General features: G+C 37.0%; 5 protein-coding genes, 5 long non-coding RNA genes and 2 pseudogenes across 10 annotated transcripts in view; 2 read left to right on the top strand and 10 right to left on the bottom strand.

Moving 5' to 3' along the window:
* Window positions 1-1,904: 1,904 nt before the first annotated feature.
* Window positions 1,905-2,797, bottom strand: LOC147557524 (uncharacterized). Its single transcript, XR_015234050.1, has 2 exons — window positions 2,690-2,797; window positions 1,905-2,195 (listed from the first exon to the last, which is right to left on the bottom strand). It is a non-coding gene; the product is annotated as an uncharacterized LOC147557524 (long non-coding RNA).
* Window positions 2,798-10,387: 7,590 nt separating this feature from the next.
* LOC147557523 (uncharacterized) lies at window positions 10,388-12,306 on the bottom strand. The gene is made up of 4 exons (XM_086658883.1): window positions 11,487-12,306; window positions 11,149-11,393; window positions 10,524-11,051; window positions 10,388-10,414 (listed from the first exon to the last, which is right to left on the bottom strand). The coding sequence occupies exons 1-4, from the start codon at window positions 12,304-12,306 to the stop codon at window positions 10,388-10,390; spliced, it is 1,620 nt and encodes a 539-aa protein (XP_086515009.1).
* A 33-nt stretch (window positions 12,307-12,339) lies between these two features.
* LOC147557522 (uncharacterized) lies at window positions 12,340-21,400 on the bottom strand. The gene is made up of 2 exons (XM_086658882.1): window positions 21,188-21,400; window positions 12,340-14,991 (listed from the first exon to the last, which is right to left on the bottom strand). Exons 1-2 carry the CDS (start codon window positions 21,398-21,400, stop codon window positions 12,340-12,342), a joined length of 2,865 nt encoding a protein of 954 aa, XP_086515008.1.
* Window positions 21,401-25,165: 3,765 nt separating this feature from the next.
* Window positions 25,166-30,854, top strand: LOC147557521 (uncharacterized). The gene is made up of 3 exons (XR_015234049.1): window positions 25,166-25,231; window positions 28,532-29,481; window positions 29,614-30,854. It is a non-coding gene; the product is annotated as an uncharacterized LOC147557521 (long non-coding RNA).
* Window positions 30,855-31,879: 1,025 nt separating this feature from the next.
* Window positions 31,880-33,766, bottom strand: LOC147557520 (uncharacterized; annotated as a pseudogene).
* A 146-nt stretch (window positions 33,767-33,912) lies between these two features.
* On the bottom strand, window positions 33,913-34,596 carry LOC147557519 (uncharacterized). The gene has a single exon (XM_086658881.1). It carries the CDS (start codon window positions 34,594-34,596, stop codon window positions 33,913-33,915), a length of 684 nt encoding a protein of 227 aa, XP_086515007.1.
* A 3,389-nt stretch (window positions 34,597-37,985) lies between these two features.
* Window positions 37,986-38,445, bottom strand: LOC147557518 (uncharacterized). The gene is made up of 3 exons (XR_015234188.1): window positions 38,394-38,445; window positions 38,246-38,311; window positions 37,986-38,153 (listed from the first exon to the last, which is right to left on the bottom strand). It is a non-coding gene; the product is annotated as an uncharacterized LOC147557518 (long non-coding RNA).
* A 12,433-nt stretch (window positions 38,446-50,878) lies between these two features.
* LOC147557517 (uncharacterized) lies at window positions 50,879-51,452 on the bottom strand. Its single transcript, XR_015234048.1, has 2 exons — window positions 51,356-51,452; window positions 50,879-51,187 (listed from the first exon to the last, which is right to left on the bottom strand). It is a non-coding gene; the product is annotated as an uncharacterized LOC147557517 (long non-coding RNA).
* Window positions 51,453-51,643: 191 nt separating this feature from the next.
* Window positions 51,644-57,340, top strand: LOC147557516 (uncharacterized). Its single transcript, XR_015234047.1, has 3 exons — window positions 51,644-51,709; window positions 55,011-55,967; window positions 56,100-57,340. It is a non-coding gene; the product is annotated as an uncharacterized LOC147557516 (long non-coding RNA).
* A 375-nt stretch (window positions 57,341-57,715) lies between these two features.
* LOC147557515 (uncharacterized) lies at window positions 57,716-60,256 on the bottom strand (annotated as a pseudogene).
* Window positions 60,257-60,402: 146 nt separating this feature from the next.
* Window positions 60,403-61,284, bottom strand: LOC147557514 (uncharacterized). The gene has a single exon (XM_086658879.1). It carries the CDS (start codon window positions 61,282-61,284, stop codon window positions 60,403-60,405), a length of 882 nt encoding a protein of 293 aa, XP_086515005.1.
* Window positions 61,285-61,317: 33 nt separating this feature from the next.
* LOC147557513 (uncharacterized) overlaps window positions 61,318-62,421 on the bottom strand; it is a 1,428-nt gene continuing 324 nt past the window's right edge. Inside the window, exon 1 of the mRNA XM_086658878.1 lies at window positions 61,318-62,421. This exon is cut by the window's right edge and continues 324 nt beyond it. Coding sequence (XP_086515004.1) covers window positions 61,318-62,421 — 1,104 coding nt within the window.

Genomic DNA, 62,421 nt, shown 5'->3' with positions numbered 1-62,421 from the left:
GGAACATTTTTGAACTGGCCGAGTTGAACCGTCGGAGGACAATAGCAACTTTGTAAGGTGGAGATGAGTTCTTGGCGATCCTGAGGCAGCAACGTAAGTCCAGATTTCAAGTTGTCTGGGAGGCGGCTCGTCGCTTTTATGCTCCCAAGGGGTGTCTTGTCTTTCCAAGAAACGGCTGGCATGGGGAAGAAAAGGCGGGCATGGGGGAAGGTGAATCTGAATGACGTATGGTATTTAATGAACGATTTGACGGGCTGAGTGGTTGTCAGGCATGCCTGACAACACGGAAGGGCATTTCCGGAAGTGAAATGTGTGATTTCACGGTTTTCTGACGGTAACGGCGACTAGGGGGCCATATGGGTATTTTTGCTAATTTAGGGGGCCAGGCGGGAAGCTGGTCACAAAGTTGGTGGCCATTAGGGAAATAACCCAAATGTTTTCAACCGTGGGATCAGGACGGGAGCATTTTGGTCCGAGATCGAGCATGTGACTCGCACGCCCCTCACATAACAGCTATTTGACGGGAAAATTGATTTTGGAAGCTAACGCCTAAACAAAAAATGTTTTCAGGGGTGTAGTCTTAACATAACTAAATAAATAGGGGTCATATACTTAAAGAAAAAAAAAACCTTTTTAAATTATAGATATTGATCCTATTTGTTTAGTGCTATCATTATTTTAAGGTACATTGCATATATATTACAAATCGTTATTTTAGTTTTCATTGTAATTTTTCGATCATTAATCTCACCTATAGAACTTATTTTGCTCTCAACCCAAATATTTACATATGATTCAAGTGATTATTTTTATGACCGAAATATCTACTTGATTTATAGACGTCAATCACCTTTAGGATAAATAAATCACAACAATCAAAAATTCAAAACCCGTCACCACATCAAAATCTGACTCATGTGTCGGACCACCATGGATATTTGAGTTTATAAACGTTAATGGTTGTTTATAACTATTAGTAGATTTTGGTTAAGCTAATTTTTATATGAAAAATATGTGTATAATAAGGAGAATAATTATCCTCACATAGTTACTTGGTTAGAAATACCCAAAATATTTAAACAAGGTGAATAATAGTAAAATATTTGGTTAATTTTTCTTGAAATTCAACATGATTAATTAGTATTAAGATTTGTTGTTAGCTACACTAAACAACAATAGTACATAATGTCATCAACACCACCCACCACCACTAGCTCCACTACAAACAACCACCACCACCACCACCACCACATTTTTAAAATATTTTTAAGTATCAAATATATCCATTGGGTGGTATATTTGTGACAGACACCACTGGAAGAGAGAAATATGGTTCAACTGCCATAGTGCCATGACTTCATGTCTCATCACTTCACAACAATTATTAACATCTTTCCTATGCAACTTGATGATGAAGACGGCTTTCGACTACCTTTTCGACCTCGATAACTCGTCCCATTTAACACTTTAACTTTATCATTTTCGTGTCCGATAACGCTGTAATATTTTAGCTTCTTTTATAGATTGCTAACCTTGTTTCATCGGAATCCGGTTGTGCTAGCAAGTTTAGAAGCCATTGAAGAGAGAATGATACGTTTAATTCTAGACTACCATGTTCGGTGAGAACCCAAGGAAACAAGAGGGACAAAGGGGAGTCCTTTATATAGAGGTGAAATGAATTCAAGTTGGACCTGAGGTGTGACAATTGTGAGAGATGAGGTCCTTAAAGCTTAAGTGGGGATTACTTGAGGGTACAATTTTCATGTACATGGAGAACCACAAATTAAGTTTAGAAAAATGCTATTTGGCCCGAAAAAAGGGTCGACCACAAACTGAAAGCATCCGGGGTCAGCCCCTATTATGTTATTTATTGAGACATAATTTCATTTTATTCTAATAGAAAGTTAGATTGATAATCTCAATTTATTAATAAATAGATCTTATACTCTAGTTTATTTAAAGAAATAAAATATTTGATGATCCATTGATGTCCTTTTATCCAATTTTAGGAGTTTTGGCGACAGTTTTCTTAGCGTCATCGTTAACAAAGATCCGAACGCGATTACAACAGTGAGCGCTATCCACGACATCATCTTTCGATATTATAACGCCTGTTAATTCTGGATGACTTCTCTCTATGATGGCTTTTGCTTGGACTCCTGGCATTCCAACTACTTCTGGAAAATACGTCGCAACTGCATTACCAATCAATTAATCAGTAACATTCAACATCTAGTTTTCCGAGTAAAGAGATGTATACGTTACCACTGAATGGAGTAAACTCTTCAAAAAAGAAATCTGAGATTAGCCATTAGAGATTTATATCAAAAGAAATTAAACTTTTGCAGATATCAAATTTGTACCATAATTTACTTTGTCGAATCACATAACTTAGTTACTAGACTTGAATCATGGAGACGGTAGTATGATCGGTGAAATATTATATTTAGGGACCCTTATATTTATCCATCAAGTCATTGTGAAGATGATTGCTTTCACATATTACACAAACAATGTATTAATTTCCCGAAGAAGTGGGTCAAACCTAGTCTATTGCCTTTAATTGCTGGCCATGAAAAATGAGTTGAATTTAGACCGTTCATTCCAGCATGGATTTTTCGTTTTATTATAACAATAGAGGAACTAAAACTAACATAAGACATCTAAATAGGAAATTCTGAGAGCTTACCAGCACATCCAACACTTTCGCATGGAGGGTAAACCATCTTTGCTTATTTTTCTTTCTTATCTTCTTCTAATGAGATTGTTGAATGGTGTTATTCTCTTGTTTGTGGGTTTTTATAGAACACTATCAACATTATATATAACATTCAAATCTATAAAAATAAAGAAATATTTCTTGGACGATCTCAAAGTAATGATTATAGAACAAAAAAAGTATCAATAAAGATTTCTTAATTAATAATGTATATTTTCACCTGATTGAGTTACTAATTATTTATTCTCTTGTCCGTGGGTTTTTATAGCAGTAGTATCAACATTCTAGATAACATTCGAATCTATAATAAGAATGAAATATTTCTTGGACGATCTCAAAGTAATGATTATAGAACAAAAAATCAATAAAGATTTCTTAATTAATAATGTATATTTTTACCTGATTGAGTTACTGCTTATACTGAGTCTAATAATTCTAGTAAAATAAAATTAATTTATTTCTTAATAAATAAGATAATCCTTTGTCCAATACAAATCTCTAAAATTACTTTATTTTTTTGTTTGACATGGCTATTTTAGTAGATATATATCATTAGTTATTCTAGAGATTTTGGAAAATATTTTTTTTAGTTTATGTATTAAAAATGTTTAGACCATAATAGATATCTTAAGAAACATAGTGTTCTTCGCTTGAGGTCTCTAAGATTCACTAGCCTCCAAATAAATTTTGCACGGAAAAGAATAAATACGAAAAAAAAACTCTCTAAAATTTCATGTGGCACTCAAAATATTTAAAATTGGGTGTTAGCCCTAGCATGTATCTAATATCATACTTCCTAACGAAATAATATCATCATAAAAAGGGTTAATTCCATTGGCCCCCTAAAGATGACCAACTGAGTAAAATGGCCCCCTAAAGATGACCAGCTTCAAATTTGGCCCCCTTTTTCGTTTTTCCGTCTATTACTCCGTTAGAGGTTAGAGACATGTTACTTTCTTGTCAAATTCACCCCTCTAACCATTTCTTCTTTGTCAGGTTAAACTTTTTAGGTCCTAACTCCCAAAGCTAATTAATACTTGTCAAAAAATCACCTAGACTACCATTTTTCTTATATTTTCTCTCTCTAACTTCACTCTAGTCTTCCATGACTCTTAACTCACAAAGAAAGGAAATATCTTACTTTCTCTCTCTAACTTCTCTATCTCTAACTTTAGATAAGAAATTCTAGGAGGTCAAGTTAATTTTCCATCATTTATGGTTCCCATAGGCCATAGCATTTGCTGGATCTTAAAGTTGATGATTCAATTAAGGTATAAATTTGAAAACTGGGGTAGTGGGTTTCAGATGGATGATTTTGAATTTAACTCTCTCAATAATTTAACTAGGACTCAGAGACTCATTCGTGTTTAATTCTATAAGAACTTTATGTTGCCGTAGCTAAAGAGAAGAACTCGGCCAGTAATGTTCATAAGTTAACAGACTAAGGAATGACTAAAGAAGAATGTATTACAGAACTTCCACTCAATATTCATATATAAGAGAAAATATTATTGGCTTAACAGATAATTATAAAATCATCATGAATCACGATGCATATCCGAAGATTGTATTACAGAACTTCCACTCAATATGCATATCAGAGACTTATGTATCTGTTTAGTGATTAAGCTTGAAATTTGTAGCAAACAAAAGAAGATCATGATCTTTGATCTGGTTCAAGTTGCACTCTCAATTCGAAGATTTTAGAGAGAAAAAGTGAAAATTTATTGCTCTTTGATTTTCATTATCAAATAATAAGTGTACACACCTTCAACACTAAATATGCAATCTTAATCCATAATATCATCTTCTTATGGTTCAAATTTAAGATGTCGACCAACCGCAACCGCATATGCTCCTTGGTCTGCTCAAAGTCCACTATAAGTCAAAATTTTTTTTCAGACTTCATAGTCAAATCCATTTCCTAAATGACCTTACACATTCTCTCTCTTGATATCCAATTTAGGATTATCAAAGGTAAATAAATGTGATATATGTTTCTCATTTTCTTACAATTTCACCAAAATAAGTAGAGGGAAAATGAGAGAGGATAAAAGAAAGAGAGCACTAAAAGTGAAGGCAGACCAAAATTAACAACCAAAAAAAAAATCCAAATGCAAGATGTAAAGAACCATTCTAAAGCTTTTGGTGGTTTTAATGGAGGTTTTGGAGTTTTAATAGAAATTGGTTAAAATGAAGAGAGATAAAAGTTTAGTAGAAATTTAAAGAGTTGATGTGAAGCTGGAGAGAGAGAAGAAAAAAAAATGAAAAAAGCAAATTGATTTGACATGTTATAAAGAGTCTTGAGATTCCAAATATTTTGAGCTAACATAGGTAGGGGTATTAATGGAAAGAAAATGCCACCTCACTAACGTCTAACGGAGCAATAGACGGAAAAATGAAAAAGGGGGCCATTTTGGTGAGTTGGTCATCTTTATGGGGCCAAAATGGAATTAACAGTCATAAAAATATGAAATGAAATAAGATACAATAAATCATTGGAAATGCCTAAATAGCAAGGTCAACCATAATCGAGATGAAATCTCTTCGATTCTACATTGTACAAATTGAGAGAGGGAAAAACTTAAAAGATGTCTCAGGTAAAGGATTAATAGTTCAAAGAAGAGATTAGCGTTCTAATCAAATTCGTGTATCTGTCCATTCTGCAAGTAATATTGTGAATTCTTTACATCAACCAGATTTCACAAAGACAGGTCTGAAAAATTTCAGAAAGAGGACAAAAGACAACAAACGTTCCAAAATGACAAAAGATGTAACAAGACTATACTACCCGATTGTAATTTGGGTGGTTATGGGTCCTGACTTGTCCGGCCCATACAAAAAACATGCTAGGTCAACACGGGTTTTATCCTTGTTAGACCTTTATTCTGAACACGGCGTGCTAGGCCCAATCCAGCAGAAGCCTAGGTTGGGCAAACCCCGGTCCGATCCATTTTTTGTTTTTCTTTTCATTATTTATTGAAATCCCTATGAAGGATTTATATTCTTAAATTTTACTCCATACTAGGTATGACCCGTGACTTCGGCACGATTATTTAGATAGACAGATTTAAAAGCTCAAAATTATTTTAATTTAAGACGAAAAAAAAATTGTTCTTTACACGTGATAGTGTATGGCTTACTTAAGCTCATCAAAACTAAAGAATATAGATAGAGAAATTAAAGTAACTATAAAGATTACTGTTAGTGGTGGGAAATGAAATATATCTGTGAATTTCTATTTTCGTAAACATATTATTTATAAGTTGTTCGTTATAGAACTAAAATATGTGAATTTACTTATCACAGGGCTGATCTGTCCATGTCAAGGGCGTTTTGTGCAGAGCTGGTTTCTTCAGGCCGACCTCCCAGTTAGGGGAATGTGTGGTAGACCATCAGAGGTTTAGCTGTCCTGCTACCTTAAGCCGAGATGTTCCAAGAGACTTCTGGTCTGATCTTTGACTCTTCAGACGTTAGTCAACGTCTGGACATTTTATGCATCATCACCCAGCTCCTTGTTCCTTGTTCCTTGTTCCATGCTTCTGATCGTCAGTTCCCAATGAGGGAAAAACCTGCAAAGGGTTCGGAAACCCCTCCGACGCTCAAGACATTCATGGTGCTCTTTGCAGTAAAAGAATGGATATTGACCGATCCTTTTGGGGGCGAGTTGGGGAACTCTGAGTGATTTTGTGATCTTTTCGGGTGGAGAGATCGTGTCTTGAGAAGGACGACGTGGGGGGCCTTTTATAGGCGAAGTTAGGCCGACTGTGATTTGTGGCGGTGGTGAGGCGATGGCTGTCAAACCGTAAGGGAAGTTACCTCTTTTGCGTATTTAGGGTTTCTCTTCGAGTCTATCCCGGATATTTGATAAGTGAAAGTTCCTAAGTTCAAGGATACTTTCGTAGATATCTTGCCAGAGTGATAGACTCTAAAGGAGAAGTTTCCTCCTTTAGATACGTGGAGTTCGATCGGGCTTAAACACTTCAAGATGTGTGGCCGACTGAGATCTTTCTAGAAAGTTCAGGATTGAGTCATTAGGTCGCGCAGCGCTGTTATCTCCCCAATTCTGGGTTTAAGATATGGGCCAAACCCGTAGAGAACCCCCTTATTCCTTTTGAGATCCCAGGGCTGATCTGTTCATGTCAAGTGCGTTTTGTAGAGAGCTGGTTTCTTCTGGACGACCTCCCAGTTAGAGGAATGTATGATGGACCATCAGGTGTTTAGCTGTCCTGCTGCCTTAGGCCGAGTCGATCCAAGAGACTTCAGGTCTGATCTTAACTCTTCAGGCGTTAGTCAACGTCTGGACATTTTATGTATCATTATGATTCCCATCACTCCTTAGTTGAAATTAAAGAGACTAAGGAGTAGAAGTAACTCGTGTGGATTTTTTATTTGAAGGTTTGAAGTCGTGGGTATTACCTGTCCCAGAGTTGCATCGCGAAGCTCTTTGGGTCTTACCTAGACCAGGGTTGTCTTGTGAACCTCCCAAGAAAATGAGGCTCGGTGTAATTGAGCTCGACCAAAGTGAGTTTCCTCGCTTGTTTGATAGAAAGAGCAAGAGGGATGCTAAACAATACAATCTGTCTTTTTGTTGATATTCCAGAGATGGTTGATATCTACTAAGCGGATATCTTCTTTGATTAAGTGTCGTCTTTGCCAGAGCTGAACCGGTTGTATTTTGTTTTGACGTGTGGTTTGCTTTTCCAAGACACGTTCATCTTTTGCTAGAGCAATCAATTTCTTTTCCATTCGTGATTTGGTGATGTCATAGACTTCATTTTCTGATCGCGTATTTCCGACGCTGATCTTTTGGGTTACTCCACGCGGTAACCTGTTTCATCATGCGCAGACGCGTGGAGTGTCGCGTCTGGTGGATGAAACACGTCTCCTCAAAACCTGCTGAAATTTCATTGGTAACCGCTGTTCTTGAGCCGTTCACGTCTCCCAGTCATTATTCCGCTGACTGTCTTTCGAGGTGTATTTGGTCCTTGCTTTTAATGATCCTTCTTCATGCCTCAAGGGGTTCTCTAGCTATAAACAGCCTGCTTTGGCCTTCCAATTTTTCACCATTAAAAGTTTTGAAAGTCGACTTGAGAGATTTTACCCTTCTGATGTTGCTCTACCATTTCCTCCTCTCTTCAAGGATCCGAGATGAGGCCTCTGTTCGTTTATACCAGGTGCCTGGGTTGGGGAATGCTTCTTCATAACGACCGTGATAAAAGTCGAGTTTCTTCATAACGGTCGTGATAACCTCCCGCGCCGTTTTGGTTGAGCCCGCAGGAGGGTAAGGATTACCAATACTTCCTCCAACTTAGGTGTTCAGGACATGGTGATGATGCCAAGAGGGTTCTTTTGTCCTTGGTTATCTTCTGGCCTTGACTGCATTTTTGGAAAGGGGTACCTGGTAGCCTTTTATTTCCTTTCCAGCGGGGACATGTGATTGCTTTTGTGGCTCACGTTTCTTTGTTTTTTTCTTTGCCCTTAACCTTCCATTTGTGGGTTCGGGTTTCCCTCTTCTTTTTTGTAATTTCTTCTGTAATAGACCTAAGTGCATGTTGTGTCTTTTGGTGTCATTTGTTGTAATTTCTTCTGTAATAGATCCTTCTTATGAATTAATAAAGATTTGTTCTTTTCCTTTATACTTTTGCGCGGGATCTTATTTTCCACGTTCAAGTCTGTCGGTGTTCCATTTCTTAATTGTGACAGCTTGCCGCGACTCTTCGTCGATCATGCCCCATTATTGCGGCTTTTCAGCCTTATAAATAAGTATGAAGATACGAAGGACTCCTACATGTTCCATCACGAGGGTGTAACCCGTGCCCGTGGGGCACGGACAGTTCTTTTATATGCATTATAGACCAAGTACATTGTGGATGATTATAAGTTACAGTTGAATGAATGTTTCGGTATTTATTCGTCATATCACTTCACAGTTTACTACACTGATAGGTAAATCTAATAAGGACTTACTATTAAAAGAGGTCGCAGGTCTTCTTCAGAAAAATATCTCATGTTCATCCAAATATCGCGTTTAAGGTACCTGAATAACATCACAGAAATTAGTAACATATAACATCACACTGTCAATGTAGAACCATCATAGTGAAAGATCTTAACAACACGTAAAGTAATAATATTGCAATGAGAGCATGTAACCATATCATTACCCAGAAAGTGAGTTGATGTACGACTCTGACACAACATACTTTATCTAAAAAGGTATTGCAATGGGAGCATGTAACTATAACCTATCTTAGCCGGTAAAGAATCAAGTGTGACTGTTATCTACTTGTTCCATGTAAGTAGCGAGAAAATAGTCCTAAAAACTAATACTTTTAATAAAGACACAATAACATACGAATTTGTAGGAATATAGATGATCCAGTCTAAGGATGCTCACTACAATAATACTCATTTGGTACAACACGTAAACAGAAGTAGTAAAATTCACATAAACATTTAAATATGACAATAAAATCAATGGCATTTGTAAAAATACTTACAGATAAAAGAATGAGCTCAGAACCCGACTAGATGTCGTCTTTACGGTACACCATTGTTGCCAATTAAAAGGAACGATTGAGCAATATCCAATTTGAATAGTTATGGACACAATAAAATAAATTCAGAATATATCTAATTAGTAAAATTACCAAATTTTAGACTAAGAAAAGTACTGACCTCTTAAAAATGTTCCTTTGGTGTGATTTGGAACATGGAGAAGTAAAAGGTTGACCTCTTCCAAATCGCATAATGACGTCAATGTCTACAGCATGAACGAATACAAAGGTCACGATAGCTAACTCACAAAAAATAACAAAAGTGGAATCTATATAAATTTAGGAATAACCTGACGCAAACATGTTTGTTTCAATTGTGCTTGATGCGCAATAAGTGTCTGCTGCAATGTATTCTAAACCTTAATGATGTAAATGTATTATCTAGATTGTCATAATAGTTAGATTAGAGCCATAAATAGATTAAAATAAAATAGTTTCCTTTCACATAATAAAACTTCACATACATAGTTGTTGATGGTAACAAAAAATATTTAAACTACAAAAACAATCATCAAAGTTTGTTCCTTTCTACAAAAGTATGATTGTTTTGTAGTTTCTATATGAAATGTGCATTCATTTGCAGATATCATCTATTCTATACAAAAAGTATCAAAAAATACATAGAGTTGGAAGACTTTAGCCAAAGTAGTTTTCAATCAAAATAGGTATGTAAGCTCTTCGAATTACTCTTAAGAAAGTAATTGTATCTACACGCACCCGTGACGACCAGTGTGAAGCATGCACAACAATCTGAAAAGTTATATCATTGCAATAGTTAGGATGACATAAAGATAGATTTTAAGGTCTTTAAAATAATAAGCAATATACACTTACTGTGTTTCGATGCTTCCATTCTCCCCATATATATCTTTTATTTCGCCTCTCAAAGTCTTGTACTTGTTGATCCCAACTCTATTAGTGAAAAAGAAAGTTAAATAGTTAATACTTGTTGAATTTGGGTACAATGAAAAAAAGAAGAAGTAAATATCATGAAAGATTACCTATAGCTATAATAAAACCTCAGGGTACACAATATTCGTAGTTGAGTTTTCTGAGGTTTCCGGTAATAAAACATGTAATCTATTTGAAGCAGTGCATCTTGACAATGCTACGTATAGTTGGCCATGGCTAAAAACTGGACTCCGCAGATCAACTCCAACAAACTTAACAGATTGTCCTTGAGATTTGTTAATTGTCATTGCATAAGCCAATCGAATTAGAAATTGTCTTCTTGTCATCCGAACAGGAACGTCTACAGACGATGTTGTAAGAGATATTCGAGGCAAGAAAACTAAATCTCCAGATTTATCTCCGGTAATAATTTGAGCTTCAATTATGCGTGGAGCACATCGAACCACAATCAACCTAGTTCCGTTGCAAAGACCATCTTTTGGAGCAAGATTTCTTCGTGACATTATTGGACAACCAACTTTTAGTTGAAGCTTGAAGGGAGGTAATCCTGGAGGATCGAGAGAGTTTAAATACTCATTGGGATAATTACCTCCTCCAAACCTATTTTCTTCTCCCTCTTCAACTAATTTATCAGCGGCTAAATAGACAATAGCCTCTCCTGGAAATATTTTTAATGCCTCCAAATTAATAAAGTCTACATCATCATTACGGGGAGATAAAATAGCTCTCTCTGTCAAGTACTTTGGAGATGATGTACCTAATATATTCAATCCAGGATAGGTTGAACACAATAACTCAGGTAGATTCTTACACCTGTGAATAAGTGGTAGTTGAACAATTTCACACGGGTTTGTTCCAATCTAAAAAAAATATAACTATGTCAACCATTTGAAAGTTTGTAATAACACATAATTTATTAAAATAATGAATTGTTTGTTGGAAGAAGTAAGGAAGTACCTCAACCAAGAATTTTGCAAAATCAACATTTCCTGGCTCTGAATCAGCTAACCTCATGTTAAGACTCAATGTCAGGACAACAATAATCAACCAAAGTGGTGAACGTTTTAGTGAAGCGCCGACTATTTGTTCACGAACTCCTTTTGGTATTACAGGCAAGATTTGCCTAAAGTCACCGCCTAGAACAACTGTAATACCACCAAATGGGTTTTTGTTATCACAAATATCCTGAAGTGTTCGATCAACTGCTTCCACACAAAATCTATGTTACATAGGTACTTCATCCCATATAATTAGCTTAGTTTCCCTAAATAACTCAGCATGGATAGACTGCTTACGGAACCCACATATCGAATTATCTAAAATATCTAAGGGAATACAAAATGTTGAATGTGCAGTTCGACCTCCCACTAATAACAACGAAGCAATTCCAGATGAAACAACACTTATAACAATATGACCCATACTACGACATTTGGTTGCAATCGAGTTGTATAAAAATGTTTTTCCAGTACCAGCACCTCCACTTAAAAAAAACACACTTCCCTTATTTTTGGTGACTGAATTTAAAATGACCCTATAAGCAGAAGATTGTTCAGCATTTAAACGATCGACGTTAACTTGTACATCTACTGTCTGACATTCATGTTGAATCATTCTATGCTCTAGTAATAATCTATTCCCAGGTTGATCATTCCAATTTTCAGTTGAAAGAGGCATAGGTTTGAAATGAGTTAAATCTTTGCCAGACTGTTGAAGTAGTTTATTTATAAGATATAAACCATAATCTGTGACTTGATTCTCGGACGGTGTCGTGATTCCAAATACTGTACGCAACTTGTGCACCAGGTCATCACAAATATTAAGTGAAAACTGATTCCACAAATCATCTGGATTTGAAGGGAAACAATGCAAGAGAATAACAACGAACAGTTTTCTTAATTGATACCCAGTTTTCATTTTTATAGCTTCCTCTAAACACGGTACCCATTCGCCATTATCTTCTAAAAGGCCTCGAGAAATACATGCTAATTTAAATGTTTCACATAAAACACCATTTACTGTACGCAAACATTCAAATAATTGAGGACCTCTTATAATAGTCAACAATAATCTCAAATAAAACCTTTCACCACAATTTGGACTCGCAAAATACATTCTACCGATTGCAAATCCTTTTTTTCTAGAAGTTCATAAATGTTGTGGTTTATTCCAGACAAAGTGTTCTGGAAAATCTTGATAAGTGAATGCACGTGCATCTTCATTTAAAACACAACATTTAAAGAAGGCCAATAAAGTTGATGTTTGTTGTTCTGCTCTTGTTAAAATTGTTTCCCTCGAATCATCAGGGTTAAAAAGAACACGGTGCATACCTGGTAAATGAACTGCCAATCGCACAACTGTTGGGTTCTCCTCATGCAAAGTGTGGCCAAATATGCGCCAAGATGCTTCTGGTGGTCCGATGTATCGTGCATCCAGATATTGTTGAATCTCATATACTTTTCCCAACACAAAAGTAGCACGATCATATCCTTTGAAGATGTACTTATGGATATATTTTACGCAACGCAAACCCGCACAAACTTCAACGTTAATATGACAGTTGAACAACTTGGAAAGGTAAGCATTGTAAGGTACAATATCTCTATTATCGACAGGATGCCCTTTCACGGTATACACTTTACCAGTATCGCGACGACGATAGATTGGATAACCATCCACGTCTACTGTTGTCGACTCTGTAAACACTCGTGGAAACCTTTTAGTACACCTTCCGTCTTCCATGCAAATAGCATGTTTGTCCCGAGTACCACATGGCCCATGCACCATACAACTCTTCACAGTTTCAAAAAGTAGAGGATCTTCTTTAGGATCTGGAAATTCTGCTGAAACCAACCTATCAATTTGATCAACAATACGTACCTTGTCGGATTGTTGAAAGAAAATTAATGCATGCATATGAGGCAACCCACGTTTTTGGAATTCAATGGTAAAAACATGGCCAACTGTTTGACCTAAGATTCCATTTTTTTCAATCAACTTCATCAAATGTCTTCTTTTTAACTCGAACATGCGTGCAACTAAATCAGGCCTATCAAGGGAAGTCTGATTAGGCAGCAGAGCTGACGTGATTTCTGGCCAATGAGGATTCGCAGTCATTGTGATGAACAAATCAGGATGCTTGTTATAACGTGTGATGGCTAATGAATCCTGATAAAGTTCAAACATCATTCTTGGACTACCAGTAAATGAAGAAGGTAATATAAAACGTTGACCAACTTGATGTGGTTCCAATCCAGATTCCTCAATATCAGTGAGACCCTTGTAAAGTTCTGCACGAAGTTGGCTTGGTTTAGCGGATAATATGTCAATCGATTTTGCTCTGTCGCAGCCCAAGCATCTACTAAAAACTCTTGAAATAATTTCCCCCCCCTTCAAAATTGTTGTATACTCGGTTGGTCTATTGAAACATTTGTAACTATACCACTGCATTTGAGTTAATCGACTTGTTGATGATTTATTGTTTATGACATCCCACTGAGTTAACATGGGATTCCATCCAAGCTCGCCATACGGGAACAATAAAACATAATGTAATGGAAGATAAGCTGGATGACATTCATTTATTTTCATCAACCCATTGCCCCCTTTTAGGTGGATAACAATATCTCTCATTCCACTTTTTTCAGTACAATCCCCTAGCAAGATGACAACAATTTCATCTGTTGATGGCAAATTATAACGACGTCTATTTGTTGACGAATTATAATGCAAGTAGGCTGGTAAGTTTTCCTTGGATGCATTTGATTGCATTAAAATTTCATAGGCCCGAAGATATATTCTTACAAACTTGTTATTTTGAAGCAAAACATCTTGGATTACTTTGAAAACATCTACTTCAAGACGTCGATCCCGACGTTTGCGACAATCGATTGCAGTATTTTGGTTAAATATGTAAAGTTGGGCGTAGGAAGCCTGCATTTCTAACTCAGGTATTAAAGAACATGTACGATGTCGTAGGTCACCGTGTATAGTGAATGACTTTGGCCCCCTACCATTTAACACCCTTGGCTCCATTGTTGACCCCAGACTTGTAAATGCGTTTGATGCGTTATACTCTCTAATGAATTTTCTAAAGTGTTTTGAGTATGCATCATTGCCATCGTATAAGTTTTTGAGTGCTTCAGGAGGTTCGATAAGTAAAGGTAATTTTATTTTTCCTTGCAAACAACATGTCCCAAACAAAGGTCTTATGTTAGATGATTTTGTTAATTTTTCATCTTTCCAATACAACGCTTTGCAAAAGGGACACAAAACATCCATTTGACCCAAGAAATGACGTTCTTCATATACATGTACAACTGGAAGCATTTTTAAATTACTGACTTCAGTAGGACCTGGTCGTACAATGTTATGTGTAGTTGAAGATGCCCCTTGCTCAAAAATTGAATGTTGGCAACTTGTATCCACTTCATTAAGAACATCATGTACAGGAGAACGGGTGAGTGATCTTGTTATGACACTTTCAAAGTCGAAATCTAAGTTCCTTAGTTGAAGATCAGAATGTATGTCCAAACAATCAAGATGTGGAAGTCTACTTTGGGTAGTAGCCTTTGGTAAAGCGAGTTGAGCAGCGGGTACCTGATTTTGAATGCCCAGGTGAGGGTCGTTTGCCGAATACGTCTCACTTTGTGGAAGATCTATTCCAGTGGATGTTATAAAGGGAAAGTGTATTGGTGTAAATTGTATTCCGTGAATCTGCTGCAATTTCTCCCTTTCCCTTCGTAATCGTTGGGCAAGTGCATATTTTGATATGACATTTGTGTCAATGTTTAAGGAAACCTTAATTAGTAAAGATTAAACATTTAATTATTCTTCATAGAGGCAAAAACGACGGAAGAAACCATGAACATTAACAAAAGTAAATAAGTGAAACATATAACCCAAAGAGATAGATACATCATGATTGAACCCAAAGAGATAGATACATCATGATTGAACCCAAATTACAGCAAAATTTAGAACCCATGAATGATGTTAACCAAAGAAACCTAATTAGTTTAGAAGAAACCTAATTACCAAAAAAACCCAAACTTCTACTACAAACCAAGGGGATTTCAGAGAAATAAGTTGGTACAAAGAAGTAGATACATCATGATTGAGAGAAAACTTTGGAGAAGAAAAGCATATGGAAAAATATTGCTTCCCCTTTCATTTGAATGGTCTGTAAACTGAGCCACCAAAACAAAAATCCTAGATTGAGACTGAAAAATCTATATAGAGAGAGAGAGAGATAAAGAGATACCTTCTTCCAGAAGAGATACCAACCAAGAAGTTGAGAGAAGGAGAGGTTGAACCCCACAACTTCTCTGCCAGAAAGATGAGGGAGTGAGAGATCGTGAAGATGATAGAGAGTGTGTTTGGGCGGGAATGAGCGGGAATGTGTGTTTGGGATGGGGAAGGTTGAAAAGAAAAGCATCTATTAAACTTAATCTGAACCGTCCAAGACACTTTGTAAGGATAAATCCTAGCCACTAAGTGAGGAGGGTATATTCTAAAAAGATACCCTCCTCTTTTATTATATAGATGACTCTCCTAATGATTAGCGGAACTCTCCTTGGTAGCGACGTGAGGGTTGCCTTTTACATGGTTCTGAATGAGGAAGATTTCTCTATCGAACACTTCTGCATGGAGGTTGCTTGTGAAGGTTTTGTTGATGTTCTTCGTCTTTAAGATCTGCTAAACGAAGATCATCTGCTTACTTTAAGTTTATCCAGGCCTCTCTATCCTCTAGTCTACTCTCTGACCGGCACCACAAGCATCTCTGAACCGGCTTTCTTCTCTGTGGTTGGGTTTCTGGTTCGTAGTCGTGGGTGCGGCCGTCTTCTAGCTGTTATGGTCAGAATTTCGGTGGACATTGGCAATCCTCTCTCTTCCCCTTCTGATGCTTAGAAGCTCTGTATCTTGTTTTTTCTTTCACATATGTAAGCAAACAGCTAATATAATTAGTCCTATACTTACTAATGCAACTTCCTGAACTTACTACTGATGATGCATAAAATGTCCAGACGTTGACTAACGTCTGAAGAGTCAAAGATCAGACCAGAAGTCTCTTGGAACAGCTCGGCTTAAGGCAGCAGGACAGCTAAAGCCCTGATGGTCCACCATACATTCCCTTAACTAGGAGGTCGGCCGGAAGAAACCAGCTCTGCGCAAAACGCCCTCGGCATGGACAGATCAGCCATGCGATCCTTAAAGGAATAAGGGGGTCTTCACAGGTTCGGCCCATATCTAACACCTTGAACTGGGGAGATATCAGCATTGCGCAACCTAATGACCTAATCCCGGACTTTCTAGAGAGATCTCAGTCGGCCACACATCTTGAAGTGTTTAAGCCCGATTGGACTCGACATATCTAAAGGAGGAAACTTCTCCTTTAGAGTCTATCACTCCGGCAAGATATCAACGAAGTATCCTTGAACTTAGGAACTTTCACTTATAAAAGATCCGGGATAGACTCGAAGAGAAACAGTAGATACGCAAAAGAGGTAACTTCTATTACGGTTTGACGGCCACCGCCTCACCACCGCCACTAATCATAGTCGGCCTAACTTCCCCTAAAAAAGGCCCCCACATCGTCCTTCACAGGACACGCTCTCTTCCCCAAAAAAAAACACGATCTCTTCGTACCAGAAGGATCACCCCCCAAAAACAGAGTTATCACAACTCGCGCCCCAAAAGGACCAATCAACATTCATTCTTTTATTACAAAGATCACCTAGACTGTCTTTAGCGTCGGAGGGGTTTCCGAACTCTTTGCAGGTTTTCCCCCCTCGGGAACAGACGAACATGAGCAAGGAGCAGGGAGCCAGAGCAGAGAAGCAGAGCTGAACAGAGGAATCTCTCCTCTCGTAACAGAATATACCATCATAACGGAGGCCATCATGCATCAACTCCCTTTTCCATACTGATTTAACCGGGAGCAAATTTTCGACATCAGCAATTGGCGCTAGAACGAGGGGGATCTCTGCAGCAAATCATCACATTCGGTAACCCGAATCCTATTCAATACTTTTTCAGAACTAACCACTCTCTATAAAGATCTATCAGGAAAACATAATGTCGGGACTGGAAGAGGTCACCAATCCAGAGGCGGAGCCACCTCTTCCGGAAAAATAAACGCTCGGAACCGATGTGCTGGCAGAAGAAAAAGTCTAAGAAGAAGAGGAAAGAACAACAGACCTTACCGTACCCATACAGATTGGAGAAAAGGCCACAGAAGTGACTTATGTCGGGAGTACTCTAGATGAAGACGAGAAGGCGGAACTGGCCAATTTTTTGAGAGCACAGCGCCACGTCATTGCGTTCGGGACTGACGAAGTACCTGGGATAGACCCTGGGATCATCACTCATAAATTAAACATCAGAGAAGGAAGCAAGTCGGTGAAGCAAAAGAAAAGGAATGTTTCATTAGACAATCAGGCAGAAATAGCCGAGCAGGTCGAAAAACTCTTAGCGTCGGGAGTAACACTATAAAAAACATGCTCATTAGGGACAGACGCTTTTTGCATCTGCCCCCTATAAATGCACATCTGGGACAGTCTTATAGGCATCTGCCCCTAAAATCTATGTATCTGGGGCAGTTTAACACTAAGTTAGTTTTGGAACAACTCATAAAAAAAAGTGTTAGGGTCAGATTTTCCTAAACCCGAGAACTAAGGAAAATCCCCGTCCCCAATTCGAGAATTTTGCGGGAAAATTCCCTCTAAATTTTTTGGCAAAAATCTCAGGTCCCACGATCAAGAGGAACCTTAATCGATTTCATTCCATCATCTCACGAGTTCAAGTTAGTTAATGAAATTTAGGGTTCTTCATTATCACATTTGAACACCTTTGAGTTGCAAGCTTTAGTTCTAAGTTCACAAATCCAGGTTAGTTTCTACTATCTTCCATCAATTTGACCTTCTAATTACAGGTTTAGAACTCTAATTTTGGACAACTCAATCAATTTTAGGGCTCCATCATCATCTTCAAGGCATAGACTTCAATTCCAAGCTTTGGCTGCTATTATAATACAAATTCAGGTTGGTTCCATCACTCTTCCATCAATTTTTACCTTCTGACAGCAGGTTTAGAACTCTGATTTGATGTTCAATCAATTGTAGGGTTAGTTACATCAATTTAAATAAGTTATTTGCCTTAAATTAGGTTATATATATATATTGTCTTTTGAGTTTGATTGAACTTGTTATTTTCTTCTCTTGTCATTTGCTTCATACCATAATGGTTTGAAGATGCTCATCAAGTGTTTGATTAAATGTCTGTGAAGAATGATTGATGGGCAGAAATGAAATGCATAACTCCTAACACCTCTTTTGTTATAGGCATCTGATATCGTTTTGATTCCACCAGGTAGTGACAATTCTAAACCATGATTAGATATGTTAATTGTTAAATATAATATATCATAAAATACTTGTTTTCTCTAAAATTTATAATTCGTGGAAAGACTTGTTTTATTTCATATTAATCGATATTTTGGGTAGAGGGGTGTGGATCTCTGTGCCCCCTCAGTATTGACTGAATATTTCTATTTTCTTCCTAGATTAAATCTAATAATACGAACGGGTCGAACCTTTGACCTTTTGGATCTTCTTGTTTTAATTCAATGTAAAACAACCTTTTCCTCTACAAGTAGTTGTTCCAAAAAATGCTTCTTTTATGATTTTATCCATACCTCAAGAATATCTCCAATGTTGACAATAAAGCATTTGACAGAGGTTTAATAGGAACCCATTTTCCATCCTTAAGAACTTGTAGTCCTTCAACTTAATGAAGTTGAAGGAGAATAGTTAGAGCAACTGAATTAGAGTGTGGTTTGACTTTTGAGGCCATTACTAGGTCAGGCTGAGGACAAGGTGGATAATAATTCACTCTCATACTCTTCACTCCATCTTCAAATAACTCTTCTATCACCTTTGTTTCGATTTGTAAAGCTTCCGACATTACTTTTATAGGAGTCATAGGTAGACTTTTCAATTCGAATGAATAGCTTTCTAATGTGTCCCTGCCAAATGGTAGAGAACCTTCTTTAGAAAAAATCATTTTCAACAATAAATATAGACGGCTAAACCGAAAAAAATCGCTTTGGTCCTATTAATTCACAATTTAAATCAACAGTTAGGACCATCTTTGATTGGACTATATATAGTTAGCTGTTAGGGATACAATTTTTTATCCTTTTTGAACCAAAACTATGATAGAGATGGAGGATAAGGGATAAGGGTACCTGAAAAGAAGAGGGAGCTTTGGAAATAAGTGAGGTTTCCTTCCATGGATGGCCAAGACTAATTCTTTGGTCGTGCGTTTTTTTTTTTTTGAAATTGGTAGTGTGATTTCATTGAACCTGACTGCTATTGTTTTTTGTTCTTTAAATGTAGTTTCTAGCATAATGACTTTTATTACTAATAATAGATACCAGAAACTTCGTAAATTCCTTGTAAATTTGTGGATTGTTTATCATGAGATGCTGCCATTAGTCATGAATTTTAGCGAGTGAAGCTAATTGTGCAACTAATGTTACAGTTTTGTAAGGTTCCATAGTTGTGCATAACTACAATATTGTATAAAATTTAAGAGTTAATTCCTATATAGCCCCCTACTTTGTGACCAGCTTTAAATATGGCCCCCAAATTTCTCTAAATTCAAATATGACCCGCTATTTTTAAGTTAATGCCCTAACTACCCTTACTTTAAATCCTTTTTCAAAATTAAAAATAAAAATAAAATCTTAATTCCACCTCATTTCCCTCTCAACCACACATCTCTCTTCATGTCAACTCTCTGCCTCTCTCCACATCACCTCTCTTTCCAACTCACCTCTCTCTCTCTCCAACTCACCTCTCTCTCTCCCCAACTCACATTCATCTTCTCCGATTGAAGTCGCCGGGCGGAAAATTTTCAGGTCCGCGACCTCAAAAAAAAGAAATTTCTCTCATGTCTCTCTCGTGAACAGACCAAGTCTGGTCTGTTCACAGCTCCGACGAAGGAAAACGCCCTTCGCCGGATTTTTAGAGAGAGAGATGAGAGAAAAAAAAAATCTTATTTTTTGGGGAGGTCGCCGGCTAAAAAAATTTCCGGCCGGCAACTTCAATCGGAGAATATGAAGGTGAGTTGGAGAGAGAGGTGAGTTAGAAAGAGAGGTGATGTGGAGAGAGAGAGAGAGAATTGACATGGAGAGAGATGTGGGTGGAGAGGGAAATGAGGTGGAATTAAGATTTTATTTTTATTTTTAATTTTGAAAAAGGATTTAAAGGAAGGATGGTTAGGACAATTACATCAAAAAAGGGGGCCATATTTGAATTTACAGAATTTTGGGGGCCATATTTGAAGCTGGTCACAAAGTAGGGGGCCATATAGGAGTTAACTCAAAATTTAACTATAAGTGAAGGTTAATTTTCTCCAAGACAAAAAACAAAGGAGAAAAAGTAAAGGAAAGAAGTGCGCCATCCCAGCTATGTTTTGTCTTGACATGTGGTTTGTTCTCCCAAGTCACGTCTCGTCTTCTGCTTAAGTAATTAATCTCTTCTCCATACGTGATCTTTATGACGTCACAAATCTGATCTTCTGGTCACGCGTTTTCGGCGTTGATCTTTTTAGGTTACTGCGTATTACAGCTACCGTGGACGCGTGGTTCCTTATGAGTGGGGGACGATCGCTCTTCCTAAAGCTCTTGAATCGTTTTGCCATCTGCCGAGTAACGTGAACCATCGATGACCCTAGTCGATGGTTAAAGGGTATGTTATTGTTTCCTAACGCCGATTGATTATCTCCACGCGTCCTTCTCCTACTAGCCTGGTGCGCGTTAGCTCGAACTCCTCCTCCTACCGCTGATTTCTCTGGCAAAAATCGTTTCACAAGTCGGATGACTCAAGAAGACATCGACACTCTTCGAGCTAGTCACGCGATTCCGGCTACTGTCGAGCTTCTTCTTCCCTCGCCTGAGGACAGGATTTGTCTTACTCGTGTTGGTGTTTACGAGGTCTTCTTCAACCTGGGGTTGGTGGTTCCTTTCCCGCTCTTTCTTGTTAAACTGCTGAACCATTATGGGCTTTAACTCTTCCAACTGAGCCCCAATGTCTTGATGACTATCATGGCGTTTTTCTTCCTCTGCCTTCATCAAGGTGAGAACGCGAGCTTCTATGCTTTTGATAAGATTTTTTCCGTTAAGTCCAGTGACCGGTGCTAGCATTATTTTTCTTCTCGTTTCGGTCCATTCTTCTCTGCTCCGAATATCCCTAAGGTTTATAAGGATAAATTCCTTTTTGTTCGTCCCTCCCTTTCATCCGAGGACTATGGTTTTGCTGTTCGTGTACCTGGTTCTTCCAACGTACGCCCAAAAATCATCCCTGATGAGGAAGACATTAAATGTTTTGAAACTTTAACCGCTCTGGATAGGGGGAGAGAGGGTTTCATTCCTGAAGGCGTCGCCGTTCCACAGGCTATTTATCACAACAGACGCTCCCTTCTCTTCCTGGTGAGTTTTGGTTGGAGATGTTTCTTCTTTTTATTTTTGGTATTCCTTTGTGTGTCTGATCTTCTTACCCTTCTTCTTCTTTTTAGCTTTCCTGGGAAAACGGGCTAAGGCTGAAGATATTCCATCTTCTTCTGGTGTCAACAAATCTCGTACCAAATCTTTGGTCAGTCGGAGTTCAGCCGGCGTTGTTATTAGGGAACCTGTCGGTTCAGCTTCTCCTTCGATCCCTGCTAGTTCCTCTCCTCTTGTTCCTTTCTTGATTGGTCATGGGGTTGTGGCCTCCAAGACTAGAGCGAGTATTCATTTCTCAACTGATAAAGGGAAAACTTCGCCGGACCTGAGTTTAACGGCGAGAATGTCCAACTGGCCCAAAAATCTTTCTCGTCGCATGGTTTCTTTGATCGACGATATTTACCTTCACTTCCAAAATGAGGTATTTCTATTCCTGGTTTTTTGTTTTCTATTTCTCTTCCCTTTTCTGATTTTTTTTTTGCGTTTTCCTTCTTTTTAGAGTTATCAGGTTAGCCATGATGTTGCATCCCAATTATCCTCGATCGGGCGTTTGGAGTCCCAGCTTGCGAAAGCTGAGAAAGATGCTTTGTCCTATAAAGTCGAGGCTGAAATCTTATCTAATGATGTGAGGATAATCTCTACCGAGCGGGATTCGTAGAAGTTGGAGGCGGAGCAATCTAGGGCCAACGCTGAACTTTAGTCTTCTCAATCTGATGCTCGCGTTACCATTCTGGAGAAAAGACTTCAGGCTCTCTAAGAGAAAGAAGCTACTCTGATTCAACAGAGGGGAAAAGATAAAGCTGATCTTGAGGCTTCTCGTAGGAACATTTTTGAACTGGCCGAGTTGAACCGTCGGAGGACAATAGCAACTTTGTAAGGTGGAGATGAGTTCTTGGCGATCCTGAGGGAGCAACGTAAGTCCAGATTTCAAGTTGTCTGGGAGGCGGCTCGTCGCTTTTATGCTCCCAAGGGGTGTCTTGTCTTTCCAGGAAACGGCTGGCATGGGGAAGAAATGGCGGGCATGGGGGAAGGTGAATCTGAATGACGTATGGTATTTAATGAACGATTTGACGGGCTGAGTGGTTGTCAGGCATGCCTGACAACACGGAAGGGCATTTCCGGAAGTGAAATGTGTGATTTCACGGTTTTCTGACGGTAACGGCGACTAGGGGGCCATATGGGTATTTTTGCTAATTTAGGGGGCCAGGCGGGAAGCTGGTCACAAAGTTGGGGGCCATTAGGGAAATAACCCAAATGTTTTCAACCGTGGGATCAGGACGGAAGCATTTTGGTCCGAGATCGAGCATGTGACTCGCACGCCCCTCACATAACAGCTATTTGACGGGAAAATTGATTTTGGAAGCTAACGCCTAAACAAAAAATGTTTTCAGGGGTGTAGTCTTAACATAACTAAATAAATAGGGGTCATATACTTAAAGAAAAAAAAACCTTTTTAAAATATAGATATTGATCCTATTTGTTTAGTGCTATCATTATTTTAAGGTACATTGCATATATATTACAAATCGTTATTTTAGTTTTCATTGTAATTTTTCGATCATTAATCTCACCTATAGAACTTATTTTGCTCTCAACCCAAATATTTACATATGATTCAAGTGATTATTTTTATGACCGAAATATCTACTTGATTTATAGACGTCAATCACCTTTAGGATAAATAAATCACAACAATAAAAAATTCAAAACCCGTCACCACATCAAAATCTGACTCATGTGTCGGACCACCATGGATATTTGAGTTTATAAACGTTAATGGTTGTTTATAACTATTATTAGATTTTGATTAAGCTAATTTTTATATGAAAAATATGTGTATAATAAGGAGAATAATTATCCTCACATAGTCACTTGGTTAGACATACCCAAAATATTTAAACAAGGTGAATAATAGTAAAATATTTGGTTAATTTTTCTTGAAATTCAACATGATTAATTATTATTAAGATTTGTTGTTAGCTACACTAAACAACAATAGTACATAATGTCATCAACACCACCCACCACCACTAGCTCCACTACAAACAACCACCACCACCACCACCACATTTTTAAAATATTTTTAAGTATCAAATATATCCATTGGGTGGTATATTTGTGACAGACACCACTGGAAGAGAGAAATATGGTTCAACTGCCATAGTGCCATGACTTCATGTCTCATCACTTCACCACAATTATTAACATCTTTCCTATGCAACTTGATGATGAAGACGGCTTTCGACTACCTTTTCGACCTCGATAACTCGTCCCATTTAACACTTTAACTTAATCATTTTCGTGTCCGATAACGCTGTAATATTTTAGCTTCTTTTATAGATTGCTAACCTTGTTTCATCAGAATCCGGTTGTGCTAGCAAGTTGAGAAGCCATTGAAGAGAGAATGATACGTTTAATTCTAGACTACCATGTTCGGTGAGAACCCAAGGAAACAAGAGGGAGAAAGGGGAGTCCTTTATATAGAGGTGAAATGAATTCAAGTTGGACCTGAGGTGTGACAATTGTGAGAGATGAGGTCCTTAAAGCTTAAGTGGGGATTACTTCAGGGTACAATTTTCATGTACATGGAGAACCACAAATTAAGTTTAGAAAAATGCTATTTGGCCCGAAAAAAGGGTCGACCACAAACTGAAAGCTTCCGGGGTCAGCCCCTATTATGTTATTTATTGAGACATAATTTCATTTTATTCTAATAGAAAGTTAGATTGATAATCTCAATTTATTAATAAATAGATCTTATACTCTAGTTTATTTAAAGAAATAAAATATTTGATGATCCATTGATGTCCTTTTATCCAATTTTAGGAGTTTTGGCGACAGTTTTCTTAGCGTCATCGTTAACAAAGATCCGAACGCGATTACAACAGTGAGCGCTATCCAAGACATCATCTTTCGATATTATAACGCCTGTTAATTCTGGATGACTTCTCTCTATGATGGCTTTTGCTTGGACTCCTGGCATTCCAACTACTTCTGGAAAATAATGCGCAACTGCATTACCAATCAATTAATCAGTAACATTCAACATCTAGTTTTTCGAGTAAAGAGATGTATACGTTACCACTGAATGGAGTAAACTCTTCAAAAAAGAAATCTGAGATTAGCCATTAGAGATTTATATCAAAAGAAATTAAACTTTTGCAGATATCAAATTTGTACCATAATTTACTTTGTCGAATCACATAACTTAGTTACTAGACTTGAATCATGGAGACGGTAGTATGATCGGTGAAATATTATATTTAGGGACCCTTATATTTATCCATCAAGTCATTGTGAAGATGATTGCTTTCACATATTACACAAACAATGTATTAATTTCCCGAAGAAGTGGGTCAAACCTAGTCTATTGCCTTTAATTGCTGGCCATGAAAAATGAGTTGAATTTAGACCGTTCATTCCAGCATGGATTTTTCGTTTTATTATAACAATAGAGGAACTAAAACTAACATAAGACATCTAAATAGGAAATTCTGAGAGCTTACCAGCACATCCAACACTTTGGCATGGAGGGTAAACCATCTTTGCTTATTTTTCTTTCTTATCTTCTTCTAATGAGATTGTTGAATGGTGTTATTCTCTTGTTTGTGGGTTTTTATAGAACACTATCAACATTATATATAACATTCAAATCTATAAAAATAAAGAAATATTTCTTGGACGATCTCAAAGTAATTATTATAGAACAAAAAAAGTATCAATAAAGATTTCTTAATTAATAATGTATATTTTCACCTGATTGAGTTACTAATTATTTATTCTCTTGTCCGTGGGTTTTTATAGCAGTAGTATCAACATTCTAGATAACATTCGAATCTATAATAAGAATGAAATATTTCTTGGACGATCTCAAAGTAATGATTATAGAACGAAAAATCAATAAAGATTTCTTAATTAATAATGTATATTTTCACCTGATTGAGTTACTGCTTATACTGAGTCTAATAATTCTAGTAAAATAAAATTAATTTATTTCTTAATAAATAAGATAATCCTTTGTCCAATACAAATCTCTAAAATTACTTTATTTTTTTGTTTGACATGGCTATTTTAGTAGATATATATCACTAGTTATTCTAGAGATTTTGGAAAATATTTTTTTTAGTTTATGTATTAAAAATGTTTAGACCATAATAGATATCTTAAGAAACATAGTGTTCTTCGCTTGAGGTCTCTAAGATTCACTAGCCTCCAAATAAATTTTGCACGGAAAAGAATAAATACGAAAAAAAAAACTCTCTAAAATTTCATGTGGCACTCAAAATATTTAAAATTGGGTGTTAGCCCTAGCATGTATCTAATATCATACTTCCTAACGAAATAATATCATCATAAAAAGGGTTAATTCCATTGGCCCCCTAAAGATGACCAACTGAGTAAAATGGCCCCCTAAAGATGACCAGCTTCAAATTTGGCCCCCTTTTTCGTTTTTCCGTCTATTGCTCCGTTAGAGGTTAGAGACATGTTACTTTCTTGTCAAATTCACCCCTCTAACCATTTCTTCTTTGTCAGGTTAAACTTTTTAGGTCCTAACTCCCAAAGCTAATTAATACTTGTCAAAAAATCACCTAGACTACCATTTTTCTTATATTTTCTCTCTCTAACTTCACTCTAGTCTTCCATGACTCTTAACTCACAAAGAAAGGAAATATCTTACTTTCTCTCTCTAACTTCTCTATCTCTAACTTTAGATAAGAAATTCTAGGAGGTCAAGTTAATTTTCCATCATTTATGGTTCCCATAGGCCATAGCATTTGCTGGATATTAAAGTTGATGATTCAATTAAGGTATAAATTTGAAAACTGGGGTAGTGGGTTTCAGATGGATGATTTTGAATTTAACTCTCTCAATAATTTAACTAGGACTCAGAGACTCATTCGTGTTTAATTCTATAAGAACTTTATGTTGCCGTAGCTAAAGAGAAGAACTCGGCCAGTAATGTTCATAAGTTAACAGACTAAGGAATGACTAAAGAAGAATGTATTACAGAACTTCCACTCAATATTCATATATAAGCGAAAATATGATTGGCTTAACAGATAATTATAAAATCATCATGAATCACGATGCATATCCGAAGATTGAATTTGGTACTTGTATGCTAACATTATTATGTATCTGTTTAGTGATTAAGCTTGAAATTTGTAGCAAACAAAAGAAGATCATGATCTTTGATCTGGTTCAAGTTGCACTCTCAATTCGAAGATTTTAGAGAGAAAAAGTGAAAATTTATTGCTCTTTGATTTTCATTATCAAATAATAAGTGTACACACCTTCAACACTAAATATGCAATCTTAATCCATAATATCATCTTCTTATGGTTCAAATTTAAGATGTCGACCAACCGCAACCGCATATGCTCCTTGGTCTGCTCAAAGTCCACTATAAGTCAAAATTTTTTTTCAGACTTCATAGTCAAATCCATTTCCTAAATGACCTTACACATTCTCTCTCTTGATATCCAATTTAGGATTATCAAAGGTAAATAAATGTGATATATGTTTCTCATTTTCTTACAATTTCACCAAAATAAGTAGAGGGAAAATGAGAGAGGATAAAAGAAAGAGAGCACTAAAAGTGAAGGCAGACCAAAATTAACAACCAAAAAAAAATCCAAATGCAAGATGTAAAGAACCATTCTAAAGCTTTTGGTGGTTTTAATGGAGGTTTTGGAGTTTTAATAGAAATTGGTTAAAATGAAGAGAGATAAAAGTTTAGTAGAAATTTAAAGAGTTGATGTGAAGCTGGAGAGAGAGAAGAAAAAAAATGAAAAAAGCAAATTGATTTGACATGTTATAAAGAGTCTTGAGATTCCAAATATTTTGAGCTAACATAGGTAGGGGTATTAATGGAAAGAAAATGCCACCTCACTAACGTCTAACGGAGCAATAGACGGAAAAATGAAAAAGGGGGCCATTTTGGTGAGTTGGTCATCTTTATGGGGCCAAAATGGAATTAACAGTCATAAAAATATGAAATGAAATAAGATACAATAAATCATTGGAAATGCCTAAATAGCAAGGTCAACCCATAATCGAGATGAAATCTCTTCGATTCTACATTGTACAAATTGAGAGAGGGAAAAACTTAAAAGATGTCTCAGGTAAAGGATTAATAGTTCAAAGAAGAGATTAGCGTTCTAATCAAATTCGTGTATCTGTCCATTCTGCAAGTAATATTGTGAATTCTTTACATCAACCAGATTTCACAAAGACAGGTCTGAAAAATTTCAGAAAGAGGACAAAAGACAACAAACGTTCCAAAATGACAAAAGATGTAACAAGACTATACTACCCGATTGTAATTTGGGTGCTTATGGGTCCTGACTTGTCCGGCCCATACAAAAAACATGCTAGGTCAACACGGGTTTTATCCCTATTAGACCTTTATTCTGAACACGGCGTGCTAGGCCCAATCCAGCAGAAGCCTAGGTTGGGCAAACCCCAGTCCGATCCATTTTTTGTTTTTCTATTCATTATTTATTGAAATCCCTATGAAGGATTTATATTCTTAAATTTTACTCCATACTAGGTATGACCCGTGACTTCGGCACGATTATTTAGATAGACAGATTTAAAAGCTCAAAATTATTTTAATTTAAGACGAAAAAAAAATTGTTCTTTACACGTGATAGTGTATGGCTTACTTAAGCTCATCAAAACTAAAGAATATAGATAGAGAAATTAAAGTAACTATAAAGATTACTGTTAGTGGTGGGAAATGAAATATATCTGTGAATTTCTATTTTCGTAAACATATTATTTATAAGTTGTTCGTTATAGAACTAAAATATGTCAATTTACTTATCACAGGGCTGATCTGTCCATGTCAAGGGCGTTTTGTGCAGAGCTGGTTTCTTCAGGCCGACCTCCCAGTTAGGGGAATGTGTGGTAGACCATCAGAGGTTTAGCTGTCCTGCTACCTTAAGCCGAGATGTTCCAAGAGACTTCTGGTCTGATCTTTGACTCTTCAGACGTTAGTCAACGTCTGGACATTTTATGCATCATCACCCAGCTCCTTGTTCCTTGTTCCATGCTTCTGATCGTCAGTTCCCAATGAGGGAAAAACCTGCAAAGGGTTCGGAAACCCCTCCGACGCTCAAGACATTCATGGTGCTCTTTGCAGTAAAAGAATGGATATTGACCGATCCTTTTGGGGGCGAGTTGGGGAACTCTGAGTGATTTTGTGATCTTTTCGGGTGGAGAGATCGTGTCCTGAGAAGGACGACGTGGGGGGCCTTTTATAGGCGAAGTTAGGCCGACTGTGATTTGTGGCGGTGGTGAGGCGATGGCTGTCAAACCGTAAGGGAAGTTACCTCTTTTGCGTATTTAGGGTTTCTCTTCGAGTCTATCCCGGATATTTGATAAGTGAAAGTTTCTAAGTTCAAGGATACTTTCGTAGATATCTTGCCAGAGTGATAGACTCTAAAGGAGAAGTTTCCTCCTTTAGATACGTGGAGTTCGATCGGGCTTAAACACTTCAAGATGTGTGGCCGACTGAGATCTTTCTAGAAAGTTCAGGATTGAGTCATTAGGTCGCGCAGCGCTGTTATCTCCCCAATTCTGGGTTTAAGATATGGGCCAAACCCGTAGAGAACCCCCTTATTCCTTTTGAGATCCCAGGGCTGATCTGTTCATGTCAAGTGCGTTTTGTAGAGAGCTGGTTTCTTCTGGACGACCTCCCAGTTAGAGGAATGTATGATGGACCATCAGGTGTTTAGCTGTCCTGCTGCCTTAAGTCGAGTCGATCCAAGAGACTTCAGGTCTGATCTTAACTCTTCAGGCGTTAGTCAACGTCTGGACATTTTATGTATCATTATGATTCCCATCACTCCTTAGTTGAAATTAAAGAGACTAAGGAGTAGAAGTAACTCGTGTGGATTTTTTATTTGAAGGTTTGAAGTCGTGGGTATTACCTGTCCCAGAGTTGTATCGCGAAGCTCTTTGGGTCTTACCTAGACCAGGGCTGTCTTGTGAACCTCCCAAGAAAATGAGGCTCGGTGTAATTGAGCTCGACCAAAGTGAGTTTCCTCGCTTGTTTGATAGAAAGAGCAAGAGGGATGCTAAACAATACAATCTGTCTTTTTGTTGATATTCCAGAGATGGTTGATATCTACTAAGCGGATATCTTCTTTGATTAAGTGTCGTCTTTGCCAGAGCTGAACCGGTTGTATTTTGTTTTGACGTGTGGTTTGCTTTTCCAAGACACGTTCATCTTTTGCTAGAGCAATCAATTTCTTTTCCATTCGTGATTTGGTGATGTCATAGACTTCATTTTCTGATCGCGTATTTCCGACGCTGATCTTTTGGGTTACTCCACGCGGTAACCTGTTTCATCATGCGCAGACGCGTGGAGTGTCGCGTCTGGTGGATGAAACACGTCTCCTCAAAACCTGCTGAAATTTCATTGGTAACCGCTGTTCTTGAGCCGTTCACGTCTCCCAGTCATTATTCCGCTGACTGTCTTTCGAGGTGTGTTTGGTCCTTGCTTTTAATGATCCTTCTTCATGCCTCAAGGGGTTCTCTAGCTATAAACAGCCTGCTTTGGCCTTCCAATTTTTCACCATTAAAAGTTTTGAAAGTCGACTGGAGAGATTTTACCCTTCTGATGTTGCTCTACCATTTCCTCCTCTCTTCAAGGATCCGAGATGAGGCCTCTGTTCGTTTATACCAGGTGCCTGGGTTGGGGAATGCTTCTTCATAACGACCGTGATAAAAGTCGAGTTTCTTCATAACGGTCGTGATAACCTCCCGCGCCGTTTTGGTTGAGCCCGCAGGAGGGTAAGGATTACCAATACTTCCTCCAACTTAGGTGTTCAGGACATGGTGATGATGCCAAGAGGGTTCTTTTGTCCTTGGTTATCTTCTGGCCTTGACTGCATTTTTGGAAAGGGGTACCTGGTAGCCTTTTATTTCCTTTCCAGCGGGGACATGTGATTGCTTTTGTGGCTCACGTTTCTTTGTTTTTTTCTTTGCCCTTAACCTTCCATTTGTGGGTTCGGGTTTCCCTCTTCTTTTTTGTAATTTCTTCTGTAATAGACCTAAGTGCATGTTGTGTCTTTTGGTGTCATTTGTTGTAATTTCTTCTGTAATAGATCCTTCTTATGAATTAATAAAGATTTGTTCTTTTCCTTTATACTTTTGCGCGGCATCTTATTTTCCACGTTCAAGTCTGTCGGTGTTCCATTTCTTAATTGTGACAGCTTGCCGCGACTCTTCGTCGATCATGCCCCATTATTGCGGCTTTTCAACCTTATAAATAAGTATGAAGATACGAAGGACTCCTACATGTTCCATCACGAGGGTGTAACCCGTGCCCATGGGGCACGGACAGTTCTTTTATATGCATTATAGACCAAGTACATTGTGGATGATTATAAGTTACAGTTGAATGAATGTTTCGGTATTTATTCGTCATATCACTTCACAGTTTACTACACTGATAGGTAAATCTAATAAGGACTTACTATTAAAAGAGGTCGCAGGTCTTCTTCAGAAAAATATCTCATGTTCATCCAAATATCGCGTTTAAGGTACCTGAATAACATCACAGAAATTAGTAACATATAACATCACACTGTCAATGTAGAACCATCATAGTGAAAGATCTTAACAACACGTAAAGTAATAATATTGCAATGAGAGCATGTAACCATATCATTACCCAGAAAGTGAGTTGATGTACGACTCTGACACAACATACTTTATCTAAAAAGGTATTGCAATGGGAGCATGTAACTATAACCTATCTTAGCCGGTAAAGAATCAAGTGTGACTGTCATCTACTTGTTCCATGTAAGTAGCGAGAAAATAGTCCTAAAAACTAATACTTTTAATAAAGACACAATAACATACGAATTTGTAGGAATATAGATGATCCAATCTAAGGATGCTCACTACAATAATACTCATTTGGTACAACACGTAAACAGAAGTAGTAAAATTCACATAAACATTTAAATATGACAATAAAATCAATGGCATTTGTAAAAATACTTACAGATAAAAGAATGAGCTCAGAACCCGACTAGATGTCGTCTTTACGGTACACCATTGTTGCCAATTAAAAGGAACGATTGAGCAATATCCAATTTGAATAGTTATGGACACAATAAAATAAATTCAGAATATATCTAATTAGTAAAATTACCAAATTTTAGACTAAGAAAAGTCCTGACCTCTTAAAAATGTTCCTTTGGTGTGATTTGGAACATGGAGAAGTAAAAGGTTGACCTCTTCCAAATCGCATAATGACGTCAATGTCTACAGCATGAACGAATACAAAGGTCACGATAGCTAACTCACAAAAAATAACAAAAGTGGAATCTATATAAATTTAGGAATAACCTGACGCAAACATGTTTGTTTCAATTGTGCTTGATGCGCAATAAGTGTCTGCTGCAATGTATTCTAAACCTTAATGATGTAAATGTATTATCTAGATTGTCATAATAGTTAGATTAGAGCCATAAATAGATTAAAATAAAATAGTTTCCTTTCACATAATAAAACTTCACATACATAGTTGTTGATGGTAACAAAAAATATTTAAACTACAAAAACAATCATCAAAGTTTGTTCCTTTCTACAAAAGTATGATTGTTTTGTAGTTTCTATATGAAATGTGCATTCATTTGCAGATATCATCTATTCTATACAAAAAGTATCACAAAATACATAGAGTTGGAAGACTTTAGCCAAAGTAGTTTTCAATCAAAATAGGTATGTAAGCTCTTCGAATTACTCTTAAGAAAGTAATTGTATCTACACGCACCCGTGACGACCAGTGTGAAGCATGCACAACAATCTGAAAAGTTATATCATTGCAATAGTTAGGATGACATAAAGATAGATTTTAAGGTCTTTAAAATAATAAGCAATATACACTTACTGTGTTTCGATGCTTCCATTCTCCCCATATATATCTTTTATTTCGCCTCTCAAAGTCTTGTACTTGTTGATCCCAACTCTATTAGTGAAAAAGAAAGTTTTATAGTTAATACTTGTTGAATTTGGGTACAATGAAAAAAAGAAGAAGTAAATATCATGAAAGATTACCTATATCTATAATAAAACCTCAGGGTACACAATATTCGTAGTTGAGTTTTCTGAGGTTTCCGGTAATAAAACATGTAATCTATTTGAAGCCGTGCATCTTGACAATGCTACGTATAGTTGGCCATGGCTAAAAACTGGACTCCGCAGATCAACTCCAACAAACTTAACAGATTGTCCTTGAGATTTGTTAATTGTCATTGCATAAGCCAATCGAATTAGAAATTGTCTTCTTGTCATCCGAACAGGAACGTCTGCAGACGATGTTGTAAGAGATATTCGAGGCAAGAAAACTAAATCTCCAGATTTATCTCCGGTAATAATTTGAGCTTCAATTATGCGTGGAGCACATCGAACCACAATCAACCTAGTTCCGTTGCAAAGACCATCTTTTGGAGCAAGATTTCTTCATGACATTATTGGACAACCAACTTTTAGTTGAAGCTTGAAGGGAGGTAATCCTGGAGGATCGAGAGAGTTTAAATACTCATTGGGATAATTACCTCCTCCAAACCTATTGTCTTCTCCCTCTTCAACTAATTTATCAGCGGCTAAATAGACAATAGCCTCTCCTGGAAATATTTTTAATGCCTCCAAATTAATAAAGTCTACATCATCATTACGGGGAGATAAAATAGCTCTCTCTGTCAAGTACTTTGGAGATGATGTACCTAATATATTCAATCCAGGATAGGTTGAACACAATAACTCAGGTAGATTCTTACACCTGTGAATAAGTGGTAGTTGAACAATTTCACACGGGTTTGTTCCAATCTAAAAAAAAATATAACTATGTCAACCATTTGAAAGTTTGTAATAACACATAATTTATTAAAATAATGAATTGTTTGTTGGAAGAAGTAAGGAAGTACCTCAACCAAGAATTTTGCAAAATCAACATTTCCTGGCTCTGAATCAGCTAACCTCATGTTAAGACTCAATGTCAGGACAACAATAATCAACCAAAGTGGTGAACGTTTTAGTGAAGCGCCGACTATTTGTTCACGAACTCCTTTTGGTATTACAGGCAAGATTTGCCTAAAGTCACCGCCTAGAACAACTGTAATACCACCAAATGGGTTTTTGTTATCACAAATATCCTGAAGTGTTCGATCAACTGCTTCCACACAAAATCTATGTTACATAGGTACTTCATCCCATATAATTAGCTTAGTTTCCCTAAATAACTCAGCATGGATAGACTGCTTACGGAACCCACATATCGAATTATCTAAAATATCTAAGGGAATACAAAATGTTGAATGTCCTCCCACTAATAACAACGAAGCAATTCCAGATGAAGCAACACTTATAACAATATGACCCATACTACGACATTTGGTTGCAATCGTGTTGTATAAAAATGTTTTTCCAGTACCAGCACCTCCACTTAAAAAAAACACACTTCCCTTATTTTTGGTGACTGAATTTAAAATGACCCTATAAGCAGAAGATTGTTCAGCATTTAAACGATCGACGTTAACTTGTACATCTACTGTCTGACATTCATGTTGAATCATTCTATGCTCTAGTAATAATCTATTCCCAGGTTGATCATTCCAATTTTCAGTTGAAAGAGGCATAGGTTTGAAATGAGTTAAATCTTTGCCAGACTGTTGAAGTAGTTTATTTATAAGATATAAACCATAATCTGTGACTTGATTCTCGGACGGTGTCGTGATTCCAAATACTGTACGCAACTTGTGCGCCAGGTCATCACAAATATTAGGTGAAAACTGATTCCACAAATCATCTGGATTTGAAGGGAAACAATGCAAGAGAATAACAACGAACAGTTTTCTTAATTGATACCCAGTTTTCATTTTTATAGCTTCCTCTAAACACGGTACCCATTCGCAATTATCTTCTAAAAGGCCTCGAGAAATACATGCTAATTTAAATGTTTCACATAAAACACCATTTACTGTACGCAAACATTCAAATAATTGAGGACCTCTTATAATAGTCAACAATAATCTCAAATAAAACCTTTCACCACAATTTGGACTCGCAAAATACATTCTACCGATTGCAAATCCTTTTTTTCTAGAAGTTCATAAATGTTGTGGTTTATTCCAGACAAAGTGTTCTGGAAAATCTTGATAAGTGAATGCACGTGCATCTTCATTTAAAACACAACATTTAAAGAAGGCCAATAAAGTTGACGTTTGTTGTTCTGCTCTTGTTAAAATTGTTTCCCTCGAATCATCAGGGTTAAAAAGAACACGGTGCATACCTGGTAAATGAACTGCCAATCGCACAACTGTTGGGTTCTCCTCATGCAAAGTGTGGCCAAATATGCGCCAAGATGCTTCTGGTGGTCCGATGTATCGTGCATCCAGATATTGTTGAATCTCATATACTTTTCCCAACACAAAAGTAGCACGATCATATCCTTTGAAGATGTACTTATGGATATATTTTACGCAACGCAAACCCGCACAAACTTCAACGTTAATATGACAGTTGAACAACTTGGAAAGGTAAGCATTGTAAGGTACAATATCTCTATTATCGACAGGATGCCCTTTCACGGTATACACTTTACCAGTATCGCGACGACGATAGATTGGATAACCATCCACGTCTACTGTTGTCGACTCTGTAAACACTCGTGGAAACCTTTTAGTACACCTTCCGTCTTCCATGCAAATAGCATGTTTGTCCCGAGTACCACATGGCCCATGCACCATACAACTCTTCACAGTTTCAAAAAGTAGAGGATCTTCTTTAGGATCTGGAAATTCTGCTGAAACCAACCTATCAATTTGATCAACAATACGTACCTTGTCGGATTGTTGAAAGAAAATTAATGCATGCATATGAGGCAACCCACGTTTTTGGAATTCAATGGTAAAAACATGGCCAACTGTTTGACCTAAGATTCCATCTTTTTCAATCAACTTCATCAAATGTCTTCTTTTTAACTCGAACATGCGTGCAACTAAATCAGGCCTATCAAGGGAAGTCTGATTAGGCAGCAGAGCTGACGTGATTTCTGGCCAATGAGGATTCGCAGTCATTGTGATGAACAAATCAGGATGCTTGTTATAACGTGTGATGGCTAATGAATCCTGATAAAGTTCAAACATCATTCTTGGACTACCAGTAAATGAAGAAGGTAATATAAAACGTTGACCAACTTGATGTGGTTCCAATCCAGATTCCTCAATATCAGTGAGACCCTTGTAAAGTTCTGCACGAAGTTGGCTTGGTTTAGCGGATAATATGTCAATCGATTTTGCTCTGTCGCAGCCCAAGCATCTACTAAAAACTCTTGAAATAATTTCCCCCCCCTTCAAAATTGTTGTATACTCGTTTGGTCTATTGAAACATCTGTAACTATACCACTGCATTTGAGTTAATCGACTTGTTGATGATTTATTGTTTATGACATCCCACTGAGTTAACATGGGATTCCATCCAAGCTCGCCATACGGGAACAATAAAACATAATGTAATGGAAGATAAGCTGGATGACATTCATTTATTTTCATCAACCCATTGCCCCCTTTTATGTGGATAACAATATCTCTCATTCCACTTTTTTCAGTACAATCCCCTAGCAAGATGACAACAATTTCATCTGTTGATGGCAAATTATAACGACGTCTATTTGTTGACGAATTATAATGCAAGTAGGCTGGTAAGTTTTCCTTGGATGCATTTGATTGCATTAAAATTTCATAGGCCCGAAGATATATTCTTACAAACTTGTTATTTTGAAGCAAAACATCTTGGATTACTTTGAAAACATCTACTTCAAGACGTCGATCCCGACGTTTGCGACAATCGATTGCAGTATTTTGGTTAAATATGTAAAGTTGGGCGTAGGAAGCCTGCATTTCTAACTCAGGTATTAAAGAACATGTACGATGTCGTAGGTCACCGTGTATAGTGAATGACTTTGGCCCCCTACCATTTAACACCCTTGGCTCCATTGTTGACCCCAGACTTGTAAATGCGTTTGATGCGTTATACTCTCTAATGAATTTTCTAAAGTGTTTTGAGTATGCATCATTGCCATCGTATAAGTTTTTGAGTGCTTCAGGAGGTTCGATAAGTAAAGGTAATTTTATTTTTCCTTGCAAACAACATGTCCCAAACAAAGGTCTTATGTTAGATGATTTTGTTAATTTTTCATCTTTCCAATACAACGCTTTGCAAAAGGGACACAAAACATCCATTTGACCCAAGAAATGACGTTCTTCATATACATGTACAACTGGAAGCATTTTTAAATTACTGACTTCAGTAGGACCTGGTCGTACAATGTTATGTGTAGTTGAAGATGCCCCTTGCTCAAAAATTGAATGTTGGCAACTTGTATCCACTTCATTAAGAACATCATGTACAGGAGAACGGGTGAGTGATCTTGTTATGACACTTTCAAAGTCGAAATCTAAGTTCCTTAGTTGAAGATCAGAATGTATGTCCAAACAATCAAGATGTGGAAGTCTACTTTGGGTAGTAGCCTTTGGTAAAGCGAGTTGAGCAGCGGGTACCTGATTTTGAATGCCCAGGTGAGGGTCGTTTGCCGAATACGTCTCACTTTGTGGAAGATCTATTCCAGTGGATGTTATAAAGGGAAAGTGTATTGGTGTAAATTGTATTCCGTGAATCTGCTGCAATTTCTCCCTTTCCCTTCGTAATCGTTGGGCAAGTGCATATTTTGATATGACATTTGTGTCAATGTTTAAGGAAACCTTAATTAGTAAAGATTAAACATTTAATTATTCTTCATAGAGGCAAAAACGACGGAAGAAACCATGAACATTAACAAAAGTAAATAAGTGAAACATATAATCCATATGGTCATACATGTACCTCAGATGATATTGTTATAGCCTTTCATTTGTCTAAATTTTTAGTTTTTTCTTTTACATATGATTCTTAAGGTGCAATATTTTTTTTGTTTTTATCTAAATGGTTTATCGTCTCGACAGAGTTAGTTGGCTATTTAGGGAAAGAAACCTCCACATTTGGTATGATGACAAAAATGTATGTTGTGCTCACAACTGAATCAACGTAAATGTTTATCGTCTACCTCAGGTGTTATCGCCGTAGACTTTTTGTGAATGCATTGTAATTTCTCCCTTTCCCTTCGTAATCGTTGAGCAAGTGTACGTTGTGATATGACATTTGTGTCAATGTTTAAGGAAACCTTTCGTAGTAAAGAATAAACATCAGTGAAACTCTTCATAGAAGCAAAAACAACCTAAGAAACCATTAACATTAACCCATATATATACCTCAGATGATATTGCTACAGCCTTTCCTTTGTGTATGTTTTTAGTCTTTTCTTTTACATATGATTCTTGAGGTGCAATATTTTCTTTGTTCTTTTGTAAAGGTTGATCGTCTCGACGGAGATAGTTGGCTATTTAAGAGAAGAAACCTCCACGTTTAGTATGATAATTAAAATTGATATTGTGCTCACAACTGAATCAATTTAAATGCTTGAAAGTCTACCTCGGATGCTATCGTCGCATACTTCCCCTTGTCTATATAAGTTGCATTTTCTGTGATGTTTCTCGGCTATTCAAATAATGAAATGTCCATATTAAGTATAGAAAATAAAAATCTATATAATAAAAATTAAATGGCTCAGATACCAAACCTCCGTATTGTGGATTGTGACCTGCACTCCCCTTGTAGTTAACAATCGAATCTGTACAAAATTCTCATAAGATTGTGATATATATATAGTAGCATTGTACAAAAATTCTTATAAGATTGAGATTGGTTAATTACAACTGTTATAAACCTCTATTACCATTTCATCCAAGTGGGAGTCAACCTATTTAAGAGAAAAAATATATATTTTTTAGTACCAACAAACAAACAAAATTGTGAAAATCAATTATACTAAAACATATATTGTACCTGTCCGTATATTGAGAGATTTGGCTCCGAGTCTTTAAAAAGACCATAGTAATTTCTCTTCCTTTGTCTCTCAGCCATGTTAAGAGATCTATTGTCAAAAGAATAATAAGATCTTCTATATGTTAATAATAAGATCTTCTATATGTTAATGTAACTTCTTAACCCACAAAAAACTCTATACACAGACATTAATTTATAGGCAAAGTTTCAAATCAACTATGCAACAATTTGAGGATCAAATGGAGTTCGTTAATCACACTGTTTTTCACTATAAGTTTCAAAGCAACATTGACAGAAACTCAAACCGCAAAAAAACAAAAGACTAATAAAACAATGTAAACTCAAATTCAACTCTCTCCCAGAATAAAATACAGTTGTTTAAATGCCAAACATGAAGGTGCCCATGAATTAAATTCATAGATCAAATCCATAGTCAAGTGAAATTCATCATCAATAAGGCAACAAATATTCAATTTCGAGAGAGCGAAAAAGGTTTTGTGTGCGTGTGTGAGAGAGGGTCGAACAGCTACCGGTTGTGCGAGAGAGATCGCCTAACACACAAAAATTCACCAAAACTGTAAAGAGAAAAACGAAAAAGAATCAGCTAACTGTAGAGAGAGAGAAGTGACAACGTTAAAGATTAAGAGACAAACAATTAGACTAAATTGTTGATACAAACAGAAAAAGATCGAAAACCAAGATTCTTCATCTATCCGAGAGATTGTTCTAAAGAAAAATCTTGAAATTCTTTTCAATTGGATTAAAATTTGGAAGTTCGACAAAAAAATGCTCTGTTCCATAACATAAGCGAAAACATGTTCGAAATGCAGAACCCATAATAGAGGAGACGTTAAAGCTATGGCTCACTCTGCAAAGGAACTTCAAAATCATCAAATACATTCCGTCAACTGATTATATAAGCGTCAAGAAGTACGTATATGTCGATGTTAGAGCTCGAAGATATGGTTTCGGTATTGGAAGTTCTAATAGAAATTACTGAAAGAAATGGATAAACAATACATAATCACATCTAGAGCACTGGCGATACTACTTATTATAATGGAACAGTATTTTCTAATAGAGCACTGGCGATACTACTTATTATAATGGAACAGTATTTTCTAATAGAGCACTGGCGATACTACTTATTCTAATAGAAGATCTAATAGAAGTTACTAATAGAAGCCATGGCGATACTACTTATTATAATGTTTGAATTTGACAACTTGGGCAATTTTAATAATGGAACTTGACCTAGAAACTCAACTACTGTTCTTCCAAAGTTGGATCCAAATAACGATAAGAACACTGTTATGCATGGGGTTTGGGTATTCGAACAATAAGTTCTAGAGAGAGGAGCTGCCAAATAAAATCAAATAAGAACAATGATCAAAATATAACCTAAATATGATCAAAATATAACCTAAAAACTATATACTGTGAAACTCATATTTAACCTTAAGAATTTAATTTAACACAAACAATTATGAAAACTAACAAAACAATTCAACTTAACAAAAACAACTTTAAAAAAAAAATTAGCCAAAATTACCTGGAACCCTTGAAAACCCTACATCAAGAAAGAGAGATACCTGCGACAATTGCAATAAACGACGAAGTTGGAGCGAACTTTAATAGACAAAGAATTCAAGAATATGAAGTTTTTCTTATGAGAGGATTGATGAGATACTAATATCCTTATTTATTCATCTTCTCACAAAGATGCTCATTAAGCATTTTTTTTTCTTCTAAACATTTAGCTAAGCATTTTTTTTCTTCTAAACATTTAGCGAAGCATTTTTTTTTTCTAATTCAATGTCACATACAGTTTATATGAATCCAAAAACTACTCAAATGCTTTACAAAAAGTCTAGAGAGTTTGCTGGATGTCGTTATGATTTGACTCCGAATCGTACAAAATTAGATTCAAATAATGTATTCTTACAAACTAAATTCAAGTAACATGATTTGACTCTAAAAACTACTCAATGATTTTCAAGTGTTATTTAAGAAACAAAATCAGATTCAAATAATGAGGGCGAACTTTGCTTTCGATGCCGTTATGATTTGACTCTGAAATCGTCAACTTTTCGGCCGCATTTTTGCTCCCACTTTCAAGTGAGGATCTATAGCAGATTTCGGTTTTTAAAGGCCAAGGATGTGCATTTTTCTTTTTTGGAGAACATTGTAAATTGACAACAAAAGTAGAAAAAAAGAGTCGTGTTGTGCTAAGGTTTAAAGTAGAATGCTTTAATGGTTACACCCACTTCTGCAAATTTTAATCACAATGCAATCCGAAGATAAAACAGTATATTACTAAGAAGAAAGATAATGTAATTAATATACTATAAATTTGGTGATATGACCTTACTTTGATTCTTGGCTAAATGCTCAACAAAACTCATACTTGGAACAAAATAGAAAAGATGTAAATAAAGAAACGTATAAGTAGTAGGAGCCAAACTATGATACTTAATCTGAGTTTTGGAATAACTCAAGGAGGTACTTGAACTCTAAATAGAAGGAGGTACTTGAACTGAGATTTAATTTAAACTAAATGAGGAATGCATCAAATGAAAGCTCACCTTAACATAGAATGCATCAAATGAAAGTTCAAACCTAACCTTGATTCACCTGAAAATGAAAGCACAACAAAGTTATTTTTTATTCAGGAAAAGTTTGAACCCGAATTACAGCAAAAGGGAAGTTCAAACCTAACCGAAATTTTACAGCAAAAGGGAAGTTCAAAAGGGAATTACAGCAAAAGGGAAGTTCAAACCTAACCGAAATTTTTATTCAAGAAAAGTTTGAACCCGAATTTAGAACTCTAGTTACGAAACCAAAAATAAAAATCCAATGAATCCAAAGAGATTTCAGTGAAGTAAGTTGGTACAAAGAGATAGATACATCATGATTGAACCCAAAGAGATAGATACATCATGATTGAACCCAAAGAGATAGATACATCATGATTGAACCCAAATTACAGCAAAATTTAGAACCCATGAATGATGTTAACCAAAGAAACCTAATTAGTTTAGAAGAAACCTAATTACCAAAAAAACCCAAACTTCTACTACAAACCAAGGGGATTTCAGAGAAATAAGTTGGTACAAAGAAGTAGATACATCATGATTGAGAGAAAACTTTGGAGAAGAAAAGCATATGGAAAAATATTGCTTCCCCTTTCATTTGAATGGTCTGTAAACTGAGCCACCAAAACAAAAATCCTAGATTGAGACTGAAAAATCTATATAGAGAGAGAGAGAGAGATAAAGAGATACCTTCTTCCAGAAGAGATACCAACCAAGAAGTTGAGAGAAGGAGAGGTTGAACCCCACAACTTCTCTGCCAGAAAGATGAGGGAGTAAGAGATCGTGAAGATGATAGAGAGTGTGTTTGGGCGGGAATGAGGGGGAATGTGTGTTTGGGATGGGGAAGGTTGAAAAGAAAAGCATCTATTAAACTTAATCTGAACCGTCCAAGACACTTTGTAAGGATAAATCCTAGCCACTAAGTGAGGAGGGTATATTCTAAAAAGATACCCTCCTCTTTTATTATATAGATGACTCTCCTAATGGTTAGCGGAACTCTCCTTGGTAGCGACGTGAGGGTTGCCTTTTACATGGTTCTGAATGAGGAAGATTTCTCTATCGAACACTTCTGCATGGAGGTTGCTTGTGAAGGTTTTGTTGATGTTCTTCGTCTTTAAGATCTGCTAAACGAAGATCATCTGCTTACTTTAAGTTTATCCAGGCCTCTCTATCCTCTAGTCTACTCTCTGACCGGCACCACAAGCACCTCTGAACCGGCTTTCTTCTCTGTGGTTGGGTTTCTGGTTCGTAGTCGTGGGTGCGGCCGTCTTCTAGCTGTTATGGTCAGAATTTCGGTGGACATTGGCAATCCTCTCTCTTCCCCTTCTGATGCTTAGAAGCTCTGTATCTTGTTTTTTCTTTCACATATGTAAGCAAACAGCTAATATAATTAGTCCTATACTTACTAATGCAACTTCCTGAACTTACTACTGATGATGCATAAAATGTCCAGACGTTGACTAACGTCTGAAGAGTCAAAGATCAGACCAGAAGTCTCTTGGAACAGCTCGGCTTAAGGCAGCAGGACAGCTAAAGCCCTGATGGTCCACCATACATTCCCTTAACTAGGAGGTCGGCCGGAAGAAACCAGCTCTGCGCAAAACGCCCTCGGCATGGACAGATCAGCCATGCGATCCTTAAAGGAATAAGGGGGTCTTCACAGGTTCGGCCCATATCTAACACCCTGAACTGGGGAGATATCAGCATTGCGCAACCTAATGACCTAATCCCGGACTTTCTAGAGAGATCTCAGTCGGCCACACATCTTGAAGTGTTTAAGCCCGATTGGACTCGACATATCTAAAGGAGGAAACTTCTCCTTTAGAGTCTATCACTCCGGCAAGATATCAACGAAGTATCCTTGAACTTAGGAACTTTCACTTATAAAAGATCCGGGATAGACTCGAAGAGAAACAGTAGATACGCAAAAGAGGTAACTTCTATTACGGTTTGACGGCCACCGCCTCACCACCGCCACTAATCATAGTCGGCCTAACTTCCCCTAAAAAAGGCCCCCACATCGTCCTTCACAGGACACGCTCTCTTCCCCAAAAAAAAACACGATCTCTTCGTACCAGAAGGATCACCCCCCAAAAACAGAGTTATCACAACTCGCCCCCCAAAAGGACCAATCAACATTCATTCTTTTATTACAAAGATCACCTAGACTGTCTTTAGCGTCGGAGGGGTTTCCGAACTCTTTGCAGGTTTTCCCCCCTCGGGAACAGACGAACATGAGCAAGGAGCAGGGAGCCAGAGCAGAGAAGCAGAGCCGAACAGAGGAATCTCTCCTCTCGTAACAGAATATACCATCATAACGGAGGCCATCATGCATCAACTCCCTTTTCCATACTGATTTAACCGGGAGCAAATTTTCGACATCAGCAATTGGCGCTAGAACGAGGGGGATCTCTGCAGCAAATCATCACATTCGGTAACCCGAATCCTATTCAATACTTTTTCAGAACTAACCACTCTCTATAAAGATCTATCAGGAAAACATAATGTCGGGACTGGAAGAGGTCACCAATCCAGAGGCGGAGCCACCTCTTCCGGAAAAATAAACGCTCGGAACCGATGTGCTGGCAGAAGAAAAAGTCTAAGAAGAAGAGGAAAGAACAACAGACCTTACCGTACCCATACAGATTGGAGAAAAGGCCACAGAAGTGACTTATGTCGGGAGTACTCTAGATGAAGACGAGAAGGCGGAACTGGCCAATTTTTTGAGAGCACAGCGCCACGTCATTGCGTTCGGGACTGACGAAGTACCTGGGATAGACCCTGGGATCATCACTCATAAATTAAACATCAGAGAAGGAAGCAAGTCGGTGAAGCAAAAGAAAAGGAATGTTTCATTAGACAATCAGGCAGAAATAGCCGAGCAGGTCGAAAAACTCTTAGCGTCGGGAGTAACACTATAAAAAACATGCTCATTAGGGACAGACGCTTTTTGCATCTGCCCCCTATAAATGCACATCTGGGACAGTCTTATAGGCATCTGCCCCTAAAATCTATGTATCTGGGGCAGTTTAACACTAAGTTAGTTTTGGAACAACTCATAAAAAAAAGTGTTAGGGTCAGATTTTCCTAAACCCGAGAACTAAGGAAAATCCCCGTCCCCAATTCGAGAATTTTGCGGGAAAATTCCCTCTAAATTTTTTGGCAAAAATCTCAGGTCCCACGATCAAGAGGAACCTTAATCGATTTCATTCCATCATCTCACGAGTTCAAGTTAGTTAATGAAATTTAGGGTTCTTCATTATCACATTTGAACACCTTTGAGTTGCAAGCTTTAGTTCTAAGTTCACAAATCCAGGTTAGTTTCTACTATCTTCCATCAATTTGACCTTCTAATTACAGGTTTAGAACTCTAATTTTGGACAACTCAATCAATTTTAGGGCTCCATCATCATCTTCAAGGCATAGACTTCAATTCCAAGCTTTGGCTGCTATTATAGTACAAATTCAGGTTGGTTCCATCACTCTTCCATCAATTTTTACCTTCTGACAGCAGGTTTAGAACTCTGATTTGATGTTCAATCAATTGTAGGGTTAGTTACATCAATTTAAATAAGTTATTTGCCTTAAATTAGGTTATATATATATATTGTCTTTTGAGTTTGATTGAACTTGTTATTTTCTTCTCTTGTCATTTGCTTCATACCATAATGGTTTGAAGATGCTCATCAAGTGTTTGATTAAATGTCTGTGAAGAATGATTGATGGGCAGAAATGAAATGCATAACTCCTAACACCTCTTTTGTTATAGGCATCTGATATCGTTTTGATTCCACCAGGTAGTGACAATTCTAAACCATGATTAGATATGTTAATTGTTAAATATAATATATCATAAAATACTTGTTTTCTCTAAAATTTATAATTCGTGGAAAGACTTGTTTTATTTCATATTAATCGATATTTTGGGTAGAGGGGTGTGGATCTCTGTGCCCCCTCAGTATTGACTGAATATTTCTATTTTCTTCCTAGATTAAATCTAATAATACGAACGGGTCGAACCTTTGACCTTTTGGATCTTCTTGTTTTAATTCAATGTAAAACAACCTTTTCCTCTACAAGTAGTTGTTCCAAAAAATGCTTCTTTTATGATTTTATCCATACCTCAAGAATATCTCCAATGTTGACAATAAAGCATTTGACAGAGGTTTAATAGGAACCCATTTTCCATCCTTAAGAACTTGTAGTCCTTCAACTTAATGAAGTTGAAGGAGAATAGTTAGAGCAACTGAATTAGAGTGTGGTTTGACTTTTGAGGCCATTACTAGGTCAGGCTGAGGACAAGGTGGATAATAATTCACTCTCATACTCTTCACTCCATCTTCAAATAACTCTTCTATCACCTTTGTTTCGATTTGTAAAGCTTCCGACATTACTTTTATAGGAGTCATAGGTAGACTTTTCAATTCGAATGAATAGCTTTCTAATGTGTCCCTGCCAAATGGTAGAGAACCTTCTTTAGAAAAAATCATTTTCAACAATAAATATAGACGGCTAAACCGAAAAAAATCGCTTTGGTCCTATTAATTCACAATTTAAATCAACAGTTAGGACCATCTTTGATTGGACTATATATAGTTAGCTGTTAGGGATACAATTTTTTATCCTTTTTGAACCAAAACTATGATAGAGATGGAGGATAAGGGATAAGGGTACCTGAAAAGAAGAGGGAGCTTTGGAAATAAGTGAGGTTTCCTTCCATGGATGGCCAAGACTAATTCTTTGGTCGTGCGTTTTTTTTTTAGAAATTGGTAGTGTGATTTCATTGAACCTGACTGCTATTGTTTTTTGTTCTTTAAATGTAGTTTCTAGCATAATGACTTTTATTACTAATAATAGATACCAGAAACTTCGTAAATTCCTTGTAAATTTGTGGATTGTTTATCATGAGATGCTGCCATTAGTCATGAATTTTAGCGAGTGAAGCTAATTGTGCAACTAATGTTACAGTTTTGTAAGGTTCCATAGTTGTGCATAACTACAATATTGTATAAAATTTAAGAGTTAATTCCTATATAGCCCCCTACTTTGTGACCAGCTTTAAATATGGCCCCCAAATTTCTCTAAATTCAAATATGACCCGCTATTTTTAAGTTAATGCCCTAACTACCCTTACTTTAAATCCTTTTTCAAAATTAAAAATAAAAATAAAATCTTAATTCCACCTCATTTCCCTCTCAACCACACATCTCTCTTCATGTCAACTCTCTGCCTCTCTCCACATCACCTCTCTTTCCAACTCACCTCTCTCTCTCTCCAACTCACCTCTCTCTCTCCCCAACTCACATTCATCTTCTCCGATTGAAGTCGCCGGGCGGAAAATTTTCAGGTCCGCGACCTCAAAAAAAAGAAATTTCTCTCATGTCTCTCTCGTGAACAGACCAAGTCTGGTCTGTTCACAGCTCCCGCCGGATTTTTAGAGAGAGAGATGAGAGAAAAAAAAATCTTATTTTTTGGGGAGGTCGCCGGCTAAAAAAATTTCCGGCCGGCAACTTCAATCGGAGAATATGAAGGTGAGTTGGAGAGAGAGGTGAGTTAGAAAGAGAGGTGATGTGGAGAGAGAGAGAGAGAATTGACATGGAGAGAGATGTGGGTGGAGAGGGAAATGAGGTGGAATTAAGATTTTATTTTTATTTTTAATTTTGAAAAAGGATTTAAAGGAAGGATGGTTAGGACAATTACATCAAAAAAGGGGGCCATATTTGAATTTACAGAATTTTGGGGGCCATATTTGAAGTTGGTCACAAAGTAGGGGGCCATATAGGAGTTAACTCAAAATTTAACTATAAGTGAAGGTTAATTTTCTCCAAGACAAAAAACAAAGGAGAAAAAGTAAAGGAAAGAAGTGCGCCATCCCAGCTATGTTTTGTCTTGACATGTGGTTTGTTCTCCCAAGTCACGTCTCGTCTTCTGCTTAAGTAATTAATCTCTTCTCCATACGTGATCTTTATGACGTCACAAATCTGATCTTCTGGTCACGCGTTTTCGGCGTTGATCTTTTTAGGTTACTGCGTATTACAGCTACCGTGGACGCGTGGTTCCTTATGAGTGGGGGACGATCGCTCTTCCTAAAGCTCTTGAATCGTTTTGCCATCTGCCGAGTAACGTGAACCATCGATGACCCTAGTCGATGGTTAAAGGGTATGTTATTGTTTCCTAACGCCGATTGATTATCTCCACGCGTCCTTCTCCTACTAGCCTGGTGCGCGTTAGCTCGAACTCCTCCTCCTACCGCTGATTTCTCTGGCAAAAATCGTTTCACAAGTCGGATGACTCAAGAAGACATCGACACTCTTCGAGCTAGTCACGCGATTCCGGCTACTGTCGAGCTTCTTCTTCCCTCGCCTGAGGACAGGATTTGTCTTACTCGTGTTGGTGTTTACGAGGTCTTCTTCAACCTGGGGTTGGTGGTTCCTTTCCCGCTCTTTCTTGTTAAACTGCTGAACCATTATGGGCTTTAACTCTTCCAACTGAGCCCCAATGTCTTGATGACTATCATGGCGTTTTTCTTCCTCTGCCTTCATCAAGGTGAGAACGCGAGCTTCTATGCTTTTGATAAGATTTTTTCCGTTAAGTCCAGTGACCGGTGCTAGCATTATTTTTCTTCTCGTTTCGGTCCATTCTTCTCTGCTCCGAATATCCCTAAGGTTTATAAGGATAAATTCCTTTTTGTTCGTCCCTCCCTTTCATCCGAGGACTATGGTTTTGCTGTTCGTGTACCTGGTTCTTCCAACGTACGCCCAAAAATCATCCCTGATGAGGAAGACATTAAATGTTTTGAAACTTTAACCGCTCTGGATAGGGGGAGAGAGGGTTTCATTCCTGAAGGCGTCGCCGTTCCACAGGCTATTTATCACAACAGACGCTCCCTTCTCTTCCTGGTGAGTTTTGGTTGGAGATGTTTCTTCTTTTTATTTTTGGTATTCCTTTGTGTGTCTGATCTTCTTACCCTTCTTCTTCTTTTTAGCTTTCCTGGGAAAACGGGCTAAGGCTGAAGATATTCCATCTTCTTCTGGTGTCAAAAAATCTCGTACCAAATCTTTGGTCAGTCGGAGTTCAGCCGGCGTTGTTATTAGGGAACCTGTCGGTTCAGCTTCTCCTTCGATCCCTGCTAGTTCCTCTCCTCTTGTTCCTTTCTTGATTGGTCATGGGGTTGTGGCCTCCAAGACTAGAGCGAGTATTCATTTCTCAACTGATAAAGGGAAAACTTCGCCGGACCTGAGTTTAACGGCGAGAATGTCCAACTGGCCCAAAAATCTTTCTCGTCGCATGGTTTCTTTGATCGACGATATTTACCTTCACTTCCAAAATGAGGTATTTCTATTCCTGGTTTTTTGTTTTCTATTTCTCTTCCCTTTTCTGATTTTTTTTTGCGTTTTCCTTCTTTTTAGAGTTATCAGGTTAGCCATGATGTTGCATCCCAATTATCCTCGATCGGGCGTTTGGAGTCCCAGCTTGCGAAAGCTGAGAAAGATGCTTTGTCCTATAAAGTCGAGGCTGAAATCTTATCTAATGATGTGAGGATAATCTCTACCGAGCGGGATTCATGGAAGTTGGAGGCGGAGCAATCTAGGGCCAACGCTGAACTTTAGTCTTCTCAATCTGATGCTCGCGTTACCATTCTGGAGAAAAGACTTCAGGCTCTCTAAGAGAAAGAAGCTACTCTGATTCAACAGAGGGGAAAAGATAAAGCTGATCTTGAGGCTTCTCGTAGGAACATTTTTGAACTGGCCGAGTTGAACCGTCGGAGGACAATAGCAACTTTGTAAGGTGGAGATGAGTTCTTGGCGATCCTGAGGCAGCAACGTAAGTCCAGATTTTAAGTTGTCTGGGAGGCGGCTCGTCGCTTTTATGCTCCCAAGGGGTGTCTTGTCTTTCCAGGAAACGGCTGGCATGGGGAAGAAACGGCGGGCATGGGGGAAGGTGAATCTTAATGACGTATGGTATTTAATGAACGATTTGACGGGCTGAGTGGTTGTCAGGCATGCCTGACAACACGGAAGGGCATTTCCGGAAGTGAAATGTGTGATTTCACGGTTTTCTGACGGTAACGGCGACTAGGGGGCCATATGGGTATTTTTGCTAATTTAGGGGGCCAGGCGGGAAGCTGGTCACAAAGTTGGGGGCCATTAGGGAAATAACCTAAATGTTTTCAACCGTGGGATCAGGACGGAAGCATTTTGGTCCGAGATCGAGCATGTGACTCGCACGCCCCTCACATAACAGCTATTTGACGGGAAAATTGATTTTGGAAGCTAACGCCTAAACAAAAAATGTTTTCAGGGGTGTAGTCTTAACATAACTAAATAAATAGGGGTCATATACTTAAAGAAAAAAAAACCTTTTTAAAATATAGATATTGATCCTATTTGTTTAGTGCTATCATTATTTTAAGGTACATTGCATATATATTACAAATCGTTATTTTAGTTTTCATTGTAATTTTTCGATCATTAATCTCACCTATAGAACTTATTTTGCTCTCAACCCAAATATTTACATATGATTCAAGTGATTATTTTTATGACCGAAATATCTACTTGATTTATAGACGTCAATCACCTTTAGGATAAATAAATCACAACAATAAAAAATTCAAAACCCGTCACCACATCAAAATCTGACTCATGTGTCGGACCACCATGGATATTTGAGTTTATAAACGTTAATGGTTGTTTATAACTATTATTAGATTTTGATTAAGCTAATTTTTATATGAAAAATATGTGTATAATAAGGAGAATAATTATCCTCACATAGTCACTTGGTTAGACATACCCAAAATATTTAAACAAGGTGAATAATAGTAAAATATTTGGTTAATTTTTCTTGAAATTCAACATGATTAATTATTATTAAGATTTGTTGTTAGCTACACTAAACAACAATAGTACATAATGTCATCAACACCACCCACCACCACTAGCTCCACTACAAACAACCACCACCACCACCACCACATTTTTAAAATATTTTTAAGTATCAAATATATCCATTGGGTGGTATATTTGTGACAGACACCACTGGAAGAGAGAAATATGGTTCAACTGCCATAGTGCCATGACTTCATGTCTCATCACTTCACCACAATTATTAACATCTTTCCTATGCAACTTGATGATGAAGACGGCTTTCGACTACCTTTTCGACTACCTTTTCGACCTCGATAACTCGTCCCATTTAACACTTTAACTTAATCATTTTCGTGTCCGATAACGCTGTAATATTTTAGCTTCTTTTATAGATTGCTAACCTTGTTTCATCAGAATCCGGTTGTGCTAGCAAGTTGAGAAGCCATTGAAGAGAGAATGATACGTTTAATTCTAGACTACCATGTTCGGTGAGAACCCAAGGAAACAAGAGGGAGAAAGGGGAGTCCTTTATATAGAGGTGAAATGAATTCAAGTTGGACCTGAGGTGTGACAATTGTGAGAGATGAGGTCCTTAAAGCTTAAGTGGGGATTACTTCAGGGTACAATTTTCATGTACATGGAGAACCACAAATTAAGTTTAGAAAAATGCTATTTGGCCCGAAAAAAGGGTCGACCACAAACTGAAAGCTTCCGGGGTCAGCCCCTATTATGTTATTTATTGAGACATAATTTCATTTTATTCTAATAGAAAGTTAGATTGATAATCTCAATTTATTAATAAATAGATCTTATACTCTAGTTTATTTAAAGAAATAAAATATTTGATGATCCATTGATGTCCTTTTATCCAATTTTAGGAGTTTTGGCGACAGTTTTCTTAGCGTCATCGTTAACAAAGATCCGAACGCGATTACAACAGTGAGCGCTATCCAAGACATCATCTTTCGATATTATAACGCCTGTTAATTCTGGATGACTTCTCTCTATGATGGCTTTTGCTTGGACTCCTGGCATTCCAACTACTTCTGGAAAATAATGCGCAACTGCATTACCAATCAATTAATCAGTAACATTCAACATCTAGTTTTCCGAGTAAAGAGATGTATCCGTTACCACTGAATGGAGTAAACTCTTCAAAAAAGAAATCTGAGATTAGCCATTAGAGATTTATATCAAAAGAAATTAAACTTTTGCAGATATCAAATTTGTACCATAATTTACTTTGTCGAATCACATAACTTAGTTACTAGACTTGAATCATGGAGACGGTAGTATGATCGGTGAAATATTATATTTAGGGACCCTTATATTTATCCATCAAGTCATTGTGAAGATGATTGCTTTCACATATTACACAAACAATGTATTAATTTCCCGAAGAAGTGGGTCAAACCTAGTCTATTGCCTTTAATTGCTGGCCATGAAAAATGAGTTGAATTTAGACCGTTCATTCCAGCATGGATTTTTCGTTTTATTATAACAATAGAGGAACTAAAACTAACATAAGACATCTAAATAGGAAATTCTGAGAGCTTACCAGCACATCCAACACTTTGGCATGGAGGGTAAACCATCTTTGCTTATTTTTCTTTCTTATCTTCTTCTAATGAGATTGTTGAATGGTGTTATTCTCTTGTTTGTGGGTTTTTATAGAACACTATCAACATTATATATAACATTCAAATCTATAAAAATAAAGAAATATTTCTTGGACGATCTCAAAGTAATTATTATAGAACAAAAAAAGTATCAATAAAGATTTCTTAATTAATAATGTATATTTTCACCTGATTGAGTTACTAATTATTTATTCTCTTGTCCATGGGTTTTTATAGCAGTAGTATCAACATTCTAGATAACATTCGAATCTATAATAAGAATGAAATATTTCTTGGACGATCTCAAAGTAATGATTATAGAACAAAAAATCAATAAAGATTTCTTAATTAATAATGTATATTTTCACCTGATTGAGTTACTGCTTATACTGAGTCTAATAATTCTAGTAAAATAAAATTAATTTATTTCTTAATAAATAAGATAATCCTTTGTCCAATACAAATCTCTAAAATTACTTTATTTTTTTGTTTGACATGGCTATTTTAGTAGATATATATCACTAGTTATTCTAGAGATTTTGGAAAATATTTTTTTTAGTTTATGTATTAAAAATGTTTAGACCATAATAGATATCTTAAGAAACATAGTGTTCTTCGCTTGAGGTCTCTAAGATTCACTAGCCTCCAAATAAATTTTGCACGGAAAAGAATAAATACGAAAAAAAAAACTCTCTAAAATTTCATGTGGCACTCAAAATATTTAAAATTGGGTGTTAGCCCTAGCATGTATCTAATATCATACTTCCTAACGAAATAATATCATCATAAAAAGGGTTAATTCCATTGGCCCCCTAAAGATGACCAACTGAGTAAAATGGCCCCCTAAAGATGACCAGCTTCAAATTTGGCCCCCTTTTTCGTTTTTCCGTCTATTGGTCCGTTAGAGGTTAGAGACATGTTACTTTCTTGTCAAATTCACCCCTCTAACCATTTCTTCTTTGTCAGGTTAAACTTTTTAGGTCCTAACTCCCAAAGCTAATTAATACTTGTCAAAAAATCACCTAGACTACCATTTTTCTTATATTTTCTCTCTCTAACTTCACTCTAGTCTTCCATGACTCTTAACTCACAAAGAAAGGAAATATCTTACTTTCTCTCTCTAACTTCTCTATCTCTAACTTTAGATAAGAAATTCTAGGAGGTCAAGTTAATTTTCCATCATTTATGGTTCCCATAGGCCATAGCATTTGCTGGATATTAAAGTTGATGATTCAATTAAGGTATAAATTTGAAAACTGGGGTAGTGGGTTTCAGATGGATGATTTTGAATTTAACTCTCTCAATAATTTAACTAGGACTCAGAGACTCATTCGTGTTTAATTCTATAAGAACTTTATGTTGCCGTAGCTAAAGAGAAGAACTCGGCCAGTAATGTTCATAAGTTAACAGACTAAGGAATGACTAAAGAAGAATGTATTACAGAACTTCCACTCAATATTCATATATAAGCGAAAATATGATTGGCTTAACAGATAATTATAAAATCATCATGAATCACGATGCATATCCGAAGATTGAATTTGGTACTTGTATGCTAACATTATTATGTATCTGTTTAGTGATTAAGCTTGAAATTTGTAGCAAACAAAAGAAGATCATGATCTTTGATCTGGTTCGAGTTGCACTCTCAATTCGAAGATTTTAGAGAGAAAAAGTGAAAATTTATTGCTCTTTGATTTTCATTATCAAATAATAAGTGTACACACCTTCAACACTAAATATGCAATCTTAATCCATAATATCATCTTCTTATGGTTCAAATTTAAGATGTCGACCAACCGCAACCGCATATGCTCCTTGGCCTGCTCAAAGTCCACTATAAGTCAAAATTTTTTTTCAGACTTCATAGTCAAATCCATTTCCTAAATGACCTTACACATTCTCTCTCTTGATATCCAATTTAGGATTATCAAAGGTAAATAAATGTGATATATGTTTCTCATTTTCTTACAATTTCACCAAAATAAGTAGAGGGAAAATGAGAGAGGATAAAAGAAAGAGAGCACTAAAAGTGAAGGCAGACCAAAATTAACAACCAAAAAAAAATCCAAATGCAAGATGTAAAGAACCATTCTAAAGCTTTTGGTGGTTTTAATGGAGGTTTTGGAGTTTTAATAGAAATTGGTTAAAATGAAGAGAGATAAAAGTTTAGTAGAAATTTAAAGAGTTGATGTGAAGCTGGAGAGAGAGAAGAAAAAAAAATGAAAAAAGCAAATTGATTTGACATGTTATAAAGAGTCTTGAGATTCCAAATATTTTGAGCTAACATAGGTAGGGGTATTAATGGAAAGAAAATGCCACCTCACTAACGTCTAACGGAGCAATAGACGGAAAAATGAAAAAGGGGGCCATTTTGGTGAGTTGGTCATCTTTATGGGGCCAAAATGGAATTAACAGTCATAAAAATATGAAATAAAATAAGATACAATAAATCATTGGAAATGCCTAAATAGCAAGGTCAACCCATAATCGAGATGAAATCTCTTCGATTCTACATTGTACAAATTGAGAGAGGGAAAAACTTAAAAGATGTCTCAGGTAAAGGATTAATAGTTCAAAGAAGAGATTAGCGTTCTAATCAAATTCGTGTATCTGTCCATTCTGCAAGTAATATTGTGAATTCTTTACATCAACCAGATTTCACAAAGACAGGTCTGAAAAATTTCAGAAAGAGGACAAAAGACAACAAACGTTCCAAAATGACAAAAGATGTAACAAGACTATACTACCCGATTGTAATTTGGGTGCTTATGGGTCCTGACTTGTCCGGCCCATACAAAAAACATGCTAGGTCAACACGGGTTTTATCCCTATTAGACCTTTATTCTGAACACGGCGTGCTAGGCCCAATCCAGCAGAAGCCTAGGTTGGGCAAACCCCAGTCCGATCCATTTTTTGTTTTTCTATTCATTATTTATTGAAATCCCTATGAAGGATTTATATTCTTAAATTTTACTCCATACTAGGTATGACCCGTGACTTCGGCACGATTATTTAGATAGACAGATTTAAAAGCTCAAAATTATTTTAATTTAAGACGAAAAAAAAATTGTTCTTTACACGTGATAGTGTATGGCTTACTTAAGCTCATCAAAACTAAAGAATATAGATAGAGAAATTAAAGTAACTATAAAGATTACTGTTAGTGGTGGGAAATGAAATATATCTGTGAATTTCTATTTTCGTAAACATATTATTTATAAGTTGTTCGTTATAGAACTAAAATATGTCAATTTACTTATCACAGGGCTGATCTGTCCATGTCAAGGGCGTTTTGTGCAGAGCTGGTTTCTTCAGGCCGACCTCCCAGTTAGGGGAATGTGTGGTAGACCATCAGAGGTTTAGCTGTCCTGCTACCTTAAGCCGAGATGTTCCAAGAGACTTCTGGTCTGATCTTTGACTCTTCAGACGTTAGTCAACGTCTGGACATTTTATGCATCATCACCCAGCTCCTTGTTCCTTGTTCCTTGTTCCATGCTTCTGATCGTCAGTTCCCAATGAGGGAAAAACCTGCAAAGGGTTCGGAAACCCCTCTGACGCTCAAGACATTCATGGTGCTCTTTGCAGTAAAAGAATGGATATTGACCGATCCTTTTGGGGGCGAGTTGGGGAACTCTGAGTGATTTTGTGATCTTTTCGGGTGGAGAGATCGTGTCCTGAGAAGGACGACGTGGGGGGCCTTTTATAGGCGAAGTTAGGCCGACTGTGATTTGTGGCGGTGGTGAGGCGATGGCTGTCAAACCGTAAGGGAAGTTACCTCTTTTGCGTATTTAGGGTTTCTCTTCGAGTCTATCCCGGATATTTGATAAGTGAAAGTTCCTAAGTTCAAGGATACTTTCGTAGATATCTTGCCAGAGTGATAGACTCTAAAGGAGAAGTTTCCTCCTTTAGATACGTGGAGTTCGATCGGGCTTAAACACTTCAAGATGTGTGGCCGACTGAGATCTTTCTAGAAAGTTCAGGATTGAGTCATTAGGTCGCGCAACGCTGTTATCTCCCCAATTCTGGGTTTAAGATATGGGCCAAACCCGTAGAGAACCCCCTTATTCCTTTTGAGATCCCAGGGCTGATCTGTTCATGTCAAGTGCGTTTTGTAGAGAGCTGGTTTCTTCTGGACGACCTCCCAGTTAGAGGAATGTATGATGGACCATCAGGTGTTTAGCTGTCCTGCTGCCTTAAGTCGAGTCGATCCAAGAGACTTCAGGTCTGATCTTAACTCTTCAGGCGTTAGTCAACGTCTGGACATTTTATGTATCATTATGATTCCCATCACTCCTTAGTTGAAATTAAAGAGACTAAGGAGTAGAAGTAACTCGTGTGGATTTTTTATTTGAAGGTTTGAAGTCGTGGGTATTACCTGTCCCAGAGTTGTATCGCGAAGCTCTTTGGGTCTTACCTAGACCAGGGCTGTCTTGTGAACCTCCCAAGAAAATGAGGCTCGGTGTAATTGAGCTCGACCAAAGTGAGTTTCCTCGCTTGTTTGATAGAAAGAGCAAGAGGGATGCTAAACAATACAATCTGTCTTTTTGTTGATATTCCAGAGATGGTTGATATCTACTAAGCGGATATCTTCTTTGATTAAGTGTCGTCTTTGCCAGAGCTGAACCGGTTGTATTTTGTTTTGACGTGTGGTTTGCTTTTCCAAGACACGTTCATCTTTTGCTAGAGCAATCAATTTCTTTTCCATTCGTGATTTGGTGATGTCATAGACTTCATTTTCTGATCGCGTATTTCCGACGCTGATCTTTTGGGTTACTCCACGCGGTAACCTGTTTCATCATGCGCAGACGCGTGGAGTGTCGCGTCTGGTGGATGAAACACGTCTCCTCAAAACCTGCTGAAATTTCATTGGTAACCGCTGTTCTTGAGCCGTTCACGTCTCCCAGTCATTATTCCGCTGACTGTCTTTCGAGGTGTGTTTGGTCCTTGCTTTTAATGATCCTTCTTCATGCCTCAAGGGGTTCTCTAGCTATAAACAGCCTGCTTTGGCCTTCCAATTTTTCACCATTAAAAGTTTTGAAAGTCGACTGGAGAGATTTTACCCTTCTGATGTTGCTCTACCATTTCCTCCTCTCTTCAAGGATCCGAGATGAGGCCTCTGTTCGTTTATACCAGGTGCCTGGGTTGGGGAATGCTTCTTCATAACGACCGTGATAAAAGTCGAGTTTCTTCATAACGGTCGTGATAACCTCCCGCGCCGTTTTGGTTGAGCCCGCAGGAGGGTAAGGATTACCAATACTTCCTCCAACTTAGGTGTTCAGGACATGGTGATGATGCCAAGAGGGTTCTTTTGTCCTTGGTTATCTTCTGGCCTTGACTGCATTTTTGGAAAGGGGTACCTGGTAGCCTTTTATTTCCTTTCCAGCGGGGACATGTGATTCCTTTTGTGGCTCACGTTTCTTTGTTTTTTTCTTTGCCCTTAACCTTCCATTTGTGGGTTCGGGTTTCCCTCTTCTTTTTTGTAATTTCTTCTGTAATAGACCTAAGTGCATGTTGTGTCTTTTGGTGTCATTTGTTGTAATTTCTTCTGTAATAGATCCTTCTTATGAATTAATAAAGATTTGTTCTTTTCCTTTATACTTTTGCGCGGCATCTTATTTTCCACGTTCAAGTCTGTCGGTGTTCCATTTCTTAATTGTGACAGCTTGCCGCGACTCTTCGTCGATCATGCCCCATTATTGCGGCTTTTCAACCTTATAAATAAGTATGAAGATACGAAGGACTCCTACATGTTCCATCACGAGGGTGTAACCCGTGCCCGTGGGGCACGGACAGTTCTTTTATATGCATTATAGACCAAGTACATTGTGGATGATTATAAGTTACAGTTGAATGAATGTTTCGGTATTTATTCGTCATATCACTTCACAGTTTACTACACTGATAGGTAAATCTAATAAGGACTTACTATTAAAAGAGGTCGCAGGTCTTCTTCAGAAAAATATCTCATGTTCATCCAAATATCGCGTTTAAGGTACCTGAATAACATCACAGAAATTAGTAACATATAACATCACACTGTCAATGTAGAACCATCATAGTGAAAGATCTTAACAACACGTAAAGTAATAATATTGCAATGAGAGCATGTAACCATATCATTACCCAGAAAGTGAGTTGATGTACGACTCTGACACAACATACTTTATCTAAAAAGGTATTGCAATGGGAGCATGTAACTATAACCTATCTTAGCCGGTAAAGAATCAAGTGTGACTGTCATCTACTTGTTCCATGTAAGTAGCGAGAAAATAGTCCTAAAAACTAATACTTTTAATAAAGACACAATAACATACGAATTTGTAGGAATATAGATGATCCAATCTAAGGATGCTCACTACAATAATACTCATTTGGTACAACACGTAAACAGAAGTAGTAAAATTCACATAAACATTTAAATATGACAATAAAATCAATGGCATTTGTAAAAATACTTACAGATAAAAGAATGAGCTCAGAACCCGACTAGATGTCGTCTTTACGGTACACCATTGTTGCCAATTAAAAGGAACGATTGAGCAATATCCAATTTGAATAGTTATGGACACAATAAAATAAATTCAGAATATATCTAATTAGTAAAATTACCAAATTTTAGACTAATAAAAGTACTGACCTCTTAAAAATGTTCCTTTGGTGTGATTTGGAACATGGAGAAGTAAAAGGTTGACCTCTTCCAAATCGCATAATGACGTCAATGTCTACAGCATGAACGAATACAAAGGTCACGATAGCTAACTCACAAAAAATAACAAAAGTGGAATCTATATAAATTTAGGAATAACCTGACGCAAACATGTTTGTTTCAATTGTGCTTGATGCGCAATAAGTGTCTGCTGCAATGTATTCTAAACCTTAATGATGTAAATGTATTATCTAGATTGTCATAATAGTTAGATTAGAGCCATAAATAGATTAAAATAAAATAGTTTCCTTTCACATAATAAAACTTCACATACATAGTTGTTGATGGTAACAAAAAATATTTAAACTACAAAAACAATCATCAAAGTTTGTTCCTTTCTACAAAAGTATGATTGTTTTGTAGTTTCTATATGAAATGTGCATTCATTTGCAGATATCATCTATTTATTCTATACAAAAAGTATCACAAAATACATAGAGTTGGAAGACTTTAGCCAAAGTAGTTTTCAATCAAAATAGGTATGTAAGCTCTTCGAATTACTCTTAAGAAAGTAATTGTATCTACACGCACCCGTGACGACCAGTGTGAAGCATGCACAACAATCTGAAAAGTTATATCATTGCAATAGTTAGGATGACATAAAGATAGATTTTAAGGTCTTTAAAATAATAAGCAATATACACTTACTGTGTTTCGATGCTTCCATTCTCCCCATATATATCTTTTATTTCGCCTCTCAAAGTCTTGTACTTGTTGATCCCAACTCTATTAGTGAAAAAGAAAGTTAAATAGTTAATACTTGTTGAATTTGGGTACAATGAAAAAAAGAAGAAGTAAATATCATGAAAGATTACCTATAGCTATAATAAAACCTCAGGGTACACAATATTCGTAGTTGAGTTTTCTGAGGTTTCCGGTAATAAAACATGTAATCTATTTGAAGCCGTGCATCTTGACAATGCTACGTATAGTTGGCCATGGCTAAAAACTGGACTCCGCAGATCAACTCCAACAAACTTAACAGATTGTCCTTGAGATTTGTTAATTGTCATTGCATAAGCCAATCGAATTAGAAATTGTCTTCTTGTCATCCGAACAGGAACGTCTGCAGACGATGTTGTAAGAGATATTCGAGGCAAGAAAACTAAATCTCCAGATTTATCTCCGGTAATAATTTGAGCTTCAATTATGCGTGGAGCACATCGAACCACAATCAACCTAGTTCCGTTGCAAAGACCATCTTTTGGAGCAAGATTTCTTCATGACATTATTGGACAACCAACTTTTAGTTGAAGCTTGAAGGGAGGTAATCCTGGAGGATCGAGAGAGTTTAAATACTCATTGGGATAATTACCTCCTCCAAACCTATTGTCTTCTCCCTCTTCAACTAATTTATCAGCGGCTAAATAGACAATAGCCTCTCCTGGAAATATTTTTAATGCCTCCAAATTAATAAAGTCTACATCATCATTACGGGGAGATAAAATAGCTCTCTCTGTCAAGTACTTTGGAGATGATGTACCTAATATATTCAATCCAGGATAGGTTGAACACAATAACTCAGGTAGATTCTTACACCTGTGAATAAGTGGTAGTTGAACAATTTCACACGGGTTTGTTCCAATCTAAAAAAAAATATAACTATGTCAACCATTTGAAAGTTTGTAATAACACATAATTTATTAAAATAATGAATTGTTTGTTGGAAGAAGTAAGGAAGTACCTCAACCAAGAATTTTGCAAAATCAACATTTCCTGGCTCTGAATCAGCTAACCTCATGTTAAGACTCAATGTCAGGACAACAATAATCAACCAAAGTGGTGAACGTTTTAGTGAAGCGCCGACTATTTGTTCACGAACTCCTTTTGGTATTACAGGCAAGATTTGCCTAAAGTCACCGCCTAGAACAACTGTAATACCACCAAATGGGTTTTTGTTATCACAAATATCCTGAAGTGTTCGATCAACTGCTTCCACACAAAATCTATGTTACATAGGTACTTCATCCCATATAATTAGCTTAGTTTCCCTAAATAACTCAGCATGGATAGACTGCTTACGGAACCCACATATCGAATTATCTAAAATATCTAAGGGAATACAAAATGTTGAATGTCCTCCCACTAATAACAACGAAGCAATTCCAGATGAAGCAACACTTATAACAATATGACCCATACTACGACATTTGGTTGCAATCGTGTTGTATAAAAATGTTTTTCCAGTACCAGCACCTCCACTTAAAAAAAACACACTTCCCTTATTTTTGGTGACTGAATTTAAAATGACCCTATAAGCAGAAGATTGTTCAGCATTTAAACGATCGACGTTAACTTGTACATCTACTGTCTGACATTCATGTTGAATCATTCTATGCTCTAGTAATAATCTATTCCCAGGTTGATCATTCCAATTTTCAGTTGAAAGAGGCATAGGTTTGAAATGAGTTAAATCTTTGCCAGACTGTTGAAGTAGTTTATTTATAAGATATAAACCATAATCTGTGACTTGATTCTCGGACGGTGTCGTGATTCCAAATACTGTACGCAACTTGTGCGCCAGGTCATCACAAATATTAAGTGAAAACTGATTCCACAAATCATCTGAATTTGAAGGGAAACAATGCAAGAGAATAACAACGAACAGTTTTCTTAATTGATACCCAGTTTTCATTTTTATAGCTTCCTCTAAACACGGTACCCATTCGCCATTATCTTCTAAAAGGCCTCGAGAAATACATGCTAATTTAAATGTTTCACATAAAACACCATTTACTGTACGCAAACATTCAAATAATTGAGGACCTCTTATAATAGTCAACAATAATCTCAAATAAAACCTTTCACCACAATTTGGACTCGCAAAATACATTCTACCGATTGCAAATCCTTTTTTTCTAGAAGTTCATAAATGTTGTGGTTTATTCCAGACAAAGTGTTCTGGAAATTCTTGATAAGTGAATGCACGTGCATCTTCATTTAAAACACAACATTTAAAGAAGGCCAATAAAGTTGACGTTTGTTGTTCTGCTCTTGTTAAAATTGTTTCCCTCGAATCATCAGGGTTAAAAAGAACACGGTGCATACCTGGTAAATGAACTGCCAATCGCACAACTGTTGGGTTCTCCTCATGCAAAGTGTGGCCAAATATGCGCCAAGATGCTTCTGGTGGTCCGATGTATCGTGCATCCAGATATTGTTGAATCTCATATACTTTTCCCAACACAAAAGTAGCACGATCATATCCTTTGAAGATGTACTTATGGATATATTTTACGCAACGCAAACCCGCACAAACTTCAACGTTAATATGACAGTTGAACAACTTGGAAAGGTAAGCATTGTAAGGTACAATATCTCTATTATCGACAGGATGCCCTTTCACGGTATACACTTTACCAGTATCGCGACGACGATAGATTGGATAACCATCCACGTCTACTGTTGTCGACTCTGTAAACACTCGTGGAAACCTTTTAGTACACCTTCCGTCTTCCATGCAAATAGCATGTTTGTCCCGAGTACCACATGGCCCATGCACCATACAACTCTTCACAGTTTCAAAAAGTAGAGGATCTTCTTTAGGATCTGGAAATTCTGCTGAAACCAACCTATCAATTTGATCAACAATACGTACCTTGTCGGATTGTTGAAAGAAAATTAATGCATGCATATGAGGCAACCCACGTTTTTGGAATTCAATGGTAAAAACATGGCCAACTGTTTGACCTAAGATTCCATCTTTTTCAATCAACTTCATCAAATGTCTTCTTTTTAACTCGAACATGCGTGCAACTAAATCAGGCCTATCAAGGGAAGTCTGATTAGGCAGCAGAGCTGACGTGATTTCTGGCCAATGAGGATTCGCAGTCATTGTAATGAACAAATCAGGATGCTTGTTATAACGTGTGATGGCTAATGAATCCTGATAAAGTTCAAACATCATTCTTGGACTACCAGTAAATGAAGAAGGTAATATAAAACGTTGACCAACTTGATGTGGTTCCAA

The sequence above is a fragment of the Eschscholzia californica genome, unplaced genomic scaffold (genome assembly GCF_041429995.1).
Source record: "Eschscholzia californica isolate CP2 unplaced genomic scaffold, dmEscCali1.0.p SCAF_2, whole genome shotgun sequence".
Taxonomy (NCBI): domain Eukaryota; kingdom Viridiplantae; phylum Streptophyta; class Magnoliopsida; order Ranunculales; family Papaveraceae; genus Eschscholzia; species Eschscholzia californica.
This window is presented reverse-complemented; position numbering and strand designations above follow the sequence as displayed.

Coding starts and splice junctions, on each gene's coding strand:
- LOC147557523 (XM_086658883.1), bottom strand. CDS start 12,306: ATGTATTTTGCGAGTCCAAATTGTGGTGAAAGGTTTTATTTGAGATTA. Junction 11,052..11,148: donor TTGCAAAATTCTTGGTTGAG/GTACTTCCTTAC, acceptor TATTTTTTTTAG/ATTGGAACAAACCCGTGTGA. Junction 10,415..10,523: donor CATCGTCTGTAGACGTTCCT/GTTCGGATGACA, acceptor TGCGGAGTCCAG/TTTTTAGCCATGGCCAACTA.
- LOC147557514 (XM_086658879.1), bottom strand. CDS start 61,284: ATGTATTTTGCGAGTCCAAATTGTGGTGAAAGGTTTTATTTGAGATTA.
- LOC147557522 (XM_086658882.1), bottom strand. CDS start 21,400: ATGCTAGCACCGGTCACTGGACTTAACGGAAAAAATCTTATCAAAAGC. Junction 14,992..21,187: donor CCCAGGTTGAAGAAGACCTC/GTAAACACCAAC, acceptor TTACTAATTAAG/GTTTCCTTAAACATTGACAC.
- LOC147557519 (XM_086658881.1), bottom strand. CDS start 34,596: ATGAAAACTGGGTATCAATTAAGAAAACTGTTCGTTGTTATTCTCTTG.